Below are 59,852 nucleotides of genomic sequence, written 5' to 3' on the forward strand. Positions count from 1 at the left end.
GAGTCCTGCGTCAGTTCGGATTTGAGATCCCCCTCTCAGATTTTGGTTGATTTTTTTTTTTTTTTTTTTCCCCTTTTATTTTCTACCCCTGCCCCAGTGGAGAGGCTCAGCCAGCATTGATTTCTCTCCCTTCCCCAAAGTGTTTTCCCTGTATTCTTTGTAATTTTTAATTAATGTATGTATTCCTTGTGTCCTATTGTAAATAAATCTGCCATTGTCCTGTTGTCCCACTCTCCTGGGTTCTCCTAAGCCACCTCGTGGGATTTCCTTTTCGTAACACTTGGCCTGTTCGACACCTGCGTGGTCTTTGGCTTCAGCCAGAAGCACAGCTTGGAACACGCCGCCGTTTTCTTTGTAATATTCTCCTGGTAAACTTGACCGAGCAGCACGTTTCTCCCAGCGTGGCGCATCCTGTACGCTGCCGTATGTTGTCATCAAAATGCCACCGGTCGAGGCATTTGGATCCGTTTCTGGCTGCTCTCCTGTGCCCCGGGGTAAGACCACTCGAGCTGCGCGTGTCTCGTGTGCGAAATACGTTGTTTGACCCGTGGAGCGCTGACGGAGCCGCGGGGAGCGTCGGGCAGATCCACGGTGGTTTAGAGCACCAGAGGTGAGAGCACAGCTCAGGAGGGAGCTGCCGTTTCCTTCCTCCGAGGGGTGTTTTGGAGGTGTGTTGGTGCTGTGGAAGCAGGACCTTCATCGCTGGCTTCCAGCTCGATGCCTTTCCCAGGGCTTGTGTGCTGCTGCCAGGGGGGTGTGGGGCCGGAGAGCAGCCAGGGCAGGACAGCGAATTCACTTCTCTTGGGATGCTTTGCCCAGCAGAGCACTGGATGTGCCCAGCCGGGAGCGGGTTACAGGGCTGCCGGTGTTAGGGGCTGCTGAATGTCCGTGACCCCGATCAGCTGCTGAGACCAGCGCAGGCAAACGCTTTCATCAAACCTCGGCAATCATCGGAATAGTCCCTTCTGCCCTTAAAAAAAGGCTCCACCAACAGGACAGTCCGTGCTGAACTCGTTTCGTTTCAGGCAGGCTAGGGAAGCAGCGCGGCCGCAGTCGTGTCCTGCCGTGGCTCTGCGCCGAGGGGAGGCTGCTGAGGAGCGGCGCGTCGTACCCGTGGCTGCATCAGGGAGGAAAACTGGGTCAGAGCTAGAGAAGTGCCCGGACCCTGAAAAGGGTTGTCAGCTTTGAAACTGTCTTCTGAAAAGAAACTCCCGCGAGGGCGGGATGCTCTTCGCCCTTTTTCATCTCTGTCAAAGCGCTCCGTGGCTGGTGGCCGCAGGCGCTCGTAGCTGAGGCCTGAAGGTTTGGTCCTGGTTCCGCGCTGGGGGCTGGGGCGCCGAGCGGGCCGGGGCGCTTTGGAGGGGGCGGTGGCTGCACTCCTGCCGTGCTTCCGCGCGGGCTGGTGATTTCAGTGAAAGCGAGGGACCAGAACTTGCTGTCTAACGGACGCTATTCTCCTCGGCAGGAGCCAAGGGTATCGGCTGTCGCTACATCCCCAGCAGGGCCCTGAGTCTTTTTTTGGGGGGGGTCTAATCCTTTGCTTGAAAGAAACGTGAAAGTCTGTGGGTTCACGTAGGGAACTGGGGCTTTGACTTGCCCTACGCTTCTGTCTTTACTTAAAACCAAACCAAAAAGCCTGTTCCCCTCCAAGAAGACACCTGGGGCAGATAATTCAACTGCTTTTAATAAACAACTTCATTATAAAAAACCACTTCCAATTTTAACTTCATTTTGCAAGACAATGAAAGAGCTAATTTTCGGGATGAACTGTACAGTTCCTAATGGCACTTAATATTTTTACAGTTTAAAAACCTTGTTTTTAGCCCCAAAATACTCCATTAAAAGAGGTTATTCACTGTGTATAAAAGTGCTAGAAAGTTTGTTGGGGTTTTTTTAGGAAAAAAAACCCAGTTGAGCTTTAACAATGGGAAGCTTCTGGCCTCAGCAGCTGTAGCTGCGGGACGGGAGGTCGGGCGCTGGGCCTGTCAGGACCCAGCACAAGAAGAGCTGGTGTAGCTGCGGCCCCAGCGAGAGCCCCTGCCTCTCTCCCAGGGCCGAGAAAACCCAAACCCTTTCCCTCACAAGGGGCGTTGCCAGCTCCGGATCCGCTCAGCCGCTCCTGCGGCGGGTGGCAGAGCCCAGGCCGGGGCAGCCCTGCCCCGAGAAGGTTCTCGGCGCGACTCGTGGCTGCGAAGGCCGCTCGGTAGCTTCTCCTGCAGCAGCGGTTTCGGAGCTCGGCTGCTCCCAGGGGCGAGGCTTCATGGCTTCCACAGGTTCCCTCTGCCGTCCCTCTTGCCACCACGCAGTTGTCAGAGCCCCTCGAAGGCAGACATCTCTAGTTTTTTGTTCAATAGCCTCATTTAAGGAAAATACTGGTACAAATGTTACAAAACAACCTTCCTAAAAAATTTCTGGATATTACGGATCACTGCAGGCGGGGGCAAAACCCCACAAAGCCATCAAGGCTGAGGCACTCAGTAGGGCGAGGAGAGGTCACGAAGCAGTCGAGACAGCAGAAGTTAGGGAATGTGCCCGCTCCCGGCACCAGCTCCCTGCTCGAAGGTGCAGGCTGGTGCACCGGTTTCAGTCGTGGCGTGTGCCGGCGAGCTCCGTAAGCAGCAGCTTCTGCGTTACCTTCAAGGCGCTGACCTGCGGAGGACACCGGGCCGTGGGGCAGGTACGTGATCCCCCCGCCCAGATGCTGAGCCAGCCGGGCCCCGGGTGCTGAGCGAGGGGTGCTGTGGCCGGGCCCATCCCGCAGGGCTCCCCGAGCCGCCCCGCCTCAGGGCACCCTGCACTGGAGCTGCTCTCCACGTGCGTAGTAGTTCCCAAGAAAGATGGGGGTGTGGAATGGATGGTGAGGACGGAGGGGAAGGCAGCTGCTGAGGTGAAGGACGGTTGGTTTTCAACAAGACACCTTGTTGTGTTGAGGATTCTTCCCCTCACTGGAGATGGAGAGCTGGCTACTTCGTAGTGACTGAAATTGATTCCACATTCCCTGTTCTTTACCTTCCGCGGTGCCTTTGACTTCCCTTGGGCTGTGACGCGCCGATTCCGTGTGGCCTCCCACTCCAGAGGAGCTTCCTCCCCGCCACGCCCGTTCTCTGCGCGCGCTGCTGTGAGGCACGGGTGGCAAGGCCGCCCGCAGACCCGGCTTCCACCTCAACAGCGAGGACGACGCTTCAGCCTCCTCCCGCCAGCCTGTGCGCGAGGAATACAAGGGGCTTCTGGTGGGAGAGCGAAGCTGATCTCGTGGCGTGGATTTGTGAGAAGCAGGACATCACCTGGGCTCCGCGTATCGCTTTCTGACCCCAGCTGAATTTCTGCTTGACCTGTGGCAGCCTAAAGCCCTCAGTGGCCGGGGCGCTGGAACGGTGCGGAGGCGGCTCCGGGCGCAGATCACAGGGAGCCCACTGAGGAGGTGCTGCGGGAGCAAACTCCTCCCCGGGAGCTACGGGATGCCTGAAACTTGCGGCAGGATTCCTAAAGGATCCTGGTTGAATGAAGCAAGTGCATCCCAGGGTGGGGGGACAGCACGGAGGTGAGCCCGACGCACGGGCCCCGAGCGTGGGGCAGCCACAGCAGAACCTGAGAGGAGTCCAGTGACGCCGGAGATGTGGCGGTGGTGGCAGGGGAACGGGGCGGGGAACGGGAACAGCGGTCCTGTCAGGAGCTGTGTCAGTGTAACGGCGTCTCCCTGGGCAGCTTTCAGCTGATCTGCGAGGGAGGGTCGGTGTCGCTGCGGCCCCTCGGGCACAGAGGGGTGAGAGGCGCCAGGGCCGGTGATTCGAGTGAAAACAGTGTCCGGCTCCCCCGAGGCCTGGTCCTGCAGACCAGGCTAAGCCAACCGGCCGCTCCTGCCCAAAGGGTGGCTGTTGCATTCAGGGCTGCAGCTGGCGACGCCCGTCTCTGAGAACTGGAGAAGTACAGGAAATGAGTTATGGAAAAAGGTGATTTTGGATAAAGATGGAAACCCGTAAAGTTCTAATGAAGTGGTTCTGTTCGAGCCGTTCACCCGCTTCGCTCTTCGTCGGCAGAAGATCCGCAGGACTCGGGCAGGCAATTACCTAAAAATAGGCACCCGGGGGGGGGAATTCGGTGAGCCTGAGTAACCGGGATTAGAGAGGATAACCAAGAAGGTAGGGTGATGGGAACAGCATCTTTGAAGAGTTCTTTGTACAAATTTTAATTGCAGGCAGTAGAAAAAGTGCCTCTGCGGGGTTATTCTTTCCAGACAGCAAAGGTGATGTGATGGTGGAGAAAGGAAACGGGGATTTTTCAGTGAACTGCAGGAACCCTTCCAAGCAGCTGCTATTCACCTGTCAGCAAGGAAGGAATTAAAGAACAAAGAGCCGAGCTCCCAACAAAAGCACCAAAATCCTCAATCTACCGGAGGGAAAAAAGGGATTCCCATTGAAGTGACAACGTTTTTCAGCGCTGAGGCTAAGAGCAGGCGCTGTCGTGAGGCGGCGGAACAGGGCCTGTCAAAACGCTCTGCGTGGCTGTTCTGTCAAGTGAAAATCAGCGGAAGCAAACGCGAGTTAACGTGTTGTTCCTGCGTACAAATAGATTTCGAGTGAGCTGTAATCCCGTGGGGAAGAAGATCTTCAGGCTTTCACACAGCTCTAGGAAGCTGAGCCTGGGAAGGACTGCCCAGGTGAGTTAACCCTCGGCTGCCACCAAAACAGCTTGGCTTGGGGGTTTTCTAACGAGGGAGCTGGAATCAATGTGATTTCTAGCGGGACGTTATGTCCTTGTCTCTTTGAGAATCCAATCTCCGAATGGCTGGCGGGGTCGTGTCCTGGCCTTCCCTAGGCTTGAGCTCTACGACTCTCTATCTGCTGCCTGCACTGTCCCTCTTGGTCTTGAACGCCCCCCAAGCCAGCCACGCTCTAAAATACTCCTTCACTAAACCCTCCTGCCCCGTCATTTGCTGGGCTTGCTCCCCTGGGGCGCCACTCCCCTGGTGCAGACGTGCCTGGCATAAAGCTCTTGGGTGGTTCACAGGGCGCTGCCACTGCAGAAGTCCTTTGGTGCTCGACATCTTCAGTGGCCGCCCTGCACCCTGCTCCCGGGGCACGAGTGTGGCATAATGGTTACTACAGGCGCGCTTCACCGGTCCTGACGGGTTCAGCTCCCCGTCCCCTTGCTCTCGCGCGGCTGGGGCTGAATGTCTCGAACTCAGCACCTCCCCGCTGCCCTGGCTCGGGGTGCCGTCCAGCCCCGCTTGCTGCGGGCACTGAGCCTCTTTGATAACGCTGCGCTTTTTTGCCTAAAAGGTATTTGATGCCTCCCTGCTGGCTGACCCGCAGCGGTCTCCTGTGCCCAGAGCCCCTCACTCGTGTCCCCAGTGACCGGCCCCGTGTCACCGATGCTGATGCTGTGGGGCTCCGTTCCATAGTGACCGTCCTTCCCCCCAGCCTCCTGCTCCCTACGTTAATAATGATGCAAGCAGAGAAAGGAGCGTGTTGAATCCAACACCCCCAAACCTTAATTTAAACCAAAAAAAACACCTTTCTGGGCTAAAACTTCCTTTTTCCTTATCGCCTAACCAGCGTGCTGGCCGCGGTCCCTCCTGCACAAGGGCCCTGCAGACGCAGCAGCGCCGCCTCCCAGGCTGTGCCGCCGCCATCGCCCTCGGCGTGGCGAGCCCAACGCCGTATTGTGCCGACGGCCACGCCAGCAGGAGCTTCTCTGACCTGACTGGCGCTGGTTTTCACCACAGCTCGGCACGTGCTTCCTAACGAACCCGGAGGCCCCGGCGCAGCTCAGACGCTCCCAGGTTTCTCTCACCAACAGGTATCGGTGCTCGCTGACCCGCCACGGGAAGTCGTTTTGTGAATTCCAGACTGTTCCAAACGGAGTCGCCTCGGGTTTGGGCTGGCTGACAAACTACTCATGGATTATAAACCCTGCTGCAGGAACGGGAACGTCGAATCCATTTCCCGGTGGCAATACCTGGCGCGAGCGCCGGCGTGCTGCCTCGGGCACGTGAGCTCCGCTGGTTCAACTTCCCCTCCGCTGACAACTGTTGTCCTGCTGTTGGAACAGCTGCGGAAAGCAAACCACACGTGCAAATAATAGCAAAATGAATTCCATTTATTCGTTGACAGACTATTGGTAGGAAAAAGATGCCTGGCTCTAAGTTTAGCTACCGCCGCTAAAGGAACTCCAGTGATGACAGCTGTCAAGAGTACAATGCAGGCAAAAAGCAAGAAAGCTGAACGTTCCGAAACGGAAGGAGGTGTACGGTGGCATTGCATAAATCTGATAATCCTCGCTCGCAGCAAGTGATCAGTTCTGACCATTTATTTCTCAAAAAAACCAAAACCCTCTCAACTGCAGACGGGGTAAGGCTTGCATATACCTGGTAACAGTGTGGAACTCTTTAGTTCGCAGAGAGAAAAGCGCCAGAAGACAGGCCTGAGGTATTCGACGACGGTAAGGAGCAGACTGGTGAGCTGCCCCGTTTACCTTTGCTATGTTACAGAACAAGAAGGCACTCGTTGAACTCCAAAAGGCAACGTTTTACAGTGGAGAAAAGGAAGTACTGCATTTAACTCGGGGAGATCATTGCCACAGGATATTGCTGAGGTAAATAAATCTTATATTACATTTTGATACAAAAGTATTATTTGCAGCATTGCTGGCTAACCTAAACCAACCGACCTATGCTTTGGAGAATCAATGGATCACTAAACAGTCATTCTGGGAAGAATTACTAAGCTAAATTAAAAATAAAATTCTGGAGTAAAACGGAAGGGGGACAAGCCTATGAACAAACGAGGCACGGCTAACGTCACGCTGCGGGGTCAGTGGCTCAGCGGAAAGGAAGATGCACGGACTGAAAGGGAGGTGCTCCGGGGAGATGAGGGAGGACAGCATCTGGCTTCACTAAGGAGCTGAGATAACAGAGTAGAGGTAGATTCTGCATTTCCTAGATTTATGGAGAACAACACGGACAGATTTCCCGCTATCTGTCGGCCTGCAGTGGTGCCTCCGTGCCGGGGTACGAAGATCTGCGTGCCTGTATTCACCGCCGGGCGCCGACGTACAGCGAGATCGCCCGCCGTACGTTACCATCTGCAGCACAAGTGCCCAGGAAAACCAGAGCAGACGACAGAGATGCTCAACGGCATCAGCAGCTGCCACTTACCAGTGTAACCCTGCTGCCCTCAGCAGGCAGCCAGTCCGTGGAAGAACTTCAGAGGTGGGGCAGGGAGCGAGGGAAGCAGGACTTTAACTTCAGAAGGCAAGGCTCGAGAAGGAGAGAACCAAGAGGCCAGTGGAACCAAAGCCTAAGTGAAAGGGTGACTGCAGGCCCGAACCCTCAGCGCTGTGAGAACTATTAGTGTTGGGGAAAATGCTTCGAATACACTGACAGAGCGTTCGTGAAGCTGGGACCAGTTTTTCCTCCTGGTTCCGGGATGTTATCACCCGAGGACTGAGGTAAAAATACCTCTTGAGACTGCCTCATGGGTAAGCCAAAAAGGGCACTGACCTCCCTGGGCTGTTGTGGTAAAACCCCCCAGGAGCTCATACTCTGGCCCTCGTCCGAAGGGAACCTGCGGAGCGGGGCTGCAGCCTGTACGACAGCCCTGGGTGCTGCCGGCCCCCAGCCCCTAACCTAGCTTTTCCGCACGCTTTGGTTTCCAGAATGGATCTGTTGGCCTGTGGGAGATGTTCAAAGGGCTCTATCCGTACCCCACACACACCAGCTACGCTGCCAGAGCTGCTCCAGCCCCCCGACGCGCGGACGGCCAGAGGGGAACGCGGGAAGCTGCTGCCTGCAGCGGCAGAGGCTGAGGTGGTCCAAAGAGCAGTGTATTTCCCCATGGGGGAAGAACATGATACGTGAAGAGAAATCAGTGCAACCTGACTTCGTTGTGTAAACAGTGCTCTAGCTACACCAGAGAGAAACCCAGTGTATTCTGGTGCCTCCTATTTTTGTAATGGCAGAAACGGGTTTGTGTTGTGTAAACAATGTTCACTGTAATGAGTTTAACCTAACGGCTCCGCAAAGAAGAACGAGGTGACGTCTCCGAATTCACTGTGTAAACGCTCTTGTTGCTTAACACTGATGTGGAGTAAGCTGTATTGGGTGGTGGGACGAGAGGTAGTGGGGAAGGACAGCCTCTTCCCCGTTGGCTTCATCCGGAGCGGGTATCCTGACTTCTCCTCCTTCTCCGTGTGGAGGTGTTGGCTGTTTTGCCAGAATTGCAGTGTGATAACGTGAAATGGAAGCTGGACTCTTCAAAAGTTTAGCCCAAGATGAAAGAGTCTCAACTCCTTCTCAGGGACAGTCCCTTCCCAAAGAGGAACATAGCTCCAGGATCTCAGGGAAGGTCAGTGCTAAGCGCGGCTCCTGATTCACAGATTAAAAATTAGATAAAATATATCCAGTCTATTCGCTGAAATCTTTTCGCTGTACAGGACTGGGACTCGCACAGGGATATCTGCTGTTCCAGCCTACAAGTGCTCCCTCCAGAGATCAGAAACCTCCTGTCTGAAACAGCTTTGCAAGGCTTTCACACCCCAAAGGGAACTACGAGTTGTGCGTTTTTAAGGCTCTCCGCAAAAGGGTGACTCAAAGATCTGTTCTCCAGTGCTGGCTTCGGCTCATTGGAACGCCTGGTGGAAACGTGGCAGCGTGGTTGTGCTCAAGCTGGAGGTGAAGACAGGGGGCAATGAATGAAGGGGCCCAAAGTTCAGCGGGGCCCCAGCTCCAGGAGATTCTTGAGGTTGATGTTGCAAAGTGGTAAGCAGTGGCTGTGTCTCCCCCTGCGAGTAGCCCATGACCAATCCCCCTGACGATACAGGCGGATTGCAAGGAGGAAGATTCAGGGGGAGGAAGCCAAGAAGATGAGAAAAGTCCATGTTAGCAGCACAGAGAGCCTCTGAGAGGTTAGCAGGGCTCTTGGAAAGCAAAGCCTCATCCAGGGGGGGTGGCTGAGGCGAAGAGGACTGAGGCTCACCAGATGAGAGAGACAGGCTGCCAGGGAAGTCTGACAAGAAGCTGTCCACCTCGACTTTGGGTAGTTTCTCAGGCAAATATGAGGTAGATCCAAGCTGATACTTTGGAGGAGGTTGCGGTGGGGAGGAGATGGGAGAAGAAGACTCCAGAGGATAGCTCATTCCCATTGGAAGAGAATTAGGAACCAAAGAATGGGGCATCCCTGAGCTCGGCATGGTCTGGAGGTGCGTGCTGTACATGCCCACAGGCAACATGCCGGGGAAGCTCTTACCACCTATCACGTCTCTGGATGCCATGCACAGGACGGGACTCAGCTCTTCTTTCACTGCCACAGAGGAGCTGCAGCTCAGGAGACCCAGCATGTCAACCGGCTCCGTCTTAATCTTCAGCAGCTCCTGGGAGTGGCTTTTCTTCATGTGCCTGGTCAGATGATCTTTCCTCCCAAACCTCTGAGCACAGTACTGGCACAAGAAGTCCTTCCGCCCCGTGTGCACCACCAAGTGCCTCCGCACGTCCTTCCGGGTGTAGAAGCGCCTGTCGCAGTGGTCACACGGATGCTTCTTTTCCTTCGCTCCACCAGAAGCCCGCCTGGAATGAGCTTTGAGGTGCTCCAGCAGGACCTGGGTGCTTTCGAAGGTCTGGAGGCACACCTTGCAGCTGAGATCACCGCTGGCGGCCGCGTGCATGGCCAGGTGTCGCCTGAAGCCGAGCTTCGTGTTGTAGTTCTTGCCACACTCGGGACAGTGGAGGGCCTCCTTGTTGGGATCGTGGGTCTGGAGGTGGTTGCGAAGGTGATCTTTGCGGTGGAACATCTTCTCGCAGTACATACACTGGTGAGGCTTCTGAGCAGAGTGCGTGGCCATATGCCTTTTGGGAGAAAAGCAGGAAAGTTTAGACCAGCGTCCAACCCCCGAGGGAACACACGCTACTTGTTCAACATCTTCCTTGCGTTCTACGCTCGATGCCACCAACATCCCAGACGGCGTTTTACCGCCGCTGGACGACGTGCACAGCGGCACAACACTCCAAGCAACAGTCAGGGAGCCTGTCTCAGCGGTGCCCGTCCTCCCTAGAGCGCACCACCTCCGCACGGGTACCCTCAGTCGCCTCCTCGGCTCCCGTTCTCTCTGCCGAGGCTATCAGAGGGGGAAACGAGACCAAGACAACCTCGGTGGTTGTGACAAGAACTGCTCGTCTGCTGCTGAGACGGCTCGGTTTCACCAGGAGGCATCAGGCTGTGGCAATGTCTGTTGACAGCCACGGTGGACTGATGGCACCTCGGTGTCTTACACTCTCCTGACACTGCGGTTCACCGAGTTTCAAGTTCCTCGTGACCATGTCATTTAATGATTCTCTGCTGTACTTCGGTACCTGAACAGGAACTCTACTTCTTCACGCCACAGAAATATTCCTGTGATTACAGCTAGAGGTGGGGCTCATGAAAGGTCAGTGCTGCTCTTGCTTTTCATTTTGTTTTTTAATCTGTGAACTTCACTTTCTGCTTTAATTTCCTCCTTAGTAAAACAGAAACCAGCTTGAGCTCAGGATAAAGTATTATCCGAGGTTCTCTGGAAGGGGCTTAAAGAGAGGCCGAGTATGGTAAGGTCTGGGACTCGACTGCTTGGCAAGGGAACAGGGGCATTCCCCCTCCTCCACCTTCTCAGAAATTCAAGCAAGAAACCACCAGGGAGGGGTTTTCCCCTCTCTTCTGGGAGGGGAGCGCTGCTCGGCAGTCACCTACCTGTACAGCTTGTACTTGGAAGCGAAGGCTTTGCCGCAGTGCAGCTGAGGGCAGTTGTAGGGTCTCTGCTCGGTGTGAGACAGCGGGTGAGTTCTCAGCTTGTCCACGGTCGTGAAGGAGGTCTCCGAGATTTCACATTGGCATTTTCCCTGACTTTCGGTCTCTTCGCCTCTTGGTCTGGGGACTAATTTCCAGCCTGTCTCTTCCTCCTCCTGCTTTGCATCTTGCATCCAGTTGGGAACACTGGGAAAAAATGCCGTCATGGCAGGTCTAGTAGAACATGGCCATGTCAAGCGGAACTCGAGCCTGCAGGCGTCTTGCTGTGATGTTGTCCCGGTGCAGTTTTCCGCTGGAACCCCCTGTGACCTAACGGCTTTAAGAGCAAAACATCTCCATCTGAAAGCACAGAAGGGCTGGTGTTAAGACACGGCACCTTTCGGCCGTGCACACCAACACGTGTGAGTGTTCACTGAGCATTAAAACCCGCGAAGATGCGTGTTCGCAGACATGGGAAACTCCCAGCTCCGGAATGCGCCTCCTTTTCTCCCTTAACCCCTGTTCCCTGAATAAAATGATGTTAAACTACTTCTGTGTTACATTTTTCCAACCATTAGGAGCCAGCGTTACCTGTTACCTGCATTTTCTCCTGAAATAGTGTAGGCAGGTGTAGCTGTAGCTCCAAATCCCTCACCTTTCCCCATGTGTTTGTGGATCGCTCCTCATGGTCATCACAGTCTGTTCTCACCTGCTCTTGGTCTTTGCTCACATGGAATTCCCTCCTAGGGCTTCTCAGGGAAACTGAGGTTCTCTTGTGCTTTTTGTATCCACTCTGCCCCCACCTGGGGCACCAGTAAGACCCTCTCCCAGCACACCAATCCGAATTGCCACACGTGGGTCAGCGGGGCCGGGGAAGAAAACTTGCTATTAGCAGCGAGGTGACACCTTTTTCAGGAAGGCAACAGACGCTGCTTCTCTTCGGGGTGTGATTAGTCACGGTATTTTCACTTTCCTACTGCGGGGCAGATTCTGCCTCTCTGGATTAGCAAGTTTTCTACAGTAATGAGCAATTTTTGGTTCTTTTTTTCTTTTACACTCTCATCCATTGATAATGGAAGCTCAAACTGCTTCCTGTTCAACAAAACACACCTCCTGCACGCTCTGCTGGCCTTCGTGTTGATGCAGATCTACACTAACCTCTCTCAGCAGGTTGCTCTTGGATTGGGTTTGTCTTGTTGGTAACGTTCTGCATTTTCATAGGGTCCTACCAACACCTGAACTGGTAAACGGTTAGCTGAAACCCAAACCTCAGAAGAGCTCTCTTTCACTGAATTTTGCTGCCTGAGAAACTCTTCTTAAAATAGCATCAAACCCTCAAGCTCTTTCTCACTCCATGATTGCTTCAGAGGGAGGAACTTCCTGCCTGCACATCGACACGAGTGCCAGTTGTGGGCAGGATGTGCAACTGCGAGGGAACGAACCAACCCCCATGAAGAAAGCGCGCCCTGAACGTTATGAATAGCTGAAAAACCCCCAACTGTCACGACACCGTCGCTCACGTACCACGAGCGGTTCCCTCAGGATGGAAAACACTGGGAAATGGGACAACTCCCAGAAAATGGGTCACTGTGAGGTTTGGGGATGCCCCTGAGGAACAGAGCTCGGTGCTGTGCGGGCTGCACGCGGGCAGAGCAGAACAATAAAGGACTGGAACTGCTGAGGTGCCACTTTGGCCCAACCCAGCGTGACGTGACGGCTGCTGCCGGCCCTCGGGGCGCGGAGCCCTGCGGCTCACACCAGCCCTCCCCTGTAGGAGTCCCAGACCGTGAATATTTCACCTCTGTAGGAGAGGTGTGCCAGAAAAGAGGAGTGCTCCCTACCTGCCGCCTCAGAGCTGCGCCCACGTTCCGGGAGCCTCTGCCTCTTTCACCAGGTAGCTGCTTCTCTCCCTCTGAACGAGCTCAGCCATCTGTGCCAGCTCCAGAGCTACCTGAAAGAAGACAGAGTTTGAATTTTGCTGCCTTTAACAGTAAAGCGCAGAAACTATCACCTTCCGAGCAGAAACCCAAATACAAGCGAGTTAAGATAGGGTAGTCTCTGCAAGTGATGACTGTAAAATTGCATCAGCTTTCCTTTAAAATGGCAGGGGTCTAGCAAGAAAAAGGACTCCAGCGATTTGGGTCTGAATGTGTGTCCCGGGATGCTCGGACAGCTGTGCAACACGAAATAAAACACGAGCAAGCGTTTTGCCTAGTACCAGTGAAACAGCAGCCGTGGAAGGTGAACAACATAATTCCTGCTGGGCTGGAAAACTCTCTGTGGGATCTAGATATTACATTTTTTAAAAAATGAATTCCTTTTCTTAGTAACATTTCCCCAAAGAAGATTCCGACGTGTTCCCTGTTCACTGTAACTCTGCAGCCAGCGAGACAAACGGTCACCGCTGCTGGGAACACTTCCCCCACACTCCAGAGAACATCCTGTACCTCGCGGTGCTTGTACCAGTGCTGGGAAACCTGGTTATCTTAGAAAGTTTTGTACCAGTCCTGGAAAAGCATGTCTAGGCTATGCAGCTCCAGAAATCTCAGAGAAGTCGGTTACAGAAAACCCCCGTCACCAGATGAACCCTCCTCTGCTTCAGTTCTACAGAGGCTGGCGGGGTGAACACGGAGCTGGAAAAAAGTACAATCCACCCGAGAGCTGGATGCCAACTCATATGAGAAATTTCATTACTCCTGGCACCAGGTTTGTGCAAATTCAAGCCAGAAGAGCTCGTACAAGCTGACGGAGCGTATGCTACGCGTGAGACTCCAGCCTCGTTGTCGCACCGAAAACAACGAGGTCCGTCTCAGCTGGTACATGGTACAAACAAGCTCTCGGGCGTCACAGCAAGTCCCTGGGACAGAGTCCGCCACCTGCATTGACAGTTTGTTTAATCCTTCTCAAAGCAGGGTTCAACGATCCAGCACAGTCCCGGCCCCTCCACGTCGCTCCTGCGACACGGAGCCCCGCTCCCCGGCTGCGTGGGAAAACCTTGTGCGCGAGGCTGGAAACCAGACTGGGGAACTGCCCAGGTTAAAAATAATCAGGAAAAACTAAAAAGGAGCCTGGATGAGCTCTCTGACCCGACCCACGGCACAGCTGGGCCGTGCTGGCCGGGCCGGGTGCGCAGCAGCAGCGGGAGCAGGGACGCGGGGCCTGGCAGGCTGCCTGCCCGCCCCTGCCTGCGGAGCTAACGGGCCCCTCTGGGCTCTGATTCGTATTTGCCTTCTCCCCATCGCGTCCCGCTGTGCCTCTGCTAAGGAGCTGCTCCAGACCTGTCACTCCTCTTCCTGCAGGGACAGAGGAGGTGGCCGAGGGACTCCTGCGTCCCCTCAGTTCCCACCTCCCGCTTCTGCCCTGCCCCGGCTGTGGCTGGGTGAACATTATAACTGCTTTTTAAATGTTTCCTCCCCCAGCCACATCAGCCCCCGCTCAGGCCTGCTAAGCTATTTTAGGTTGTTAAAGCTTAAACTTGCTCAAGCGGAAGGTACCAGCTCCATGGCCGAAAGCAGAGGCCGGAATCAGGGCGGGCACCCAGGCTCAGCCCGGTGGCGTACCCCAAACCCAGCTCCCGCCGCGATCCCCGCTGCAGGGCCAGCCCCGGCCGGGGCACGGCTGCGCTCCTGCCTTTACTGTCTTCCCTATGGGACAACGTGTGACCACCCCACCTCACAGGGCTGCAGCCGCATCCCTCGGAGCAGGCCCTTCAGAGCCCGCACACGGCGTTACACACTCACTCCCTGCTTTTCTTTACGGCGTTCTCATCAAGCCCAGCTCTGACCTCGGACTGCAAAGTTCTGCTGCCAGCCCTCTGGGCGCTTCCTGACTTCTCTATATCCTTTGCCACTTTCCAATATTGGGTTTTTTTTTCAATTCTAACGGAGGAAAAGCAGATAGCAGACCGAGAGGCACGGTATCAGCCTTGCCCATGCTGCACCTGGATATAAAAATCACTCTCCCACCTCCCTGCGCATCTCCCATTGACCCTTTTTTTTACGGTTTTCCTACAGCCACAAACACCAACCCACGTGTCGTTATGATTCCCTGATCTCCCTTAGGAAAACCACTATTTTTCTTGCAGCGAGTGCCTTTGGATGTAAAAACCTACAGCTCTAGAAACGGCCCAACAGGCTCATTTTTCTAGTTCAGCTGCTCAAGCCTCAGCAGCAGTTTCCCTCACCTGAACACTTGCAGACTTCAGAAAAACTCTGCGTAAAGTTCGCATTTACTTTTAAAGGCCAGGGAGAAGCTGCTGCCCCCTCCCATGGGATGTAACCAGGCACAGCACCCCCGCGGGACGAGCTCCCCCTCTGACCCAGCTCCTCTTTCGCCCCTGACACGACAACAGACGGGATTTTAACAGCCCCAAACCCCTTCCCTGCACCACCGGGAAAGCCCCAAACGCCAACACGGCTCCGGGATGACTTATTTACGCTACCAAAAACCCGCTTTCCGCCCCCCCTCCCCGCGCTCAGCCCCAAAGCGGCTGCAAAGCCCCCAGGACACAGCGCGGCCGGGCCGTTTGCACCGGGGGGGAGCCGGGAGCCTCCCCCCGCCCCCAGCCCGGGGAGGGGTCCGTGAGTGCGGTGCCGGGGGGACCACACGTGCTGCGCCCCCCCCCCCGTTACCATGGCGCAGCCCTGAGGGGAGGGAGGGGGAGAGGCGGGCCCGGCCTACGCCCCCCCCCCCTCCTCCCACGCCCCCCTGTCCCCTGAGGGGACCCCGCCGCCGAGGGGAGGGGGCCGCCATGACGCCGCCCCTCACCCCCCTTCCTCCGGTGCCGCCCCCCTTCCCCCCCCCGCACTCACCCCGTTCCCCCGGGCCCCGCCAGGCGCGGCTCCGGCCCAGGCCCCGGCGGCCCCATTGTGCGGGGCATTGTGGGAGTGACGTCGCTCTCCCGCTTCCGCCTCGATGGTGGCCGCTTCCCGCTAGAGAGGCCGTTCCGGCGGCGCCCCGGGGCATGCCGGGATGGGGCCGCCTCGCGTTGGCCTCCGCCGAGCCGACATGGCGCCGCCGCTGGTCGTTGTTCTGCTCCTCCTCCTCTCGTCGCTGGTGGCGATGGCGGCGGGAGGCGGCGCGGCGCCCGCCTGGGACGCGGCCGGTTACCTGCTCTACTGCCCCTGCATGGGTGAGGCCCTCCCGCCGCCGCGGGACCGGCGGCCCCGGTGGGGCCCCTGGCGCGGAGCCCCCGGTGGAGGCCCCGGTTGAGCCCCGCTCTCGCCCCTCCCGCAGGCCGGTTCGGGAACCAGGCCGAGCACTTCCTGGGAGCCCTGGCCTTCGCCCGCGCCCTCAACCGGACCCTGGCCGTGCCGCCGTGGATCGAGTACCGGCACCACCGCCCGCCCTACACCAACGTGAGCCCCCGCAGGCCGGGCAGGGAGGGAGGCAGGGAGCGGGTGGCGGGCAGGGCTGGGGGTTCTCGCCGTGGGGTGAGGTGCGGGGCCCCCCCCGGGGGGAGGCTTTGCACCCCCGGGGCTCGGTGTGCCGCCGGGGCCGTGAGTGAGGCGGTCGGTGTCGTCCCCAGCTGCACGTTCCCTACACGGAGCACTTCAAGCTGGAGCCGCTGCGGCAGTACCACCGCGTTATCCCCCTGGAGGAGTTCATGGAGAAGCTGGCACCCGTTCACTGGCCCCCCGGCAAGCGGGTGGCTTACTGCTTCGAGGCGGCGGCTCAGAGAAGCGCTGACAAAAGTACCTGTCCCATGAAGGTGGGTTCCTCCTGCGCCCCCGCGGATGCAGTTTCAAGTTGCTGCTGTTCCAAGGGGAATGGTTCAGGTCGCCACTGATTTGCACAATTAGGGGTCGCGCAGCCCAGGTCGGTCGGTGTGACCGTCCTTTCACCCCTTACCCGTGTCCTTCGCGCTCCCTCTGTCGTTTGGGGCTCAGGAGGATGGTCTGTGTGAGCAGGTTTTGTTACTGCAGACTCGATCGTGACTGTGAGGAGAGCAGCTCTGTGACAGCAAAGCTTACCGGCCTCAGCCGGTACGTGTCCGTGGTACGGTGTCCACCTGCTTTTAAAGCACGGCCGTTGCGTTGGTTCTCGGTTCCTTTCCTGTGTTTCAGTCTCCTGGGGAGCTGACCTGTGAGAAACGGGCTGTAGCGTTGGGTCCACTTTCCTCCTGAACAGAAAAGCTCTTCAGCTTTGCCCCCCAGGATCTGGCTGGGTCTGTTTGTCTTTCGGGCGGTGAGTGAACGCTTGCCTTTCCTTTGCAGGATGGAAACCCATTTGGTCCCTTCTGGGACCAGTTCCAAGTGAATTTTGATAAGTCTGAGCTCTTCAAGGGAATTTCCTTCAGCCCCGCGTACAAGGAGCACTGGATCCAAAGGTAGTGGGAAGATGGAAGAGTGCTGGCGCGCTGCTGTGCCACCACTTGCAAAAGCAGCTGTGCTAGTCACAAGCCTGTGCATTTTGGGGGAGAGATTGAAGGGGCTAGTTGGCAATATAATTAAAAATCTTCATGCTTCATTCACTGAGCACACTCTTCCCGTGAGCAGTGTTAGGTGTGAGCTCGGTTAGCTGATCGACCTCTGGCCAGTGGTACTTCCTTACAGTATTTGTTGGTTACGTGTGTAATTATTCTCCACAAAGAATCCTGATCTCGGTTGCTGGTCATGAGCTGTGTTTGCTGGTTACCTTGTGTTTCCAGAGCCACTTTACTCATATCACTAAGTTTGGGTTAGATTCGCTCTAGTCTGGGGCAAAACCTTCTTTCATTTCATGGCTGCGCACGCGAGAGTGTCAGCTCGTGTCTGTCAGATCGTGCCGATGCGTTTGTCGCCTGCTCTGAGGTAAAGGGCGGTGCCCGAGTTTGGCTTCAGCGTTCCCTTCGTGTGGCAAAAGGGTTGGAGTTTGGCTTGGGTGGGTCTGGGGCAACAGGAGCTGCCTCTTTCGGGGGGTTCGTGGTTTCCATTCTAACCTGCAGGCAATTCGCGCGCAGCAGAGATGACACAGCCGAGGTTATGTCGTGTTTCAGTCCGCTGGGATTTCTTCCTGTAGGTTTTCGCCATCTGAGCACCCTGTACTCGCCTTACCTGGAGCTCCAGCCCAGTTTCCAGTGTTGGAGGAGCACCGGCCCCTCCATAAGTACATGGTGTGGTCCGAGGAAATGGTGAAGAAGGGAGAAGCCTATATTCACTCCCTGCTGGTCCGGCCCTACGTCGGGATTCACCTGCGGATCGGCTCAGACTGGGTACGGTCCCTGTGTGAGGTGGTTGCTGTGAGCGGGGCTGACGCCCCGTGGGAGGAGCTGCCCGAAGAGGAGCCGTGCCGCGGGCTGGCAGCCCCGGCGGGCTGTGGGCAGCGCCCTGGGGACTCCTCTGCCAAGCAGGCTGCGACGCTGCCGGTGGAGACGGGGGACGTCGGAGAGGTTTCTCGCCCTGTTGCCGCTCAAATGTGATGTTTTCTCTTCCCTTCTCCCGACAGAAAAACGCTTGCAACATGCTCAAGGACGGCACGGCCGGGCCGCACTTCATGGCGTCGCCTCAGTGCGTGGGCTACGACCGCAGCGCCGCGGTGCCGCTCACCATGGACATGTGCCTGCCGGACCTCGGGGAGATCCAGCGCGCTCTCAGGCTCTGGGTGAAGAAGACGGCGGCTCAGTCTGTTTACATCGCTACCGATTCCGAGCCCTACACGACGGAAATCCAGCAGCTCTTCCAAGGAAAGGTGAGTCTCTCGGAAACCCGCTCCGGCAGAGGCGCTCTGGTAAAACCCTTCCCTGGGCTCTGGGATGTCGCTGCCGCGGGCAGCAGCTGGGGGTTATTCACAGACAGATATTGGCATCTCAAAGCAGATTCGGCTGGTAGCGATAAAAATGGCGCTGTGAAACTCTTCCCTTCCTAGAGGGTGAAGAGCATTATCCTGCATGGTGGCAGGTTTCTCCTCGAAGGCGGCTTCGGTTAAAGAAGCCTCCGTGATTGCCTGGGGGTTTTGACGCTTCTCCGTTCACAAACGCGTTAGAGCCCCCGGAGACAGGATCCGCTCTGTCTCTCGTGCCTTCCCATTCCCAATCCTGCGCCCAGGCACGTGGGCGGTGGTGGCAGCTGACTGGAGCCGCTTGCTGTCCCTGTCCCCCGCAGGTGAAGGTGGTGAGCCTGCAGCCCGAGGTGCCGCAGGTCGATCTGTACGTTCTGGGCCAGTCCGATCACTTCATCGGCAACTGCGTCTCCTCCTTCACCGCCTTCGTGAAAAGGGAGCGCGACGTGCACGGAAAACCCTCGTCCTTTTTCGGGATGGACCACCCGCCGAGGCTACGGGATGAGTTCTGACCGGGGGAGGAACAGGCTCCGCGGTTCTCGGGGCTCTGAGCCTGGGACCTCGCCGAGGGACCTCTTGGTGCTGGCGGCGTTCTCCTGCCTGCGGCGCGCTGCCGCAGCCCCGTGGTGCTCCTCCCCGTCGCTTCTGGACTGTTCTGTCTGACTTCTGCATCTCCAGCGTGAGGTCGGACAGAAACGAAATTTTAAGTCACGTAGTTTATAGGAAACTACAAACTCTGTGTAGTTTTTGAGATGCAGTTTACACAGCTCTCCGTTCTCGCTGTTGGGGGCTCGCCAGCAGTCACAGCGAAGCAGCTGCTCAGATTTCCTCTTCTCCTTTTCTATTTTTTCCGTTAATTTTAAGTTTTACCTGGGGACAGTGTGAAGCTCCTCGTTCAGAACTGACCCTAAGTTCTCTGCAAGGTGTTGTGGGGAACATGACGGTCCCTGGGCAGGGAGCGGAGATGAGCTCTGGGTTTTGTCACGTGCCGCTGTGGCCTTTCTCCAGCCACCTCCCCTCGGTGCCTCGGTTCCCGTTCCCCCGTCAGAAGCGATCTCAGACCCGCTCCGCCGCCGTGGGGGGCCTGTTTCTCTCCGGCAGCGGCCCCGGCAGCCCGCCTGCGCGCAGGAGCGGGGAGGAGGCGTTCACAGGGCCGCGGGCGGGGGGTCTGTGGCCAGAGGGGAGCTGGAGGTCGAGGGCTTGTAGCTTTGTGGCTGCTGATGGTCTGCAGTGGGAATGAGACTGGTTTTTGAGCAAAGACCGTTAGAGTAGCTGTAGTGGGGGTGGGGTACATCGTGCCTAGGCCTGTGGTTTCTGTTTTTGTGGTTTTGTCCTTTGTAAAATACCCCTCTGGCAGCAGATCCCGTGGCTGGGGGGGTGGTTCCCAGCGGAGACACCTGTGGGAAATGCTCGCTGGTGGTGAAACAGCAGCTCAAACCCCTTCCTTTGGCCCAGACCAGTTTAGTGCTGGTGACACTGGTAATCCCCGTGTGGCGAGTCTCAGCTTGACCAACCCCTTTGGTGCTCCTGTAGTTTTATTTTCTCTTTTTTTTTTTTTTTTTTTTTTTTGGTCCAAAGACTGGGTACAGAACTTTTCCTTTTTTGAAAACGCCACTCGGGTGAGCCTGTGGTACTGGGGCTGCTCCCCCCGGTGCGGTGCTGCGGCCTGAAGGACGCTGTTGCCGAGCGGTTTACGGGGGTTTAACTCTAAGTGTCCTTTTGGTGGTGGGATTTTTCCTCCCTGGGAACGTTCCTGAGCTTTGAAGGAGTTTGAAGGCTCAAGGGAGCGAGGTAAAGGAGAATGTACCCCAAGGGTCGGGGTGGCAAAACCTGCTCTCTTGTTTCCAGAGTGCCGGCTTCCAGAAATTCGGGGATTTGGGGGTTTTGGGGCCTCGGCACATCCCGGGGGAGCTGGGCCCTGGACACCAGCCCATTCCTGGGTGTTTCCCCCAGAGTCGCCATCCTGGGGCCGCCAGGGCTGCGTTGCCTCCTCACGGAGCATGGGCAGCGTTGGGAGGGCAGGGAGGTGCGAGAAAACATTCTCTTTTTTTATAAAAAGAAAAAAAAAAGGTATTTTTTGTAATAATAAAAGCCTGATTTTGTATGCATTCCTCTTGCACCGACATTCCTTCCTCCGTTGCGGGGTGCCCGCCGAGCGCCCGGGCCCCTTTCCCGGCGCGGCTGCGGCCGAGCGGCAGCTCGGGGCTCCCCGGGCTCCGGCTGGGGCAAAACCCGGCGGTTTGGGGGTCTGGGGAGCGGGAGGTCCCGGCGCTGCCCCTGCGCCTCGCGGTGCTGCCCGGTTCCGGGGGGGCGGCGGCCCCTTTGTCCCGGCTCCATCCGGGCCCCGCCGCCGCGGCCGGTCGCTACGGAAGTGGCGGCGTGGGGGCGGGCGAGCGCGTTGCCAAGGAAGTGCGTCATGGCGGGGTGGGGTGGGTGGGCGGGGCCACCCCGCCGCTTCCGGTGCCGCGGGAGGAGGCGGCCGTGCGGCTCCATGGTGACGGCGCAGGTGAGTCCGGCCCGGCCCGGCCCGGTCCGCCGGTGCGAGGGCCCCGCCACCCGTGCGTGTGCGGCGGGAGCCCGCCCCGAGGAGCCGCCGCGACTAAGGGGCGCTCCCCCGAGGGCCGGCCCGCCGGTACCCGCCGCCCCCGCTGCTCCCCCGGTGCCGGGCGGGTGTGACAGCCCGGGGCACCCGCGGCCCGTGTGACCGCCCCGGTTTGCACGCGTGGGCACGGCCTCGCCGGCAGGGCTGCGAGCCGGGGGAGGCGGCAGGCCCCGCTCGCTGCTGGGCTGACTGCGGCGAGGCCGCGGGCCGGTGGCCCCGGGCGGGCGGGCATCCCCCGGTCGCCGCTCCCCCGCCTCGGGCACGGCCCGCCGTCCCCGTCCCTCGAGCTGGGGGTCCAGGGTGCCTCCGGGACCCGGTGTCACAGCTGTGAGGGCGGCGGGTGACGCTCGGGTGAACCCGGAGCCAGAAACGAACGGGGGGGTCCCGGTTGGAGCGGGGGACCCGCAGCCGCCACCTCCCCGGGGGAGGGGGACACCCGTGGGGCGCCGTGCTGGAGGTGACCCCGGGCACTAGGTGACATCAGGGCACGCTGTGGCAGCGCTGGCACCCACGGTGGCGTGTTGGGGCCGTGGTGGGTTCTGCAGGGAGGTGGGAGGAGTAAAAGACAGAAGCAATTAAGCCAAGACACGGTGAACCCACAAATATTTGAAAGATTTCCACGGCCAGAAGGCGACGGGGTTTTTTAAGCGGTACCTGGGGATGTGCAGGGAGACACGAGGGGGGCGTTTAGGCAGAAAATCCAAGAAAATCCTCCCAAGATCTTTAAACAGAAGCGCGGAGGCTTCGGGACTTTGGCCTGCCGGAGGCAGACGGGCTGGGCGAGAGGTGGCCGGCGAGAGCGTGGCGTTCCCGGGGCACGGCCGGCCCAGCTGTCAGGCCCTGACTCCTGGAGGATTCCGAGGAGAAGCGGTTACCGCAACTCACCCTCCGGCTGGGGCGTTGCTCGTTTTTTCAGGCACAGCCTTGCGTTGCCGAAATAAAACCGCTTGGGTTGAACCCTCCCCTCCTGGTTCACCTGGAGCGCGTCTGCAGTTATCTCAGCCGGGACTCCGAGAGACCCGGCCCAGGCCGCTTTAGGCTGAACTAATTTCACGACCAAAGCTCCCTCCCCGCAGCAGAGGCCTTCAGCTCTTCTGGCCGCCCCTGGCCACCGCTCCGGGCAGCTCCAGCGTTGCCGTGGAGTTTCTGGGGAACACAAACTGCCAACTAATTGGTTTTATTTTTCAGTTACACACTTGGGTAAGTCTGAGAAGACAGATCATTTGTTACGCTTCCAGTAAACTTCACAGCAGTAGCTGAAATAATTGGAGATGATTCGTGATAGGTCGCTGTGAAAATAGCCCAAATCAGGGAGAAAAGAAGTTGTTTGTGACTATAAAAAGGGACTCGCAAGTGAAATGGGGAAAGGTGTCGAGAGGTTATTGAGCTCACGTGGGTGAGGTACAACCAGAGGAACAGCAAATGTGCACCAGCGTCGTTCGGTGCAAACCTCTGCCAAAGCCGTCGCAGGGGGCACACGCGGGGTGTTTCACTTCTGACTTCCTGGGGAGCGTGTGGCCCCCAGTGTGTAAAAACCGCAGTCTGTGAAAATTAACTGAATTCCGGTCACTTGATGTTCGGCCCAGCTGCCTACAGCGGCACTTCTCATCGAAATGGTCGTTTGGGTGTTAATTAGCTAAAATAAATCAAGGCTCTGCTTTTCCAAATTCCTGCCTGATGTGAGTGTTTGCCAACGTGACCGTTCACCGTAATAACACAGAGATGAAGTTTCTCCCTTGTGAACTCGCACTATAGGAATTTCTCTGGTAGACATGGGAGGAAAAGCGCGTATTTGTATACAGAGCTGCTCACGATGAGGGGAGGGAGCGTTGCTGCTTGTGATTCTGCAAGACTCGGCCCCATTTCACGTGTTCTTCCTCTGTTGATATTCTAAAATCCTCGTTCCGCGTGGGCCGGGCAGGAAGGCCGTCTGCGTTTGGCGTTGTCAGTTGGGAGGGAATGCTTTCAGTCAGCAGCGACCCAAAATTCCTGCAGCAGTCTGAAGTCGCTGGGCAGGTTGTGAAGCGCTGCGTCGGGATGAGCGTGCAGTTTGGTCACTTCAGTGCACGTTCCTCATCTTTCTTCTGGTGGCCACCACGCGCTTCCACAGGAACGGCGAGGCTGGGGAGCTTCGCCTCACAAACCCAGGGAAATCCCGGAGGCCGTGCTGAGCTTTCCGCACGGTTCTCAAAGGTGTTTATTTGTCACTCGGGTTACTCGTCGTAGCGCAGACTGACCGGCTGGGCATCGGGCTAGAAATGTGCCGCTTCCCTTCTCACTGCTCTGGCGCTGCCCTGACGGCCTCTGTGGCGCGTTGGAGGAGCTCTCCTGGGACGTGCGGTCACCGAGTGAGGCGCAGTTCGATGAAGTCCAGGGGCTGCTGCAGGTGCAGCTGGTGGCGGAGCGGCGAGAACGTCCTGCGGAGGCCCGGCTGAACGTGCGCCCGCGCTGCCGGGGTCCAGCGGGTCTTGGCTTTACATTCGGTTCCAACTGGCAGAAGGATCTCAGAGCTCCTCCTGAAAGGTGTTTCTGAAAACAAAGCTTGTTAGAAATGAGCCGGCGCTCCAGGGGCTGCGCCGCTCAGACCCTCCGGGCGCAGCTCTGGCCTCAGCACTAACCGTCGTCTTGCTCCCCGGGGCAGCTCGTGGTGCTGCTGAGCGGGGGACGCAACGGCCTGTTTCTGCCGCTCTACCCGGAGTCGTGAAGGGCTCGGGGCTGTGAACAGGGTTTACGCCCCGTGAGTTTTAGGTTGATGCTGGATCTCGTAAACCTGCTTCCGTGGGAACGGCGGAGCAGGGCCGTGGGTGTGTTTCGGTAGGCCGGTGCGCTTGGGCAGAGCTGGCTCTTGTGGGGAGTCCCGGCGCAAGTACGCTGCCAAAAGGAAAAGTAATAATATAGATCTGCTTGAAGTAGCCACGGCCAGTACGGGGGCCTTCAGCTGCCCTGGAAACCAGGCGCACGAGCTCTCGCTGGGGAGGACACCCGCGGTGGTCTGCGGGATCCTTGCCCGGGCTCATCACAGAAAGAGGAGGGTGGGCTCGAAGGAGCGAGTGCTTTGTGGCATTTTGATAAGAAGTGATATAAAGGGGCTTCCACTCACCTTCAAAAGCCTGAGAAGGGCAAATCCTGGCAGGCGTCCACTTCACCCCCGATGTCCTCTTGTTGCTTGAGCATCAGACGAGGCGTGATGCAGGTTGCTGCGCCGTTGCCGCTCTCCCTCCCGCTCCCTGCGGCACGCGGGCGGGGAGCGCTGCTGCTCCCTCCTGAGCTGAGCTGAGGAGACCTGTGCAAGCGACACGGATGCAGGATCAGCGTCGAGCGGCCAGGTTGGAAATGGAACAGAAAGGCGGGAGTTCTGGGGCTGTGGAGTGCCGGGAGCGGCCGTGCGGCGTCACGGGGGGTGGCTGCGCTTCGCCTCAGTGCCCCCGGGGCGGGCGCGGGACCAGCAGCCACTCCCAGTGTTGGGGTGGGAAGGGTCCGAATTTACTGGGCTGCAGCGGTGCCCTCGGTGGGGGCACGACGCCGGGGTCCTACAGCAGCAGGCGCCCTCGCCTCGCTGCCGTTGGGGGATGGGAATGTCCCTCTTTGTGGCTGACTGATTCCAGAGCCCACCTCACTGGGGTAATTCACTCCCCTTACTGGTTCGTGTTGCCATGTTTGCAAGCGTTGGGAGACTGTGCTACGTTTGGCTGCTTTAACGATTCCTCTGTGGCGAGCTAGATTGTGAGCCTGGGTGAAAACTTTCCTGTAACAATTGTTTTCACTCGATTCTTGACAGAAAGGAAAGCTAACATCAGTTTTCCCAAGCGTGGAAGTGCAGAATATTCAGGGGATGTGATGCCTGGAAAGGGACAAACGATTAAATGATTTTATCCTGAATCCTCGCAGCCCCCGCAGCCCAATTAAAGGTCTGTTGTTCCGTGAGCAGCCTTCTAGAAAGTGACTTTAACAGGGTAACACACAAGAGGAGAAAAGCGTTTGGGCAGCATTCCAGGGAACTGCTGCCATTTCAGAAAACACAGGCATAGGTTTTAAACCTTCTGTGGCAGGATGGTCCTGATGGAACATCCCATGTGAGGGGATTTGTAACATAAATGACTCAAAAATATAAGAAGTTTTCGTCAATACATAGGAGGCATAAGAAGAGGCAGCACTGAAAACGCTGTCTCTATTACTTACAGCCTCTCTGGAGTTTTGGTGGGTAGGTGAAGCACTTAATCAAAGCACCTCACTGATTCCCTTTCAAGAGCCCGAGCAATATGGAGCGAGCAAGCCCGTACTGGATTTTCAAAGTATGAGATTTAAAAGAAAAAGCCTGACTCCAAAGGGAATCAATGGCAAAGTATTCTATTATTTTTATAAATAGCTTAAAACCCATCACGATTATTTTGAAGGGTCAAGCAAAGGATCTCTACCAACTCTAAAGATGTGATTTGATGAAGATTTTTTGCAGCAGAGCCTGTAGAAGTGATAGCGTTTGATGGACGGATTTGGTACAATAACCCCGTCTCCGTTCAGGCCTGTAAAGTTTTCACGTACGTTGGTTTTATTCTTCACAATCCCTGGCAGCTGCAGGAGTGCAGAACGCTGCTCGAGGAGATGGGTCAAATCTTGGGCTCTGTGAAAAACTGTCATGTGCAGAAAACCGCCTTCACATATTCCTCCTTTGCTTCTGTTTTAGGTTTCTAGCAGGGGATCATCCATCGATCAGGTGACACCAGCCCCAGCCCTGCTGTCATGTCGAAGTTAAAGAGCTCCGAGTCTGTTCGGGTGGTGGTGCGATGCCGGCCCATGAACGGCAAAGAGAAGACAGCTTCCTACGAAAGGGTTGTTAACGTGGATGTCAAGCTAGGGCAGGTCTCAGTGAAGAATCCACGGGGAACATCTCATGAACTGCCCAAAACTTTCACCTTTGATGCCGTGTATGACTGGAATTCCAAACAGGTTGAACTCTACGATGAGACCTTCAGACCTCTGGTGGACTCTGTTCTGCAAGGGTTTAACGGGACAATCTTTGCCTATGGGCAGACTGGGACGGGGAAAACATACACGATGGAAGGGGTGCGCGGTGATCCTGAAAAAAGGGGCGTCATCCCCAATTCATTCGATCACATCTTCACCCACATCTCTAGATCTCAGAATCAGCAATACCTCGTTAGAGCGTCTTACTTGGAGATATACCAAGAAGAAATCAGAGACTTGTTATCGAAGGATCAGTCCAAGCGGCTGGAGTTAAAGGAGAGACCAGACACGGGTGTGTACGTCAAGGATTTGTCCTCCTTTGTTACAAAAAGCGTCAAAGAGATCGAGCACGTCATGAACGTGGGGAACCAAAACCGCTCCGTGGGGGCCACCAACATGAACGAGCACAGCTCTCGGTCTCACGCCATTTTCGTGATCACTATCGAGTGCAGCGAGTTGGGGCTCGATGGCGAGAATCACATCCGTGTGGGGAAGCTCAACCTGGTGGACCTTGCAGGCAGCGAGCGGCAAGCTAAGACCGGAGCCCAGGGGGAACGGCTAAAGGAAGCGACTAAAATCAACCTCTCACTGTCAGCTTTGGGCAACGTGATCTCTGCCCTCGTGGACGGCAAAAGCACGCACATTCCGTACCGGGACTCCAAGCTGACGAGGTTGCTTCAAGACTCGTTAGGTGGCAATGCCAAAACCGTGATGGTGGCCAATATAGGCCCTGCCTCCTACAACGTAGAGGAGACTCTGACGACACTGAGGTACGCCAATCGTGCCAAAAACATCAAGAACAAGCCGCGGGTGAATGAGGATCCTAAGGATGCTCTGCTACGGGAATTCCAGGAAGAGATTGCTCGACTCAAGGCGCAGTTGGAAAAACGGTCTATTGGCAAAAGGAAGAGGAGGGAAAGGAGGAGAGATGGTGGGGAAGAGGAGGAGGACACTGAAGAGGGTGAGGATGAAGGCGATGACAAAGATGACTATTGGAGGGAGCAGCAAGAAAAGCTGGAGATTGAGAAGAAGGCTATAGTTGAGGATCACAGCTTGGTAGCAGAAGAAAAGATGAGGCTGCTGAAAGAGAAGGAGAAGAAAATGGAGGACCTGAGGCGAGAGAAGGAAGCAACAGAAATGTTGAGTGCTAAAATCAAGGTAGAATTCTTCCTTGTCATACTTTTTGAGAGCCATTTACTGGGGCCGTGGGGAGAACAGAGGGTTTCCCAATTTGGAAAGATATTTCACAAGAAGTTTCCAGGCTAGTGACTTGTGTTGGAAGATTTTAAAATAAACCATTTCTAGACAGAAGTTGAAATTTCCGCCATTAATTACATATTTCAGTATTTGTGAGTCGTTTCATGGTTCTTAGGTGCTGATCTTGTAGCATCTTAAGCAACCAGCACAACAAAATGTGATGAGACAGCTTTTCCCAAGCTGTAGCACAAAAGAAGCTTCGTTCTGTCACAGATTATTAGGGAGTTTTTCACAGGAGAGCATGTGACTTGGTTCTTCAGCTTTGCCACCCAGTGCAGCAACGTTTCTGTTTATAGGAACTTTAGGAAATAGTAATTGTTGTAGCAGGTGACTTGAAAGAGAACGTTCAATAAGGGAGCTGCCCTGAAGAAGTCGTATCCATACGAGAGGAAGTCACCTTCCGTGGTCACTGAGAGAAACTTCTGACCCTGGTTTTCCCTTTCAGGCGATGGAAAGCAAGCTTCTGGTGGGAGGGAAAAATATTGTGGATCACACAAATGAACAGCAGAAAATCCTGGAACAGAAACGGCAGGAAATTGCAGAACAGGTACGAGGAAGAACATTTCTTGTTTTGGATAAAAAGCCAGTGCAGAACTTCTATAAAACGTTGTATCAGGAGAAACTGTAAGAGCATTTCCCAGGGTTAACCCTAAAATTGGTTTAATGGCAATGATTTAGCTCAAAAAGAAGGGGAAAGGGCTTGTGTCCTATTTGTCATTGTATGAAATATGTAAAGAAAGTTTCTCGTAGTTTTCTTCCAGCTTGTCACGTTAAAGATTTATGTCCTACCTCGTTTGGAGCTGTCTGTAAGTGAAGAGACCTCCGAGAGTGACAGTTCAGCCATTAGCTCAGGGGAGGGGTGATTACTCGGGGCTAAAAGTTTATTTTCTTTTTTCTGTTGGTGATTCTTCCAGTGCAATGACTGGTATGAGCTGATGAAAAAAAAAAGGAATCCAAACAGGACGTTTCATTCCTTTAATTGACACTTGAGCACTCATTCACGCTCTCTGATTTTGGCAGCAAGATAAAGACAGAGAAGAGTTAATGCTTCTGGTATTTTTAGGGCAAGAGATAGGAAGAAGCAGAAGCTAAAGGAAAAGCCCTGGAACCCAGGGAAGTAAAAACGTCCTGAATTGGTTTCATGGTGTCAGCCCGGAGGTGGCAACGTAATCGTCGTCTTTAATGTTGTGTGTCACCTTCTTCAGAAACGTCGGGAGCGAGAGATCCAGCAGCAGATGGAAAGTCGGGACGAGGAAACGCTGGAGCTGAAGGAGACCTACAGTTCCCTTCAGCAAGAGGTGGACATAAAGACCAAAAAGCTCAAAAAGGTAAAAAGAAAAAGATTCCGTGTCCAGCGGGTGAGGGATAGAACGAAGTCGCGTGTGAAAGTGAAAGGAGCGTTGGCCAGTCACGGCTTTGGCTCTTGTTGTCTGTTCCAGTTGTTTTCCAAGCTGCAGGCTGTGAAGGCAGAGATCCACGATCTCCAGGAAGAGCACATCAAGGAGCGCCAGGAGCTGGAACAGACCCAGAATGAACTCACCAGGGAGCTGAAGCTAAAGTAAGTCCCATCCTTCATCGCCTGCGATTACCTGTAACAGAGGTGGTTTCTCTGGGTGGGGAGCGGAGGGACGGCGTTGCACATGCTTGTGGAACAAGCTGGAAGCATGAGAAAACAAAGACATTCCTCCTTTTCCAGGGCTGCATTAAGTCAGTGGGAGAGGAGCAGTGGAGAAAGTCATCTGCTAATTATGTTTCGTGGGTATTTCTCATTTTTGTGGTTGCGTGTAGGCACCTGATTATTGAAAATTTTATTCCCTTGGAAGAAAAGAATAAGATCATGAACAGATCGTTCTTTGATGAAGAGGAAGACCAGTGGAAACTGCATCCCATAACCCGTCTGGAGTGAGTGTACCGCTAGTCTTTTCTTGGGATGGAATTACAGGTCACGGAGAACCCTCTAGCTGTCAAGAACAAGGTACCCCAAAAGAGGGATTTAGGCTGGCCCTCTGGAGTTCATAGCTTCTGGCTGCACAATGAAATACAAAATCTTATTCCTCTTAGTGGGCTGAGTAAAACAGGAATGTGCAGTTAGGAGAATTCTTGGAAGATTAGTTTTTTTCTTCTAGATGAGCCCAATAATTATATGTAAAATGTATGTACTGGTGCATTCACCATTAGAACAGCAATAAATCCCTATCATATTTCTTTCCTGCTTTAGACAGGAAAGCTCTCAAAAAGAATTACTGAGGGCTGTGGCTAGATCCTGCCCATCTACACAGAGAGTTCTCTGCATCAAGTGGAGAAAGCTGGGTGCAGCTGAACGCTGCTGGGGTCTGTACAGCAGAACTCTGTAGGAGCCCTCCCCTTTGGGCAGGGAACGCACGACACAGGGCGACTGTCCTGCCGGCTGTGGAGAGCTGTTCCCGCAAATGCAGCCCAGGGGGTTTCTGCTCTCTTGAAACGTATTCGTGTGTGGAACTTGCAGATGTTTTACCTCATAAACTGGAAGAGGAGTCTTGGGTTTGGGTGTATAACAGACTGAGTATCTCTTTTCCTCCAGTAACCAGCAGATGATGAAAAGGCCAGTATCTGCTGTAGGATACAAGAGGCCACTGAGCCAACACGCCAGGACGTCCATGATGATTCGGCCAGAGGCTCGGTACAGGGTAAGCCCAGCTTGTGCTTCCAGCCTTCACGTGTTCCCCCTCCTGAGCAGGGGCATGCAAGTTCCAGAGGATTGTTGGTTCTTCTGCGGGACGTAGAAGTGTCCCCCGGGCGTTCATAAAGTACTTCAGCATAAGCCTCTGGAGGGAAAAGCAGCGATTTGTATGAGCACGTGCAGACTTTGATTCTGCTTTTGCTGTCTCAGGCAGAGAACATCGTATTACTGGAACTTGACATGCCCAGCCGGACGACGAGGGACTATGAAGGTCCAGCCATTGCTCCCAAAGTTCAGGCGGCTCTGGAAGCAGCTCTGCAGGATGAAGATGAGATACAGGTGGACGCTTCCACCTTTGAGAGCACTTCAAACAAGAAATCAAAACCCAGGTGAGTGGGCTTTTACCGAGCAGGCGGGCCAACAGCAGAGGTACAAGTCCAGCCGCTGTCAGCGCAGTTAAGGCGAGCTTGGCTGTAAAGCAGAGAGGAAGGAACACAGGACGGACGAGACTGATTCGAGAGGAGACCCAGTAAAAAATCCCAGCTGTTGGAAGAGGAATTTTGACGGGTAACGGGTGACATTGTTGGGGCTTTTTGTTTATTTTTTCATTTTTACTTCTTCAGGCCTAAAACTGGAAGGAAGTCGGGGGGATCCTCTTCAGCAGGCACCCAGAGTTCTCAGCTCTACCCACAGTCCCGAGGGCTGGTTCCCAAGTAAAGCCGGCAGTTTCTCTCCGGGGCGCGAACAGCCTTTGCCTTATGAGAGCAGAGACAAGTGAAAACCCGTGGAGAGAACTCCCAGCCCGCCTCCAGCCCCTTGCCCCTGGAGGGGGCCTCTGTGCTGTTTAACTGACTTGTGCCCGTCCAGGGGCACTGAGCCACGGGAAGATCCGTGCTTGCAGCTCAGCCTTTGGCCCCTGTGGGAAACAGATTTTAGTTAGGAAATCAGAAATGCATGAGGTACGTTAAAGTGTGTTAGAAGCGATGGGAAGCATGGGGATCACCTCACAGCGTCACCGTCTCTCCTCGGCGCTAGCCCTGCACGGGGCTTTTTTGCTGTTGGGCAATAAGAAGACGAGAGTTGAAAGTCATCTCAACAGAACCACCGCTCCAGAGCTCCGTAGTGAGAAGCAAACGAGGCTGAAAAGTGGAGGATCTGTTCAAACTTGACTGGGTGCATTGTTTTTCCTCTTCCTGCTGGGAAGGCTGGCGTCATCCTTTGGGGTGAAGAAGCTGGTCTGAGCAGGCGGGACAGCAGCGGTCAGCAGGGACCCACCACCAGGTAGCCGTGCCTCCCTTTGCAGCTGTAGGACAAAAAAGGGGTCTCGAAAGCAGCTTTGCTCTCTCAGGGAAGGAAGCAGCAGCAGCTGAAGTCCTGCCCTTGTTTACAGGCGTAAGTAAGAGCTCCTCCACACTGACCCCCTGCAGACCTCACCCCTACCAACAGGGACCACCTTGTCAAAGAGTCGAATCCAGCCGCGTACCAGGGCCAGCCCCACAGCTTTCTTCCTCTCTCTTGCCTCCCTCTTTGCCCCTGGCGCTTGAAACCAGTGTCCACGTGGAAGTCTTTAAACTGTGGGGTGGCCTACGGCCGATTTCTCCTGTCTCCCCCTGCTCACGGGCGGTGTAGCCCTGGCTCGGAGCTGTCCCCCCGGCAGGGTCACGGGGCTGCTCTGCCCTGTAAGCTGGGCAGAGGGTAGAGCACCGTAACGTGGAGCTCCTTGGAGTGCCCTCTCCTTGTGAGGTCCCTTCCCTCGGGCTCTGAGGAGGTTCAGCGTTCAGTGCCTCTTGTGCCTCGTCTGTTCCACGTTCGGAGCTTTCCCTTTGCACCTCCCGGCCCGTGCAGAGCCCGCTGGGAGGGAAAGCACACGTACCCGAGTCTGGGTCGTGGAATCTGGTGTGAATTCCAGGGGTTTGACTTTGGAGACAAGGGAGGAGGGACTCCTGCTTTCGCCGGTCTCTTTGCCGAGCTGCCCCGTGACTGAAGCAGGCTGCTGGAACCTGCAGGCTCGCGGGGCAGGGTGGGGGGAGGTGGAGCTGCTGCACTGAGGACAGAATAAGGTGTCCCTGTCTAGTGTCTCACAGCTCGTTTGTACGGTTTAGTTCACTCTGTTGGGATGTGGGATGTTCCCTTTTCTGGTCGCTGTTGGCTGTCACCCTATGAACGTTTTTACCCGTTTCTTCTCCCTCACTGATGACTGACTTCCTCCAGACTGAGGTGTGTGAGCGTATGAGGACCTGCCTGGTTTTGGAAAGGCTCTGATGAGTGGACTCTGCCTTGTGTGTGCTCGTCAAGTACCCGCTGAGTGACTTCACCCAGGCGGGAGAACTCCCTCTTCTCTGACCCCCGTGAGCAGAAGCATCCCCACACTCAGCACAGCTCACCCCTGCATCTTGCGGGCACGGTGCCTCGGTGAGCCCGTGGTGGGCCCAGTTAAATGCCAGCTCAGCTGCTTTGCTTCATGGAGTGCTTTTCTGGACCACAAGATTAATATATATATACACATATATGTATATATATATATATATATTAGTTTGGTGGAGGAAAGAGGAGTTGGCTGATAATTGAGAGAGCAGGCATCTGCCAAGTTTCTTCCAACCTGAACATGGAAACCTGGCATCATCTTCCTTTTTGTGAAGCACTGTTCATGTACAGAGAGCCTTTTAATTGGCTCTTGTGGCATAATATAACGTCACCTTCTCTCCCCTCTCCTCCCCCTTTCTCTCTAGCGCAGAATCTTCTCTACTTGGACATTTTAAAAGATGATTGTACGGTGTAAGTGCTCAGAGAACTGAAATGAAACGGGGGGCGGGGGGGTCTAAAACCTGAAATAGCAACACGATATATAACCATGGATCTGTACATACCTACGTACACGTATGTTTTATGTGGATAACGCATACCCAGACACCCCTGTGTCTGCACATGCGCACGCTCTTCCCCTGTCGCCACTATTCCGTAGGGAATTCTGTATTAAACTCGTCTGCTGGGAACTCCCCTCGTGGCAGGACCGGTACAGTAGAAATTGCCGTGCAAACCCGAACTGTTCTCGTTTAGTGTTGGTAAGCTAGCTGGTTAATATGTCAGAACGGCTCTGCTCTTAATTCTGTAGAAATCCATTAGCAAGGTGAAAGAAACTGAATAGGGTGGAAAAAGCATAAAACTGCGTATTTAGTCATTGTATTTAAACTGGAGCTGCGGTTGGAGATTTGGTTAGTGTGTTCGTGGGCAATCTCAGATCGTTACCGAAGCTTTTAGAGTCTCATTCCGAGGGACTTACCCTTGACCAACTACTCAATGGCACTGATATTAAGATAAAATACACTGTCTTAAGCTGTACGAAACATACTGAGCTCTGGGTTGGAAGTTTTTACAAAACATTCCTGCCGAGTGTCCCCTCTCTGGGTGTTATCTGAACCATCTGGGCTTCCTGCAGGTTAACGGCCAAAGGCAGGAAACCCAGCGACTCCTGGAAGAGGCCCTCGGACAGCGTGCGCCCTCAGTTTCTCCATGGCAATGTTTAACTCCCTTCTCGTCTTTGCTCTGATCTGTGTGACGGGAGCTTTCTTTGGAAGAGTAGAACTCGGCTCTGGGAGCAAGCACCGCGTGACGCTGAGGCATAGGAGTTAAAGCACTTTCTTAAATTCTTTAACGTAGGACTAGCGCCTTTTTTAAAAATGCTTGCATGCTGCTTGAGTCTCCCGAAGCACATCCCTCTGGCGCGGCGCCTCGGGCTACGCCGATGCGTTCTACCGCTCAGACCAGGCTTGTTTCAGCGGTTTTTGTTAGAGGCAGCAAGGCTGCCTCCGCCCAGCACAGGGTGCTTGCCGAGTTTCAGCGAGACACCTGTAAACCTGGCTCTGTCCTCTCCTCTGTCGGGGACGGGTAACGTGCACCAGGCTTCAGGCGGCTCAGTGCCACCCCTGCGGGTCTGTCTCTGTGGTCAAACACGAATTGGAAGAGGTGACCTGCAAAAGCCAGAGCGAGACGCGGAGATGGAACTGAAAAGAGAACGCTGGTCCTGTCCGCGCTGCAGCACGCAGGGGGGGTTCACTCTGTGTGGTCCAGGCGCTTGCTGCCTTCTGCAGCCCCCTCTTTTTAGCAACGGAGCGCCCGAGGCTCTCCCCGGCACGGCTGTCCATGAGCGCCCAGCTCCTGGAGACACCCACCGGTCTCCTCCCAGACACACCGATCTCCGCCTGCTCTTAGGTGATCTGTAGACCGAGAACCTGTCAATAGTTCTGTCCATAGTTTTACAGCTTGTATTTATTTGTATCATCTCTTTTGTCTAGGAATGTAAAGTGATCCTAAAATACAACGTGTAATAAAGTCAATCAGATTTATTGCATCTATCGAAACGTGCCCGTTGTTCATTCTTAACTTGTAAGCAACGGCAGGGTTCAACGTTTTACAGAGCCTTATGCTATTTTTATCAAAAAAAAAAAAAAAAATTAGTCTCTCGGCAAACTACATTCTTACTAAGCGGTAAAGCAAGAGCAGAACTGCCCGGCACAGGGCACCTCGGGAACCGCCAGCGCCGCAGCAGCCCGGGCCGGGCCCGCCCCCGCCGTGCTTCTCGCTAGAGGGAAGCACCGAGGGCGGCAGCGGTAACGGCCGCGCCGAAGGAGCCCACCCCAGCGACCCCCGCCCGCGGCGGGCCGGCTCCGTGGGGAGAAGCAGCCCCGGGGCACAACGCGGGTCCGAGGAGCCGGAGCCCTCAGGCAGGAGCCGACATCTTCCCGCCCCTCGCGGCGGCAGGAGCTCGGCCGTCCTCCTGCCCTCTCTCTCTCTATCCCGGGCTTCTGCCGGGGCCGAGGAGCGCTCGGTCCCGCAACCTTCCACGCCCGCGGCCCGGGGGGAAGGCGCCCCGCCGCCATGAGGCGAGGCCGGCGGCAGCGGCTGCTCCCGGCAGGCCCCGCTGCGCGCGCAGCGCCCGCCGGGAGCTGTAGTCCGCCGGCAGAGGCGGGGCCGCGGGGAGGCGCGGCCGCGAGGACTACAACTCCCGGCAGCCCTTGCGCTCTGTTTTCCTTCAAACCAGGCCCAGGCCCGCCGCGCGCCTCGCGCGCCCGGCCCCGCCCCTTCGGTCGCGGCGCACGGGTCCCGCCGTGTCCCACCGCGGCCACCGTCGCCGAGCCCCGCCCCCTTTCCCCCCCCCATCCTGCTCCCAGCCCTTTGACCCCGTTGTTATGTCGGGCCCGAGCCGCCGCCGCCGCCTCCCGTAGCGCACGGAGCCGCCCCCGCCTCGCGCGCCCCGCCCGCCCCGCCCCGCGCGCCCCGCCGGCCGCCCGCCCGCGCGCGCGCCCCCGCCCCGCCGCCGCCCGCCGCCCGCCCGCCCGCCCGCGCGCCTAACGGTCCGCGCCCGCCGCGCCGCCGCCCCGCGCGGGAGGAGGATGAAGGAGATGAAGCAGCGGAGGAAGAAGGAGCGCACGTGGGCCGAGGCCGCCCGCCTGGTGAGGGGCCGGGGGGGGGGGCGAGCGCCGCCGCCCCGCCGCGGAGGGCCTGGGGCGGGCCCCGGGAGGAGGGGGCGCGGGGGCTCCCCCGGGCCCCAAGGGGCCTCCCCCGCCCGGGGGCTTCCGCCGGCTCCGGCCTCTCCTCGAGTAACGGGGCCGGCGGCGCCGCCCGCGGCGGGGTGGGAGGGGGAGGGGGGCGGGCGGGCGCTGCGCCCCGGCGGGGCGAAACCGGGGGCTGGGTTTTGCTGGGGGCGGGGGTGGTGCCGCCGGTGCCTTCCCCGCCGCCAGCGTCTCCTCCCCGGTTGTTTTCCTTCCTGAGCCCGGTGGGAAGGGGAAGAACCCCGGGGCGGGGGGAGCGCAGCCCCTCCCGGCCCGCCGAGTGGGCTCTGGGACGGGCTGCCCGCCGTCCGGGGGTCCCCGGGGCCGGGCTGTGGCGGGTCCCGGGACGGGCTGTCGGGGCGATGCCGTCCCGCAGCGGGTCGGTGTTCGCCGCCTTGCTTGTTGCCCGCAGCCCCGTACCGGGCAGGTCTGGGGCCGCTCTCGGTGTGGGAACGGTTCGTTTTCTTCCTTTCAGGTGGATTTTAAGGCTGAGCGGGAGGAACCGGAGCCTCTGGAGCGGGGCCTGGCCCGGAGCCTGGGCACCGCCGCTGTCAAAAGTTCCTGGTTTAATTCCTGAGGTTACAGGTTTCTTCCACCCACTGGCAGCGCCCAAACCGCAGGCGGTGGGAGCGGTGTGGGCTCGGCCGCCGGTACCGGTGGCTGCGCTGAGCCCCGGAGTTGGCATCGCTGCGGGCGGACGTCGTTTTGTCACTTTTTAGGTGGTAGGAGAACGTGGGTGCGGGTACGTCTTAGTCTTTTTGTCTTTGAGAAGCTGCTGGTGGAAGGTTTGAACTTCCAAACCTGCGTCTGCTCCGGCGGCGTTGGCGCCGGCCGGCTGGAGCGCCGCGCTCCGTCGCGAGGGAGAAGGGCGATGCCCCTCCGTGGAGCGTTTCAGCCGTGTCTGCCTTGAACCCCGTTTGTAAACTGGGATCTATAAAAAAGCAAAATAACTTCAGCGTCTTTCAGGTGCTGAGCGAGAGCTGGTCAGTAGTTTTATTCCAGGGGTGCGTTTGGAGGCGGTTGGGCCTGTCGCTTGGCCGCGGGGTGCCGGCGGCCGCCACCGTCTGCTTCTGCGGGCGGCTGGAAGGAGCTCGGTGCCTTCGGCCTCTGCCCCGGAGCTGCTCGCTCTTGGTGACACGGGGACGCAGGTCTGTGCAGGTACAGGAGTGCCGCTATGTGGAGGAGGGGATGCTCCGATGGCCGCCGTGAACAGATCCCCGCGGTTTCCCCCGCGCGGCCCCGCGGTGGTCCTCGGCGTGCGGGCGTGTGTCGCGTGTGGACGCCCGTAGGAGCGGCTTTACGGGGCTCGAGGGGGTTTTGTTTCCTTGTTTTTTCTTTGGAGTTTATTTTGGTTTCGCCTGGCCGAGGTAAGCGTTGGAGCCCAGCGACGTTCTGAGGGAGCGGGATGGGCGAGTCCGGCTGAGACTCGTGTCTGGCGCTGGGAGGCTCAGGATGGGTCTCGGTGCTCCTTCTGAGAGAGGGTTGTTTGGCTGTCAGAGTGTTTTCTTACTGCTTGCCAGGAGGAAACCTAATCAGACAAGCATCTATCTTCCAGCGACTTGCATAATCTTCTGTGTGTAAATGATAACGTTTTTAGACCCACATGACTCTGCCTGAAAAACTGGAGACGGGTGTAAACCAGCCTCCGTAGGACCTCGCTGCGGGGGTCCGGTGGTCCAGGACGGTGTCGTGCGTTTCTCTTTCGAGGTCCTGGTTCTGCGCGCCCAGCGTGTCGCTGCAGGGATGCTTTCCTGCTGGCTGGCCTGGGGGGCAGACATGCTGCGTGACCTCGCTCAAGTGCCCTGAGCTCTAACAGGTGAAAACAGTCGGTATTTATGGGCTGCCCAAAGCAGCACGTGAGACCGTGGCTCCAAACCCGTCTCCTGACAAACCTCCCCCCCCTCACGTGATGGGAGAGGGAACTCTTCGCGCCGTTCCTCTCACCTGTCTTTTGGCCAGAGCCTCGGGCACGGGCACAGCGGGTGCCTGAGATGCCTGAGCCTCAGCAGCATCTTAGAGCCGTTGGGGAACCAGAAATAGACCCATCTCGCACTAGATTATCCACTTAGAGAGCCCTACAGTTGCGTAGCTGCGCTCCCGGCTTGCAGGACTGATTGTAAATCCACTAAAAATAGATCTTCGTTTAACACCAGTCTTACACATGCTCGCTGTCAAAATGCTTTTAATTTTCCTTCCTGACGCGCTATTGTGTTCTGTGCTCCTCTCGACGGTTCTGAGAATCACGGGCAAAAGAGCCTTTCGGCGCTGCTGCTCCTGCGGAGCTGACGCCGCGCACGTTCCGTAACATCGCCCGTAAAGTTCCTGCGAACACCCGGAGCCGAGCGGCTCTTCAACAAGTGCCGCCAGAGCGAGGCGCCGGGCAGGTTGGTTGGGGCAGCGAAGCGAACGTCCGTAGGTGGGGGCACAGGAGCCCTTGGGATCTGTTTGGGGGTCAGGAGCAGCTGTCGGCGTGGGGGCCGGCGCTCCCGGCGGAAGGGTGCCGCGGCGCTGGCAGCGCGGGGCTGGCGAGGGCCGGTGCCGGAGCCTGGGCTGTGGGGGCTGAAGCTGCAGGATCTTCTCTCCCCCGTTCTTCCATCGAGCGGGCCGCGCACTTCGTGCAGCTCTTGATTGGAAATTGTTCCCCTGAGCGCAGCTGCTTTTATCTTTATGTAAATGCTCCTTCACGCTCGGTTCTAGGCTGCGTTTTTCGCTTGCCGTGTCTGTCGCTTGAGAGGGGTTTTATAAACGGTGAAGAATTTCCTTATTTTCCAGACGGGGCACGTTCCATTTCGTGGATCCTGCACTCGGGAGCGATGCGTTTCCCCGTGTCGGCTGTCCGCCGCCTTTGAGTGACGGGGTGACAGTTCGGGGGAAGGCACGGAGGTGTCGTGACCTGCGGAGGGGTTTTGGTTAGTGGGGGAAACGGCGCGATGGAGCTGTATTGACTCGGAATTAGAATGGTTCGCTCTCTCTGAATATGGCTTATCGCTTCCTTTGATCTTTTCTTTAAACTCTTTGTGTTTTCTTTGTGTTTTATCTCTGGTTACGTAGCTCTCAAATTTCCAGCCCCTCCCAGGTTCGCATTCCTGATGCTTATGATCTTCAAGCATCTGAAAAATACATATTGGGCAGATAGGATTTAAGAAATTCCTTTTGTCACAAAATACAGTCAAAGCGCGGAACTGCAGCGACGTGGGTTGGGCTTTTCTTGACTTGCAGAGGTTGGAGATGGTCTGGAGATGTAGCGGTGCCCTGCACGGCCTTTTATTTATTTATTAATGGGGTTTTTTTGCAAGTGCCCGGCTCGTGCGGCTCCGGCAGGCAGGCTGCCGGCTTCGCGCCCGGCCGCGGGCTGCGGTGACTCAGTTCTGGACGTTGCTGAGGCAAACGGGGCGGTTGGGTTCCTCGCTGGCTGCTCGCACGAGTCAGACTGAAACGCGGCGTCGTGCCGCCGGCTCCTCCGGAGCGCGGTGACGAGCGAGATCGGGACCGTGGTTCTGGCCGCGAGGCCGGGGAATCCAGACCGCAGCTGCGACCGAAAGGTGCCCGGGTGAATTCCCGCGGCTGCTTTTCTGGGGGGGTGGTGCAGGCCCTGTCCCGTGTCGCGGTGGTTTCGCTCGGTCGGACCCGGAGGTCGGTTGGGTTCAGTGTCTTTCGCATTCAGAGCGCGGGGCCGTCTGCCTCGCGGGCCGGCAGCGTGTGTCGGGCAGCTGTAGGGTAATCTGCTCCCAAAGAAACGCCGTGGTCTGCGTCTACTGCAGCTTATTTTTGTTCATTGTTTCCTGTTTGTGTGGGTAATCTTCTTATCCACAGAAATGTCCGGTCCTCCTTTTGAATCCTCGAGCTCTGGCTTCTAGGCGTTTGGGAGCAGTACGTTCCACAGGATTTAAAGAAAAAAAGCAAAGGACTAGGAATAGCCTTTGGGTTCTTGGCGTAGAAGTGGCAATTCTGTGCTCCGCAGGATAACGAAAGGATGAGTTGTTATTTGTCGTGTTGCCTTTTAATATCCGATTTAACTAATTTTCTTTCAAAGGCAAGCAGTCCAAATCTGTTTGGTGTCTCTAGCCATAATTTTTATCCACATCCTTTACTGTCGCCATTGTCCTTTCCTGAATTCTGTCCTTCTCCGACAAGAACTCCGACTCTTTCCCGTGATACCCTTCTGGAGACGGAGCGAGGATGAAACGAGTGCGGTAACCCCAGGAAGGCACGCCGCGGGGCCGCACGGTCGTGCAGCAATACTTTTATTGGCAGAAAAAACCTGGGCGCTTTTCTGAGCGGCAGGAAGGCGTACGGCCGGGAGAGCGTTTTACGTCGTTACAGGGCGCTAACCCGGCGCAGTCTGCGGGTGGTGTGTGGCAGCAGCTCGGTCTGGTGCGTGTTGAAGTCGGCGGGAGAGCTTCCACTGGTTTCGTGCTGTGGGGTCAAGGCCAAATTCTGCTGCTTTTTCTCTCCTTTGTGCTTGTGTTTCAGTTAATTAGGGAGCAGGTTAAGGTAAGCCTTGCCTGATCTAACCTGGAGGTAGCCTGACATTTTTAGCGTGTGTCTTTTGCAGATGAGTAAAGTTTTCAGAGGCGTATTACTGGATCTGAACGGCAGCTCGTGGAGTAGGTCTGTGAATGCAGAAGCAAGTTCTGTAATGACACGTGGTCTTTCTGTCTTTTCAGGTGCTGGAAAATTACTCTGATGCTCCTATGACCCCAAAACAGATTCTCCAGGTCATAGAGGCTGAAGGACTGAAGGAAATGAGGTTAGTATTGATGATCTTGTCTAAAACACAGTGTGGAGCATGGGGGAGGCGGCATACGAAGGCTTGTGTTGCTTCGTGCAATTCTGCCTCATCTCCAGCCCACTTTCCTTCTTCCTTTTTTCCTCTTTCCAGCATGGTAATTTCAGATGACAGCACAGACATTTCTGTACAGGTTGTGGTGGGTTTTTTCTTTGACAATAACAGGAAGCTGTTCTTGGATTTTTTGTTAACGTACAGAGTCTCCTTCGTCCGTCTGTTGTAAATAAATGCCTCTTGCAGACCAGACTCCTGCATGGTGGCGTACTCCGAAGTAGCTCCCAGTAGCTTCTGCCACTGTGACTCTCGTTTGAGAACACTTTAAGTTTTCCCTCCTGCGGGGCTTTGGTTCTAGCGCAGACACGCGACTCAAAAAGCCGCCTTCATTTTATGGTACTGTACTGGCTTCTGCTCAGGTTTTCGAGCACCGTGACAGCTCAGATCACACTGCTGTGGCTCTGGACCTTGTAGGGAGGAGGTGCCCATCTCGGTGTGGGTTTCATACAGAAAAGAACCTGATATGGAGCCTCAGAAAGGACAGGAGTGGGTGACTGTGTCCCTTGGTTAAGTTCCTGTGACCTTCTGCCTGTTTCTCTGACAGTAGCAGGAGGGAAATACAGCGAGTCTTGCAGCTCAAAGGAAGTAGGGAGCCGTGATCGGCCACATGCCTCGGGTAGTGCTGCGTGGCAGAGAAGGAAAGTGCCTTCCAGAGCCAGAAGGAGCAGCGTCTCTTGGCTGCTGCCCGCTGACTGACTTCTGGGGAATCCCGGTGTGTGGACTGTAGTCTTGCTTCCCCCTCGCCTTGGTTCTGTGGACTGTTTTCCACCGTGGTGTGTGTTTGTGTTTCCAGAACCTGTTCTTCACCCAGCTACAGAAGGCGAACCGATTTCTTCTGGGACCTAGCGACTCCCAGTGCTAGCGTGTTTCTGCTGCTGGTTTGTGTCTGCGCTCGGGAAACAGCTGGGGTGGTTTGAACGGCGGAGATCGGTGATGCACACAGAGGTGTCGGGTGTAGGAGCTGCCGGTGTTTGGAGGGGGGCGATGCCGGCGTGTGTCGGAGCTGTCGGCGCGCCCGCTGCCACGGGCCGTCCTGGCCGAGGAGATCTTTACTGGTCGGGAGCAGGGGGTGGGCTCGCAGCTCTGAGCAGAATTCAGACAGGCTGTGGAAGGGGACCTTCACCCAGCGCTGCTTCAGCCCCCGCTCGGCACCTCTCGCGTCCGTCCTTTCGCTGGAGCAGGTGGCTGGGGATCCGCGTGCCCGGGCTGTCCTGCCGAAGGCAGTGGCCGGTCTCTCTTCACACACCGGAATTATCTTGGTGCTCTCCCGGTTTTGGCAAGTGCCCTGTCGCAGCACGTAACTGAAGACCAGACTTTGGAGCATGTGTCACGTTAAATCCCGCAGGGCTGAATCGTTCCCTTAAAGGGCGGTGTTCGTCCCTCGGGGTGGCTGCTTCTCCTTCCCCGTTGTTAATCCTCTGCTTTGGGAAAGGACCGTTTCCTCCGGAGCCTCATTGTTCCCAGAACCAAGGCAGCGCCTCTGCCTCGCTGGACACGCCGCGGACTTCGGTGCTTGTGCAGAAGCTTTTCCTGAAACTCCGTTTCCTGAAGGAAACAGCTCGGTGGCTCGGGATGTTTTTCCCTTCGGACCGATCCTGGGGCAGCGTTCCTGCGCCGGGGGTCGCGCGGGTCTGGTGGGAGGGCACTGGTTCCTCACGGGCGGCACCAGTGGTCCTGTGGGGCTGTCCTGGAGCCAGGGCACTGGGGCCCAGCACCGCTGCTCGGCTCTAGCCCTCAGGAGAGTTTTAACTGGTTGGGGGTTTTCTCGTTTCGGGGAAAACGGTTCATTTTGCCGTTCTAAGACAGCGCACTCTGCGGCTGGTCAGCGCGTGTGGGGAACGCTGTCGGACTGGGCAGAAGGCTGGAAATTTTTATTCATAGTATCTGAAAACGATACAGGGTGGTTTTGTCTGTTGCCAAGGCTTGTGAAGAAATGTCCAAAAGACGAACGCCTTCAGGGTGGAAACAGCAATTGTTCAAAGTTTTCAGTTTGAGACTGATTTTCTTTGAAATATTTTGTCTCAATCCAGTTTTCGGTTTCACTTTTAATAACAATGAAGTCGATGCTGCGCTAGTGCCTCTTCCAGGTAACTTTCTGCCTGCCTGTGGGTGACTTCTTGGAAAACACGAGATTACGTGGCGCAGAAGTTCCATCGGCGCGAGCGTAGGATGGTGGCTTTAAGCAGGTTGTTACGTGGGACTCGACAGATGAGTGCAGCGGAGCTTTGCTGTGTGACTCTGCTGGTGCAGAGCCTGTGGCACGGCAGGGAAGCCGTTCCAGAGACGCGCGTGTGTACGGTCTGTGCTGCTTTTGTTAGGTCCTTCTCCTGCTGAATAAATCTGGGGGTTTTTTGTAAAACCATTCCAACTCTGAAAGCTTCAAGCAGAGAAAGGGAGGAAACGGGTAGTAAAAGTTAGAGACGTCTAAGGATGCCTGGGAGTAACTATAAAATGGGCATAACGTTTCCTGTTTTCTGCCGGTGGCTCCGCTGTGATGGGTTGAGGCTGACGTGCGGCTCAGAAAGGAAAACGGTGACACTTGGAGTGAAGCGCCCGCGCCGTGGGGGTAACGGGCGTCCTCTCTGCTCCCCTCAGTCAGCCAAGCGGTGCCCAGACACGTCCTCCCGGCTGTTTTCTCGGTAAGGCCGTTTCTTAAAGCTCACCGTTTCCGTTCTGCGTTCCAGCGGCACTTCCCCCCTGGCCTGCCTCAACGCCATGCTCCACTCCAACTCGCGGGGAGGCGACGGGCTCTTCTACAAACTGCCCGGACGCATCAGCCTCTTCACGCTGAAGGTAAGCGCCGCGCTCCTGCCCTCGGCCGAGCGCCGAGGTGTGAGTTCTGCAGAGCTGAGCCTTGAGCTGTCGCTGGGCTTCGCCCCAGCTGGGGCTGCTGCCTGTGAGAGCGTCGCGGGAAGGTGGCTGGGCTTCGTTATTTCCTTAGAGCTCCTACCTGTCGGCTATATTCAGCCCTATGGGAAAAACTCCTTTTAGAAAAACCCTGTTATTTCTGGAGTCGTGCAAGCAAGATCAATCCTCTCATTCCTGTACTCGGTGTCCGACTCGGGTGGCCGCGTATCTGAGCAGCCCCGTGCGCTCCTTTTCTGCCAGCCACAAGGGAACTCGGCCAACCAGTGCATCAAACAGGGCCAAGAGCTTGTAGCCACAAGTAAAATCTGGGTAGAAAAATGTATGTTCATCCTCCTGGTGATTTGTTTTGTGTTCTGCTGCACTCGGTGTGCATTTGGTGTCACCGTTTTCCTCAGGTCTTGAGGTCTCTGTGGAATGTTTTGTATTTAGTTTATTGTCCCAGTAATCCTAAATGTGGAAAATGTTTCTGGTCTCAGGGTTTTCTTTTGCGCTGTTTTGTGCTGTTGGATTCCCTGATAAATATTAGCCTGACAGACAACAGGTATCTCGGCTATTTCACGTGCATCTTTTTTTTTTTTTCTGCTGTCAGAAAATTTTGTTTGATTGCCGTATTTTGCTGAAAATAGATGGATTTGACTTGGCTTCGATGGTACAAGCAGTAAATGCATCTCTTGAGCTTACTGTCTTAGTGTTCGCCTACTCTGCTGCTACCTGTTCTTTTGTGGTACGAACGAGGCGCTTTTCTTCAGTAGGAGCCGCTTGCTCGTGGAAAAGTGCGACCCATTGTTAACCTCGTGTATTTTGAATACATTTGAGTAACTCGTCTAGGAGGTGTCTGTGAAGTGTGTTGGCACTTTCGATGGCTTCTGTTCACTATGAGCCCAAATACACTTCAAAATGTCTTTCTCCATCAAGGATTAAAACAGGGAAGATGAAAGAAATTAAGCTTAAAAGCTATATCCACCAGCCGTTCTGTTCCCGTCGGTTTAAGCCGTAGTGGCTGGGAGGGAGGGCTGTAGCCATCCCAGTTCTCTCTGCCCGTTCAGAAGGATGCCTTGCAGTGGTCTCGGAATCTGTCTGTGCCAGAAGGGGAGGAGCTGGAGGACACAGCAGACGCAGAAAGTTGTGAGTCCAATGAAGCAAGCACTGTGAGTGGTGATAACGATGGTGAGTGTCTAATGACAGTGATCTTAAACCGCGGGATCTACTTCTGTGTCTGACCGAGTGCCCGTCTCTTCCAGTGTCTCTGGATGAAACCTCCTCTAACGCCTCGTGTTCCACTGAGTCTCAGAGCAAGGGACCAGCTGCTACCAGGGAGAGCTGCAGAACCGCCTCCCAGGTAGGGAAAGGGCGACTGAAGGGAGCACGAAGCCTCTCGAGGGGACCCTTCGTTACTGCCTGTCGGGGACTAGTGGTGCAGGGGCGCCTCGGAGCGAGTTACGGGGCCGTCTCCTTAGGCGAGGAGTTTGCAGCGTGGGGAGGGATCGTGTACAGGAAGGTGATGTTGAATTCTCTGCTGTTCCTAAGTGTCAGGAGACCTGGAGATTTACCGAGGAGCCAGGTGGTTCTTTAACTGAGGAACACGCTGCTGAGAAGATTATTTTACCCCTCGTAACGTCTTTGTTCCCTCGTCTTGATTTTGGTTTCTTTCTGGCCGGCAGACCACCAAACAGAAGAAGAAGACCGGCGTCATGCTGCCGCGCGTTGTCTTAACACCGCTGAAAGTCAACGGGGCGCACGTGGAGTCTGCCTCGGGTGAGCGCGGCTGTCGGGAGGAGGCTGGCTCGTGACGGCGTAGATGGCTTTTGACCAGCCTCCCTGCTTACCGTGCGTTTGCCTGAGGGTTTCTTTAGCGCCCGGTGAGAAAGCACGTGGCTGCAGAGCGCTCTGTGTGTGTGTGTGAGTCCGTCAAAGTGGTTGGCACTTGGGCAACGCCCTGTAACGGTGGCTCTGTTGTCGGCGGGTAACTCCTGTGCGTTAAACCACTCTCCAAGTCGGGCTTCTGCTGTTCTTTGCCTATTTTTGTGATATTGTTTTGCTTTCAGGCTTCACGGGAAGGCATGCTGATGGGGAGAGCAGCAGCACGTCCAGCAGCAGCAGCAGCTCTTTGGCCCTGTGCAAAGCCACCTTGCGTAGCAGAACAGAAATAAACAGGGATCCTCCGCAGCTCCTGAGAGGCATCCGAAAGCCCTCGGCTGGTAGGTGCTTCTGATGAAGGGTGGAAGGATAATGGGCCGTAAAAGCGGGCGATGCCCCGGTCTGTGCCTGCCTGAGAAGAGAACACCAAGGTTCTCGTCCTTCAGAAGGCACCTGACGGTCTCGAGGCTCACAAGCCAGACCTTCCTCCCTGTGAGACAGTAGTTTAAGTTTGCCCGCTCTGAAGAGCGGCATCGAGAGTTGTACCAGAATGTGACAGAAATGTCAGAATTCCTGGTGCATGTTAATTAATCAGCGTGTTCGAGAGTCCGTCTTCGTACTCGAGTACTGCAGTCTTTTCTCCTACGGCTTGCTCCTTCTCCTGTAGCAGCCGGACGTGAGTTTCTGGCCCGTGGTGCTGGAATGCTGTCATACAACAGCGTTTGTTTTACTCGCCTGTCCTTAAACTACAGGGCAAATGAAGCGGAACAGGGGCGAGGACATTGACTTTGAAACACCCGGTTCCATTCTCGTCAACACCAACCTGCGAGCGCTGATCAACTCCAGGACCTTCAACGCGCTCCCGTCGCACTTCCAGCAGCAGCTGCTTTACCTCCTGCCCGAAGTGGACAGACAGGTAGGAGGGTGCAGCACGAGGGCGTTTTCCACCCCCCGCCTTGCCTCTGGGCTGCGGCAGGGCCGGAGCAAACGGTTTCGGTTTGTCCCGTCAGGTGGGGGCTGACGGGCTGATGCGCCTCAGCGGCAGCGCCCTCAACAACGAGTTCTTCACCCACGCGGCGCAGAGCTGGCGGGAGCGGCTGGCCGATGGTGAGTGGCTTTGCTTTCCCGCCTGCCTGGCCGGGGCTCGCTTTATGGCGTTTTGTGGGGTTTCTTTTGCAGTTAACGAGCGGGAATTCGGTCCGGCTTTGCAGCGTATCTGGCTCTGTTGCCCTCAACTTTTCTTCTTTTTTTCCTTTTTTCTTTCCTTGAAACTCCAAGCCGTGTTTTCCTTCGGTGCCGTGGGACCTTCAGAGCGAAGCGGTGGAGGTGTAAAGTAGTGCCAGAGTTCAATGGCAGCCTGTGCCTGGTCGAACGTGGTCTTTCCTTTGCTTGAGGCCGTGTGAGCGCGGCCCCGAAGGAGTCGCAGGCAGCGCGCGGCCCCGAGCAGGGCGCGGGCAGAAAACGCGTCCTTCGCGCACGGCCGCCGCGCTGCTAAAGCACGGGAGGTTGCGTTTGCGGAATCGGTTTTGCCTGGAACTGAGTTTCAGTCTCTTGCTTCCGCGTAGGTGAATTCACCCATGAGATGCAAGTTCGGATCCGGCAGGAGATGGAAAAGGAGAAGAGAGTGGAGCAATGGAAGGAGAAGTTCTTTGAGGACTACTATGGACAAAAGTGAGACATTTCACCTCATCTGTCCTGTTTTATCTGTGTGTGTGCAGGCGGCAGAGGGTGTTTCTGCTTGCGGATGCCTGAGAAGGTGCGGCACAAACTCCTCGACAGAGTAACGGGTTGTGGGGTGAATCGTTCAGAGTGTTGCTCCAGGGGAATCCTCAGTGGAATCGACCGGGCGACGGCAGCGTTTCGTAGCCCGTCTGTTTTGTTTCCAAGACAAATCAATATTGCTCATTTTCCGTCACAAATCTTCACTTTTTCTTATTTTCCTCGTTCCCTGTGAGAGTAACGTTAGGGTAGCAAATGTGCAGGTGTCTCGTCGCCGCCTGGCGTAGCGAGGTTCGGGTGAGCCTCTGCTCTGTAGCCTGCGCGTCACTGCGCACGGTGGCGTGCGGGGCAGCTGTAAGCGCATGAAGTGCTTCAAGTAGGAAGGGCCTTCGCTCTCAGCTGGTCTCTGTTTGCCTCGTAGGTTGGGCTTGACCCAAGAAGAGTCCCAGGAGCAGAATTCGGTGCAAGAAGACGCCGAGAACAGGACGGGACTGGCTGTTAAAGGAGAAGCCAGGCTGCCGCGCGGTCCTGCTGCCCGGCAGAGAGACGGGCACTTCAAGAAGCGCTCCCGAGCCGACCTGCGGTGCAGAGCCAGGCGGAGCCTCTACAAATTGCGGGAACCCGAGCAGACGGAGGCTTCCAAAGAGGCTGCTTCCGTGGGCCCCGATTCCTCTCTCCGTAAAGAGGCGAAGCCCGAGCTAGACCTGAAGAAGGATGACCTGACCGGCCCCTCGGCCGCGGCGCTGAAGCCGGAGAGTTCGGAGTCGCACCTCTCGGCAGAGGCTTCCAGATTGCACAGTCAATCGGAAGATCCGTCGCTGGCCGCTGCAAACAGAATTCCCGGGTTGCCCCAGGAGAACTCCGCTCGGGAGGCCAAGGACCAGAAGAGGAAATGCTTTGAGGAGGCTGCCTCCGCGTCCTTCCCCGAAAAGAAGCCCCGGCTTGAAGATCGTCAGTCCTTTCGTAACACAATTGAAAGTGTTCACCCAGAAAAGCCACAGCCTACTAAAGAGGAGCCCAAAGTCCCACCCATCCGGGTAGGAAAGCGCATTATAGCTGCTCGGTGTCTCGGGGCTGTCATGCTCAGTAGCATCAAAACATTATTAAAATGTCAAGTGTTGTCATCTGAAGAGGAGCGGCGGCCGGGTTTCATTGGTGGAGCTGGCTGAGAGCCTCTCGTTACCACCGCTGGCTCTCTTCTGTGGGCAGGCAGAGAATGGAAAATCATTCCAAGGTCTTTGCAGGAGCGCACGGGGTAACCTTGACTTGCTCTGGTAGTTTGCATTTCTGCGGGTACAGAAATCGCTTCTCCTGACTTGCTGCCAGGGAGACCTTCGAGCCGCGTTCTTTGTCCCGCGCGGCCGCTCGGTTCCTTTGCTTTCGGGCAGAATCTCCGTATTCCTTCCGACTTTTCCTGTTTGGGCTGGAGGAATCCATCTTGTTAGCGTCAGGGTAGTCGTCCTGACGCAAAGGAGACCATTTTGGTTTCTGAGGAGCTGAGTGCAAGTCACTTATTTCATATTTGCCCGTGGGCTCTGGGAAAACAACGTTAATATTAACTGAGCGTTCCGTGTCGCGTGGCAGAGCGCCGAAGCGGAGGTTAGGGGGCGCATGCTGCTTCTCTGCCAAAATCCGTTTTTAAGTTGGAATTTTAAACGTTGGTTGAATCCTTGTGCTAAGAATTGGGACGAACGGCTGCTGGTAAAACGCGTTCCTCCGCCTGAAAGCGGTCAGACAAACTAATCGCTTTTCCCTTTCTTTCAGATTCAACTTTCACGTATTAAACCACCCTGGGTGGTTAAAGGTCAGCCCGCTTACCAGATATGCCCCAGGATCATCCCCAACACGGAGCCCTCCAGCCGGGGCAGGGCCGGGGCCAGAACCCTCGCAGACATCAAGGCCCGCGCTCTGCAAGCCCGAGCCCAGCGCGAAGCTGCCGCAGCCGCCATCGGGGGTGGGGGCGGCCCAGGCGGAGGGAGAAGCCCGGACGAAGGAGGTGGCGGAAGAGAACCCGGCGGCCGCTCAGAGCACAGGAGATCGAAGAGAACTCGTGGAAAGCGTTCGTCAGATCTACAGCGAGCACAACTACTGTCGTCTCGCCGTCTGAACGGGGAAGAGGCGCGCGCCGAGGGGGCTGCCCGGGAGGCCGACGCCGGTTCCTGCCTCTCTTCCAGACCAGAGCCCTTTTCTCCCGGGGGCGAGGGGAGCGGTGATCTGCCAGGCGCGGCGGGCGCTGGCTCAGGGGAAGCTCAGCCCGGGGATGGTTCGCCTGGGAGGCAGCTCCGTGGTGCTTTGGCTGGGTCGTCCTTAGACAGTGCAGCTTCGGAGAAGCAGGAGGAGAGCCCCGAGCAGCTCCTCCGCCACCCAAGGACCGAAACCCCGTCTTGTGGTGCACCGCAGGAGAGGCAGAGCACAAAGCTGAAGCACGCGGTTCCCCCGGTAAACGGTCTGTCGTGTTCTCAGGTGCAGGGAGCCGCGGTCAGTCCTGTGGGAGGCAGGGCTGGGCCAGAACCCAGCGGTGTCCGTGCTCCCGCCGTGCAGCTGGGCCGTCGCTCTGATGTGGAGGGGAGCTCCTCCGGCGGTCCTGCTCCTCTGCCGGAGTTCTCGTCAGGGGGTAAAGAGCGCCGTGAGCCAGAAACGGTGCCGAGGTTTAGATTTAATGGCTCTGAAACGGTTGTGGGAAAATGCGTGGCCGACGGCGCTGACTCCGAGGCGGGGGGTGCTGGAGCGGGGGGAGCGGCCCCTGCGCTGCGCGGCTTCGCGCACCTGCAGGCGGAGGAAGAGGGCGACGACGAACGAAGCGGCGAGGAAGAGAGCGCGGAGCCTCCGCTGAAGCCCTCTCCGCGGGGCGGCTCTGTTTCCCGGGGCAGGATAGACGCCTCTGGAACACTTCTGCAGCGGAGGGAGAGGGGCCCCAGAGCAGAACCAGAAGACGCACATCGGGCACCGGGAGAGACTCGGGAGCTCAAGGCGGGCGGAGACGATGAAGCGCAGAGCGCCCACAGCGAAACCACGGACACCGCTTCGGATTCTGAAGCTGACGTAGGTGATGAGACCGGGGAGCCAGAGGGGCGCTTCGGCAGCGTCACCTCGAGGGAGGCGGCTGGGACAGACGACTCCTGTCGCAGCAGCGCCGAGAGATGCGATAGGGTTAGAGCAAAACCATCCGTGGAAACAGGTGGTCTGGCCTGCGTTGGGGACTTCCCGGCAGCCGCGGCGATGAGCGCTCGGAGACGGGGACCGCGTGCAGCGTCGCCCCAGAAAGCTGAGCGGCCGCCGGGCTCTGCTCGGCCCCTGTCCTCGGCTGAAAGCAGCGGCCCTCTGGTGGTGCAGCTGCTCCAGGGAAACCTTCCGCTGGAGGAAGTTCTCCCAGTGTCTCACGCCAGCATCAAGCTGGAAGTTACACGGCCGCCGCTGGGCCAGCGGTCAGGAAGCCTCTCCCTGCCAGCGGAGAGAGGTGGCAGTTGCTGTTTTGGCCGAGAGCCTTCCCCAGGCGCAGGAATAAAGTCGAACGCCCGAAGCAGGAGCGACGACTTCCACTCGGCGAGATCTCCCGTGGATCCCCAGGAGAGGGGCGGAGCAGGGCCCGTGTTGCCTGGAGCAGAGGGTGCGGAGGATCAGTCCGGTCCAGAGAAACGTTCCAAGGTCAGCTCGGCTTTAAGCTGCCCAGACCAGCTGGCGAAGGTGGCAAGTGCCTCTCAGAAGCCTGAAGATACGGGCCCTCGGGAAAGAACGTTCTCTTCCTGTAGCTTCGAGGAGCAAAAGGAGTTGCCCAAGGTCCATCGGGTGCCACAGCCCAACGCCTTCACCAGCGTCGTTGCAAGTAAAAGTCCGGAGAAGCCGAAGGCGTCTGCAGAGCCTCGGTTTTTGGCTCCAACTGCAACTTCCCTTGGTCCAACTCAGACAGGGGGTACCTCGGTCAATACAGGTTATGTTGGAGTTCAAGGCAAAAAACTCTTTGGTTCTGGTTCTCCTCGCAGCCCTGGCGTCAGGCTGCATCACTCCAGGGCCTCGGATCGAGCGTCAGCCACGGGCACCTCGTCGCCCAGCGGACAGAGTCCTCTGGAGCAGGGCCGTGCGCCAGGAGAGGGAACGCCAGCGGCAAGGGACGGATGGACTTGCAAGCAGCACGCGGCCGCCCCGGGAGGGATGGAAGCGGAGAAGGGGTTGGCCCGTGGCAGCCCGGCCAAGAGCGACGCGGAGAACAGGAAGGAGGCGGCGCAGAGCCCCGGGGAGCCGCCGGCGCCTTTGCAGAGCCTCCCGCTGGTCGCAGACTTGCCGTTTTTTAAGTTTTCAAGGGAACCAGGAAAAGGACACAATCACCCTTTGGAGCCTTCTTCCATACCCTCGCAGCTCAATATCAAGCAAGCGTTTTATGGGAAGCTTTCTAAGCTGCAGTTCAGTTCCAGCGGCTTCAATTATTCATCCAACACTCCCGCTTTTCCCAGAAGTCTTGCGGGAAGCGTGATGCAGCTCACCCACAAAGCGAACTTTGCTGCGAACCGTAACCCGGCCCTTTCCGTGCAGATGTTTGCCGAGAGCAGCAGCGTTGACGAGATATCGTTCAAGTGCTCGTGCAGCCTTAAAGCCATGATCATGTGTAAAGGCTGCGGGGCCTTCTGCCACGATGACTGTATAGGACCCTCTAAGCTCTGTGTATTGTGCCTTGTGGTGAGATAATAAATTATGGCCATGGGACAAACTGTATATTCAGTGTGTGTATTTTGATAACGACTGATGCTAAAGCCTGTACACCAAGTACTGTTCTGTTGATCATAGGAACGCTGTTACACTCTGTTTTGGTGAGGAAAGTTGACTTGCCTTCCCACTCAAGTCTACAGCGCAAACCCTTTCTGGCCGACGGTGACGCTCCCGGCCCCGGCGCGATCCCTCTGCCGCCTGCTGGCCCGCAAGGACTGCTCGTGCTCTGCCGGCTGCTGGGGCACGGCCGAGGACCCTCTGTCGAGGAAATCGTCACGTCCCGAGGAGCTGGAACAGGGTCTTTTCTATTCCGGGGCTGCGCTAGGCGAGGCCCGACAGTCTTCCACTCTCCCCTTCTGCCGTCTCCGCTCCCGGGCGGTGTGGGAAGGGCCGGAGCTGCGCCGCCCCGACGGGCTCTGCGTCTGCGGCGGGACGTGGTGCCCGGCGAAGCCTCTGCGGGGGCTGCGGAGCCAACCCTGCCCCGCGCGGGGCCGGCTCCCTGGGCGCCAAAGAGGAAGAAGAAAAACTGGCCGGTGGCAGGTGCCCAGGCAGGGCCGTTGCTGGTCACGGGAAGGCGCGGGGCCCGGGGAGCTGCACGCCCGGCGGGGCTCTGGGACCGGCTTCCACAAACGGCCGGGGGTTCCTGCGAGCCCTGCGGCATTGCAGCCCTGCGGCGAGGACCTCGACGTCGACCGCTCGCGAGCGTCCAGCTGTGCATCTGTGTGACGACCATCTAACATTTAAAGCAGTGTTTTTTCCTTTTTTTTTATATATATTTTCATTCTTGGATGTATAAAGTGAATTATTTGGCTCCTGTAAGTATCCTCTATGCATCTGTTTGATCATGTATTTATATGTTGTACACAGTACTGGCCAACTCTGTAAATGGATGTAATGTACATAGACATAAAGGGTTCTTCTTTTTTTCTTCCCCTGGATTTTCAGGCTCTACAGCAGTATTGCATTAAAGTGGTGGTGGTTATTAATCTCCAGCTGTAGCCAGCGCCCCTGTCTTCTGTCTTGCCTGAGGGGAGGCTCAACGTGCCAAGGGCTGTCCTGGTTCCGGCAGCCTCCCTCGGCCCAGGCGTCGCGCGGGGTCCTGCCCGTGGGCCTGCGGCCTCGAGCGTCGCCCGCGGGGCTTCGCTGGGCCCGGGGCGCTGCCCTGGCCGCTCCTCTCGGCTGTTGCCGGCGGTTGCTGGAACCGATCTCTGGAGCGAAACCGCGACTCTGCCCCTTTGGGCAGCGGCTCGTCGGGAGCGAATTGCTTCAGCGCGGGGCGAAGTCGGCTCTTACTGAAGCTGCAGGAGCGAGAACTGTAGGGGTTGGTTTTCTTTCTCTTGTCCCTTTTCTAGCTCTATCCTACCTCCCTCCACCATGCACTTTTTTTTTTTTTTAACCGTACAAGTCCCTGTTTGAGATGCAAGCCTGGGGGGTGCAACAAGTCTGGTCTCTGAAACGGTTTCTCCTTACTGCATCTGACAGCCTCAGAGAGCGAGAGCGAGCCCGGCGCTGGCCTGCGCTCGCAGCCCGGGGTGAACCGAGCGGCGGGCGGAGGCGTGAAACCTCTTACCAAAGATAGGGAGCGGAGCCGGGGTCTGGCTCTGCCTCCTTCGGGGCCACTGGAGTGTGCGGATGGAACTGGTCTGGTTCGCAGAGCCCTGGGGGGGGCCTGCTCATGTATGTCCCTTGTGGTATTGGAAAAATAAACACTCTGTAAAACCTGCTTTTGTGGTTTCGGTCCTTTTCTTCTGAAATCATCCCCGTGCTCTCTAAGGCAACGTTGCTTTTCCTGTCCTCGTCTTTGAACCAGGAGGGTTCCAGAGCTCTGCTGGGACGATCATGGCGCGGGGCCACGTCGCTGCCTTGGCCTTATCAAATCGGTGTTTGTACCCTGGCAGGAGCGGGGCGATGCCCTGGCTGCCGGCAGCAGCACCGAGACCGGCCCAGGCATCCCCAGGCGGGTCTGGCTGTGGCGTGACGGGGCTTTTCTGCCCCAGTGGGTGGACGTTGGGCCTGGAAATGTTTTCTAAAGAGCATAACGATGCGATACCAATTACACTGGTTATCGAAACGGCCTGTAAACGTACGTTAGGGACGGTCCCAGGCAGTAAGAACCGAACACCATGACCTGTGACAGGGCTGGGCTCTGGGCTCCCCGCGTGGCTCTCGCGCACGGCAGAGGCCGAGCTCGTCCATCGGGTGCGGGGCCGCGGCAGCGGTTCGGGCCGTACGGTGGCACCGTCCCGCGCTTCCTCGCGGTCGGTAGCGCTGCGGCGTGGCAGAGCAGCGGCGCCCCGTTCTCCCCGTTCCCCCGTCTCGCTAATGCCGGGGGTTGGCGAGCTGCCTCGCTCTGCCTGCTTTAAAGGCCGCGAGGGGAAGGGAAAGGGGAGCGAGGCCGAGCGTCGCTGCGTGCGGGGGGGCGAAGGAAGCTCTGTCCCAAGCGTGGGAGGGGGTTTATGGTTTAAACTCCCCATCACTCCCGCTGGGAGACGAGATTTGCCTGTAGGTGGCCGTCGGTCCTGGCTGCAGCCCTTCGGTGGTGGGAACCGACCCCCCAGGAACCCGTTGACCTCGGACACCTCCTGCGCATCAGCTGCGGCACGAGCCACGGGTCTGCGCTGGCACAGGAGCCATGCCCACGGCAGTGGCTGGTCCGGCACCAGCTTTTTGGGGAGAAAAAAAGGGTTTTGGGGTCTCTGGTGGTTCATTGATGTTCTCCTGAGTCTGGCAGGCACTGGCTGTGAGCACAGCTGTGGTTAAAGGTGTCCAGATAATCTAAATATGCTGAAAATCAGTAATGCAGAAAGTGAGCAGAGCTGTTACTTAGGAAAGCTTTAAAACCACTAAATAACTGACATCACGTTTTCTATTTTATTGGTGTGGTGGATGGTGATGTCAGAATTGGTCACGTCCAGAACAAGGGAGCTTGGAGGTTTGAAGAGTCAAGCGCTATTAATGCCAGAAGGTCACACAGAGCAAATATAAGTAATTTTTTTTCCTCTGTGCTATTTCTCTGGTAAATAACAGATTTTCTCTCTCACAGACCGTCTGCTCTTTGGGTTGGGCTCCGCAGTGGAGCCGGCTGCGGACAGAGGGGACTCCCCAAGTCGGCCAAGAGCCCTGCGGCCGTGGCGCTGCAGAGGCAGGAGCGGGTCTTCCCGAAGGGACTGACGGCCGTTCGCACCGGTGGGACCGGGCGCTGCCCCCCCGCGGCTGCCGGCCGTCCCCAGGCCCCGTTTGAACACGGGAGCAAAACTTATCCCGGGGGTTTGTGGTGCTGACGGGATCGTGTCGGGGAGGCGCTTTGCCTGGGTGTCCCACACACCCTGGGTGTCCCACAAACCCACGAACCCGGCTGCAGATCCAAGGGCGATGGTTCCACCAAAGCTGCAAAACAATTTGACTCAACTTCCCTGGGTCCTCCCGAGTGTCAGCCAGCCGCTGATGCAAATCAGATTTTTAATCTACACAGCGCTTTGAGATAAACATTTTCTGGATGCAAAGATTTATTATACTTAGTGAATAAAGCTGATAACGAAAAATCAGTATTTTCCATGAGGGAGAGGGAGAACTTTCCACAAACTTCAATGAAAACTTTTTTTTCTTTTTTTTTTTCTTTTTTTCTCACAAAAAACAGACACTTCACAAAATTAATTTCGTCAAAATATAAGTTAAGCATAAAATCTGTGACTAGCCCCACTTGTGAGTGCTAACGCTGCTCTCTATGGTACCCGCGGCTGTCTGTTAAGGAATGGAAAGCACAGCTTATGTCAACATTATCCAAAGATGTATTTTTTTTTCTTTTAACACCTAAATTTAGCTCCCGCTTCAGTGACCAACCGCACCGGCCTCTCGCACAGCGCGTAGGCTGGGGCTGGGGAGCAAACATGGGCTGGCGACGGGGCGAGGGGCAGCGGCCGGAGGGCGCCCGGGGCCGGCAGCACCCAGCGCTGCTCGACAGTGGAGGAGAAAGCCCTTTTTGTTATACAGTGTTTATTAAGTAGATTCAGTCTTATATATGATATACAGATTCAAAAGGAAAAAAAAAAAAAAAAAAAAGGATTCCACATACTTATGAAATCAGTGCATTTAGCAAGTAATACCATGGAGATAACAGCTTGATTAACAGCTCATTGGTCTTCGTTAAGTGAGGGGAACAGGGAGTTGGCCTGTGCTAATCATTCCACAAACAGAACAGAATTAAGTTGCATCACATATATAATAGACACACATTCTAAGAATTAAAATATTAAGCCACATTTACTGGAAAAATCCACAGTATATAACACAAATAACTCTTATCAAGCTCGTTGAGGAGGAAGTGCTCATCTGCTTAAGAGCCACATTAAGTTGCATAGGTGCCTATCTGCAAAAATATCATTTCAAAATGAATCAATTGATTAAGCAATAAAGTGTCGCCTTAAAAGCTGGATTAAGTGCCATACGCTTTCTGCCCGGCCCTCGGGAAAGCACCGGCTTCCCAAGGAGCCGTCTCCTGCTTCGCCCCGGAGCCCCCCGCCTCCCGAGGGCGCGCTCCCACCCTCTCCGCCCGACACCGGCGGCCAGCTCGGGCGATCCCAGCAGGTTCGGCGAAGTGTTTCCCACTATGCTGATGAGTGTTTCCCCCCCTGCTCCCTTGCGAGCCCCCGCGGCTCGAGCGCTCTTCCGCGGTGCCTGACCCTGCGCTGGGCTCGGCAGCTTCCACCCTCCCGTCCCGGCCGGTGAAACGGCAGCGCCGCGCGGCTCTGCCCGAGTTCTGGCGCTTCGCTGCCCTGAGCTCCGGAGCAGCTGGCGGTTGGCATCGCGGCCAACCCCTACATCGACTACTGGGAAAAAAAAACAAAAAACAAAACCACAAACAAAAACCAAACACGACAGCTTGTGCAAAACCCAAAATCGCTTAAAGGGCGTTTCGAGTCGGTGGGGTCTTCCTTAGGGTGGGTGCGTGTGTCAGTGGGTGGGTGAAGCTGTGGCTTGGTTAAGCAGACGAACTGGGTGAGGTGCATCTTCCTCTTCAACAGCAGGTCTCGCAGGACACACAGGGGCCGGGAGTTCTGTACATGTAAACAGTACACTTTCACTGAGTCCAAAATTAGGAGCAAAAATACAAAGGTTCACATTGGTCTTAGGTAGATACAGGCGAAGAACTGAGCTGTGCAGCTCCGAAACAACCGAACAAAAGTTTCTAAAGCACCACTAAATTATATAAAAATCAGACCATGGACGGATTGTAGTTGGTATTCTGGTGAAATACTATGCTACCTTGTAAAAAGTTTTACAAAAAATTACAAATCAAAAGTATATTAACCCTCTGAGTTCAAAGCAGCATTTTTTTTTCATGAACTGGTACTAAATCCGACGGCCACCCGGGGGAGGGAAGCGGCCCTTTGGATCGGGGAGGTACAGGTTACGTCTGCTCGCAATCCTGGGAACGCTCTCCCATGTAGAACCACCGTCATGGGACCCGCACATCCGGGCAGGATGGTTGTGTTTAAAATAAAATAAAGTAAAATAAAATATTTAAAAAAAAAAAAAAAAAAAATCTATTTTCGCGACCAGTGATTAGCTTTTCTTAAACAAACCCAAGAGCATCAGACCACTTGCTAACCCAGCATTCTCCTTCCACCTCTCGGAAGATCAGGAAAGCCGGTGTATTCTGCTCCTGCTCACTCCTTCTCGTTGAGAACCCGGACTAGCGATTCCTGACCCCGGCCCGCCCAGGGAGAGCGCAGGAACGTGGCTGTGACAGAGTCCCGGCGCAAGAACAGCCGCGCCTGAGCACGGAGCAGCACGGAGGTGGCTGCGGAGCTCGCTCCAAAGAAACTATAAAGCTGCGGCTCACCAAAAAAAAAAAAAAAAAAGCAAACCAAAAAGAAAAGAGGAAAAGAAAAAGATCCCTGACAGAACTTCGTAGTCAATCCCATTTGTCTCACGACTTGTCACAGGTGTGGCTGTCACCGGGGCTTTGGGGATCCGAGTCTGTACCATTCAGCTGCGCGTTATGAACATCAGTTGTCGGGACAGGGCCGGCTGCTGGACACCTTCCTACGCAACCACGAGCCTCGTCTGTCTTCTACAGCAGTTTAACAAAGTGTAAGAGCTACTAAACTTCAACACATGCTAAGACAAGTTCAAAGGTGATCTGGTAACGACAGCTAAGACTTGGATAAATAAAACTGAACAAACTGTAGCTGATGGTGATCTGTCCGTAAGCCCCTGGGTAACCCCTTCTTCAGTAACTGGGTGGCAAACCTATGGCTGAACGTTCTCGACGGCCTCTGACGGGGAGGGAGGCACCGACTGGGGTGGGATAGCGCAGAGAGAGAGAATTCCGGGACGGCGATTGTCTCTGCCTCTCCTTCCTTAACGTTAAGACTTTCACAAATGGCTGCGGTTACATATTTTTGTCAAAGGTTTGTTACTTCATGGTATTCACACAAAAATAAATATTTACATAAATTCCAAGGATGGGAGGACGCAGTGGACAAACCAAGCAGGCTTGTGAAGTGCTGGGGAAAGCGCGAGTCTGAACCCTGGCTCGGGGCGGGGGCGGCCGGTGTCCCCCACCCCGCTCTGCCGCCGCGGGCAGGGAGGGGACGGGGGCTCGGCCCAGGCGCGCCCGGCTCCAGCGTCGGCTCAGGTCTATCAAGCCTCATCTCTGCACGGACCCCCCGACTGCACCGAAGGGCCGGGGGCAGGTCCCTTTTCTCCAAACGCTACGGGAAGTCTAAGGTCTGGGGGAAAACAGTCAATGCAACGGCTAATCCCTTCCGCGGCCGGGCCAGGCGGGCCCGTCCTCAGGAGCCGGCGGCTTTGCCGGTTCTGAGCCTAAGAGCAGGGCAGAGGTTTTGCTTCTCTTCCAGTGTGTGGGGGGTATATGGGGTATAAAGGCTCTAAAGCAAACCACCCGGGTCCGCTCCCGGCTGGGACCTGCCGCTGCCACCGGTAACGGCTCCAGCCCCCGCCAGCGGCGTCAGCCCCCCGGAGCAGCGGCCTCCGTCCGCGGCTCAGAGCGGCCGAACAAGAGGACAAAAGCTGGCGCCAAAGAGAGAACGCGGCTCCCTCTGAAACGGGCGTGCGGGGCTTCACACTTAGGGACTTCATCTCCCGCGGGGAGGACTCCGGCCCGGGCCAGGGGAGCTGCGGGGGCACGGGGAGGAGCGGGGGTCCCCGGCAGCCGGGCTCTGCCGCTCTCGTGGCTCCGGAGCACGTTGCATTGCTTGGCTCGGCTCAGCGCCGCCGCGCCTGAGCGAAGTCCCTGGGTTTAGCAGCACTGGTAGTAGGTATTGCACTGAGCAAAACGAAGTGCATTATTGGGGGCGGGGGGGCGGTGACGGGGCAGAATGGTCATCGGACTGCGGCTTTTCCACACTTTGGGAATTGTGGGCTTGTTCCAGGACTGCGAGCAGGGAGCGGGGAGGATCCTGGGCCCCAGAGAGGACTTGGCCAGTTCTGCTGCTGAGCGTCGCCCGTCTTCCGCAGAGGAGCGAGCGGCCCGGCCGCACCGAGCTCGCCCGGCCGGCAGAGAGCCGGCACTCGCCGTTGCGGCTCCCAGAGGGTTTATTCTCCTGGTGCTGCCCCAGGGCTGGTTTCACGCGGGCCGGAGCGAGCAGCCGGGCGCAGCGGGGCGGGGGCGAGGTGCCGCCCAGCAGCAGGACCCCGGCGGATCCGCTGGATCTGCCGGGTGGGTTCCAGCCTCCTCGGCGCGATCCACGCGTCTGCGACACTCACCGCCCCCCAGGACCGGCTCGGCCAGTCCTGGAAGAAGCCCACAAAGGAGTGTGAGGTAGAGTACGGATGGTGACCGCAAGACAGTGTTTCTCAGGTGTTTCCTTCCTTCCTTCTCTTATCTGCAAGGCCTTAAATGAGCGCGAGACATCCTTCTAGCCGGAGGGCTGCTGAGCTTGCTGAGTCTCTGCGGGAGGTTCAGACCCCACTGCTGCTACGGGACCGCTTAGAACGAAGGTCTAAGCAGGACACTTGCTCGCTCCATTGTTCAGCTGCCACCTACGCTTCTCACTGGAGGCTGAGCAGCCTCGAAGTCTAGGGCTGGATGGCAAACTTGCTCCCTGCGGGACAAGGGCTCCCCAGAGAAACAGGCAGAGCTGCCTGGAAATTAGTAGTGTAGTGATATGGAATGTGTTATTTCACAGGAATAAATTCCTTCTGATCAGACAGACAAAAAACTGGCAATCTGTACAAACTCAAAAGAATCCATTTTTCAGAAAAATAAATTACTAAGGGGAGAGGAGGGTCCATTTCTCAATAAATATGTGATTCAGCTCACCTAAGACTTGGAAATTATCTGGGGACGGGAATCTAACAT

At 56.4% G+C, this 59,852-nt stretch overlaps 4 protein-coding genes across 4 annotated transcripts; 3 read left to right on the forward strand and 1 right to left on the reverse strand.

Moving 5' to 3' along the window:
• Positions 1-8,277: 8,277 nt before the first annotated feature.
• Positions 8,278-11,024, reverse strand: PLAGL2 (PLAG1 like zinc finger 2). Its single transcript, XM_009961892.2, has 2 exons — positions 10,716-11,024; positions 8,278-9,841 (listed from the first exon to the last, which is right to left on the reverse strand). The coding sequence occupies exons 1-2, from the start codon at positions 10,976-10,978 to the stop codon at positions 8,620-8,622; spliced, it is 1,485 nt and encodes a 494-aa protein (XP_009960194.2). The 5' UTR covers positions 10,979-11,024; the 3' UTR covers positions 8,278-8,619.
• Positions 11,025-15,746: 4,722 nt separating this feature from the next.
• Positions 15,747-19,167, forward strand: POFUT1 (protein O-fucosyltransferase 1). Its single transcript, XM_086474816.1, has 7 exons — positions 15,747-15,882; positions 15,987-16,108; positions 16,279-16,461; positions 16,967-17,079; positions 17,751-17,943; positions 18,177-18,419; positions 18,833-19,167. Exons 1-7 carry the CDS (start codon positions 15,759-15,761, stop codon positions 19,019-19,021), a joined length of 1,167 nt encoding a protein of 388 aa, XP_086330942.1. The 5' UTR covers positions 15,747-15,758; the 3' UTR covers positions 19,022-19,167.
• Positions 19,168-25,848: 6,681 nt separating this feature from the next.
• KIF3B (kinesin family member 3B) lies at positions 25,849-32,166 on the forward strand. Its single transcript, XM_009959698.2, has 8 exons — positions 25,849-27,231; positions 27,776-27,877; positions 28,536-28,658; positions 28,770-28,888; positions 29,119-29,232; positions 29,891-29,996; positions 30,200-30,378; positions 30,613-32,166. Exons 1-8 carry the CDS (start codon positions 25,849-25,851, stop codon positions 30,704-30,706), a joined length of 2,220 nt encoding a protein of 739 aa, XP_009958000.1. The 3' UTR covers positions 30,707-32,166.
• A 3,213-nt stretch (positions 32,167-35,379) lies between these two features.
• ASXL1 (ASXL transcriptional regulator 1) lies at positions 35,380-51,532 on the forward strand. Its single transcript, XM_086474615.1, has 12 exons — positions 35,380-35,439; positions 40,206-40,288; positions 43,066-43,174; positions 44,296-44,416; positions 44,491-44,588; positions 44,911-45,004; positions 45,295-45,447; positions 45,859-46,022; positions 46,117-46,213; positions 46,672-46,777; positions 47,247-47,862; positions 48,590-51,532. The coding sequence occupies exons 1-12, from the start codon at positions 35,380-35,382 to the stop codon at positions 51,503-51,505; spliced, it is 4,617 nt and encodes a 1,538-aa protein (XP_086330741.1). The 3' UTR covers positions 51,506-51,532.
• Positions 51,533-59,852: the final 8,320 nt, after the last annotated feature.

Source organism: Leptosomus discolor, chromosome 17, assembly GCF_034619465.1.
Source record: "Leptosomus discolor isolate bLepDis1 chromosome 17, bLepDis1.hap2, whole genome shotgun sequence".
Lineage (NCBI taxonomy): Eukaryota > Metazoa > Chordata > Aves > Leptosomiformes > Leptosomidae > Leptosomus > Leptosomus discolor.

Excerpts from the sequence above, each read along its gene's own strand:
- ASXL1 (XM_086474615.1), top strand. The coding sequence starts at position 35,380 with ATGAAGGAGATGAAGCAGCGGAGGAAGAAGGAGCGCACGTGGGCCGAG. Across the intron at positions 35,440-40,205 it reads GGGCCGAGGCCGCCCGCCTG|GTGCTGGAAAATTACTCTGA; the intron begins GTGAGGGGCCGG and ends CTGTCTTTTCAG. Across the intron at positions 46,214-46,671 it reads GCGGGAGCGGCTGGCCGATG|GTGAATTCACCCATGAGATG; the intron begins GTGAGTGGCTTT and ends GCTTCCGCGTAG.
- POFUT1 (XM_086474816.1), top strand. The coding sequence starts at position 15,759 with ATGGCGCCGCCGCTGGTCGTTGTTCTGCTCCTCCTCCTCTCGTCGCTG. Across the intron at positions 16,109-16,278 it reads ACCGCCCGCCCTACACCAAC|CTGCACGTTCCCTACACGGA; the intron begins GTGAGCCCCCGC and ends TGTCGTCCCCAG. Across the intron at positions 18,420-18,832 it reads AGCAGCTCTTCCAAGGAAAG|GTGAAGGTGGTGAGCCTGCA; the intron begins GTGAGTCTCTCG and ends TGTCCCCCGCAG.
- PLAGL2 (XM_009961892.2), bottom strand. The coding sequence starts at position 10,978 with ATGACGGCATTTTTTCCCAGTGTTCCCAACTGGATGCAAGATGCAAAG. Across the intron at positions 9,842-10,715 it reads TCCAAGTACAAGCTGTACAG|GCATATGGCCACGCACTCTG; the intron begins GTAGGTGACTGC and ends TTCTCCCAAAAG.
- KIF3B (XM_009959698.2), top strand. The coding sequence starts at position 25,849 with ATGTCGAAGTTAAAGAGCTCCGAGTCTGTTCGGGTGGTGGTGCGATGC. Across the intron at positions 27,232-27,775 it reads TGTTGAGTGCTAAAATCAAG|GCGATGGAAAGCAAGCTTCT; the intron begins GTAGAATTCTTC and ends TTTCCCTTTCAG. Across the intron at positions 29,233-29,890 it reads CATCCCATAACCCGTCTGGA|TAACCAGCAGATGATGAAAA; the intron begins GTGAGTGTACCG and ends CTTTTCCTCCAG.